Source organism: Cyprinus carpio, chromosome A20 (genome assembly GCF_018340385.1).
Source record: "Cyprinus carpio isolate SPL01 chromosome A20, ASM1834038v1, whole genome shotgun sequence".
Lineage (NCBI taxonomy): Eukaryota > Metazoa > Chordata > Actinopteri > Cypriniformes > Cyprinidae > Cyprinus > Cyprinus carpio.
The window spans coordinates 19,038,566-19,110,654 of record NC_056591.1 but is presented as its reverse complement, the minus strand read 5'-3'; the positions used below and the strand labels follow the sequence as shown (position 1 = coordinate 19,110,654).

General features: G+C 35.3%; 1 protein-coding gene and 5 long non-coding RNA genes across 6 annotated transcripts; all 6 read left to right on the top strand.

Annotated features, from left to right (window-relative positions):
• The first annotated feature begins 38,341 nt into the window (after positions 1 to 38,341).
• LOC122149006 lies at positions 38,342 to 39,521 on the top strand. Its single transcript, XR_006162788.1, has 3 exons — positions 38,342 to 38,464; positions 38,654 to 38,801; positions 39,376 to 39,521. It is a non-coding gene; the product is annotated as an uncharacterized LOC122149006 (long non-coding RNA).
• Positions 39,522 to 40,456: 935 nt separating this feature from the next.
• On the top strand, positions 40,457 to 42,015 carry LOC122149001. Its single transcript, XR_006162783.1, has 5 exons — positions 40,457 to 40,484; positions 40,681 to 40,827; positions 41,408 to 41,554; positions 41,743 to 41,889; positions 41,982 to 42,015. It is a non-coding gene; the product is annotated as an uncharacterized LOC122149001 (long non-coding RNA).
• LOC122149005 lies at positions 42,005 to 46,018 on the top strand. Its single transcript, XR_006162787.1, has 4 exons — positions 42,005 to 42,128; positions 42,377 to 42,523; positions 45,723 to 45,869; positions 45,961 to 46,018. It is a non-coding gene; the product is annotated as an uncharacterized LOC122149005 (long non-coding RNA).
• Positions 46,019 to 49,277: 3,259 nt separating this feature from the next.
• LOC122149003 lies at positions 49,278 to 50,275 on the top strand. Its single transcript, XR_006162785.1, has 4 exons — positions 49,278 to 49,349; positions 49,535 to 49,681; positions 49,773 to 49,919; positions 50,168 to 50,275. It is a non-coding gene; the product is annotated as an uncharacterized LOC122149003 (long non-coding RNA).
• A 3,890-nt stretch (positions 50,276 to 54,165) lies between these two features.
• On the top strand, positions 54,166 to 58,020 carry LOC122149004. Its single transcript, XR_006162786.1, has 4 exons — positions 54,166 to 54,332; positions 54,724 to 54,870; positions 55,085 to 55,231; positions 57,932 to 58,020. It is a non-coding gene; the product is annotated as an uncharacterized LOC122149004 (long non-coding RNA).
• A 1,475-nt stretch (positions 58,021 to 59,495) lies between these two features.
• On the top strand, positions 59,496 to 67,556 carry LOC109112991 (adhesion G protein-coupled receptor F4-like). Its single transcript, XM_042778011.1, is given in 14 exon segments — positions 59,496 to 59,668; positions 59,890 to 59,954; positions 60,048 to 60,193; positions 60,379 to 60,576; positions 64,070 to 64,273; positions 64,398 to 64,538; positions 64,661 to 64,836; positions 64,931 to 65,101; positions 65,222 to 65,870; positions 65,873 to 66,594; positions 66,789 to 66,830; positions 66,959 to 67,021; positions 67,143 to 67,206; positions 67,349 to 67,556. Coding segments are annotated over 14 exon segments (2,820 nt in total). The 5' UTR covers positions 59,496 to 59,575; the 3' UTR covers positions 67,435 to 67,556.
• The last annotated feature ends 4,533 nt before the right edge of the window (positions 67,557 to 72,089 follow it).

Genomic DNA, 72,089 nt, shown 5'->3' with positions numbered 1-72,089 from the left:
TCTGGATGGATTCACTTCAACAATTTCAAGTCTCCCCATCAGCATCAATAATACATGTAGAGGTAATTTCTAGAATCAGATTTGTACTTCAAATACAAAACTTTTATAAAATAAGGTAGCTATTTATTTAGGTTTTTTACCATCACATCATATTTAACAGTTTATTGCTTAAGCAGCTATTAAAGAACAAATTTACCTACTGCCGAAATAATTTTCTACATCCTCTCATTTTAAATTGTGGCAGCCAAAGTGTAAAAAAGAATATATTTACATGATGGTACTTTCATATTAGAGTGTTCATAATAGCAATATTTATATTTTTCATCTCTTCTTGTAATAAAGATGTGAATGAATGTCTTGAGACACCAGAGGTCTGTGGTCCAAACTCTCATTGCACCAACTCAGTTGGGAATTACAGCTGTTCCTGCTTGAGTGGATTTACTGTAGCAAATAGGAATCAATCAGTCAGCCCCAGTAACTCATGCAATGGTGAGCATGTAGAAGATGTGTTTATCATGAAATATTTTATTTATATTGTGTGTAAATTTAACAAAAATAACAATTCAGCCTATTTTATGGCTTGGTGCATGTTTCTTTTACTTCTGCTTTAAGCGATGATTAAAGCTGTTTAAATACATGGTTGAGTTTAAAAACAGTTGCATTAAATCCTGTTGGCCAAAAGTTCATTATCTATTAATAATTTCTTTTGGTGAACTATGTTTATCGTATTTGTACGTAAAAGCCATAGTCATCATTTCTGGATGTTTTTCCCTCTCTTTTTCTACAGTGACTCTACCTTTAATTGAATATCTGATTGAAATTCAGATCAGTAGCATGGACAGTAGCATCACTGATCAGCTGAGGAACCTTCTGATGTCTTTCAGTTTGCCCTACACAATCAGTAACAGCACGAACATTACAGAAATCAACATAACTACTGGTATGATCTCTGTCTCTGCTTCTGTAATGTTGGATTGCTAAGATTAAACTTTATACATCATGAATGCTGCAATAAATAATGAATTTTGGATTTTTTTTTACTCTTCCTCTGTTTTTCAGTGTGTTCTTTGAATCAAACACAGTATCAGTGTAAATGTGAGGGTCTGTTTATTTGGCCGACTAACACGTGTCACTCATACAAGGCCTGTGATGACACCACTGATGGTTCATGTACATGTATCAATGCCCTTCCAACCAATGGACAGTTCTGCCAAAGTGAGACACTGACATCATTCTACGACAACATAATTTTTCTCCAGTTAATTATTTTGTTCTGTTTTCCTGCTTTAATTTTACTGCATTTTATTACTAAGTTTGACAGACTGATTATTTGCTTGTTTTTTGTTTGCCAGTAACTCTACATAAAACACATGGTCTATTATAAGGAGTTTTGTCATAAATATATTTCCAACACTGTTACATTCTTTACATATAAAGCTCAGTCTGCAAAGAAGATAATTATCGAAAATACTTACATTTTTGTCAGTATAAAAGTGTAAACATACTGATTGTACTGCTCAACCTGCTTCTGTTTGTTCTTGCAGTTTTACCTTCTAAGTACGTGATTGACATTGATTTGAAATTCTTTGACTTACTCCTGGTGGACTACTTACGGAATCTCATCAAAAACATCAGCCTTCCTCTCACTCTGAGCAACAGCATTAATATCACAGATATCGACATGAATACTGGTGAGATCAGAATGTTTTATCATGTCACATGCTAAGATGAGTTCAGTATTAGAAGAGACTGACAGTTTGAACACTGATAAATTAATCCCATTCTATTACAGTGTGTGGGTTAAATGGAACAGAATATGAGTGCAAGTGTGAGGAGAATCATGTTTGGCCTAGTGACACCTGCAGGACCTATGAGGTGTGTGATGGTATTCTGGGAGGCACTTGTGGATGTATTCAAGCTCTCCCTTCAGAGGGTCTGCTTTGCCAGAGAGGTAAAAAATCACATAAGATCACAAATGTACTTTTGCTCTGTTTGTAATTGTAATAGCATGAAATGAAACTTATTTTAATAATATTTTTCCTCATAGATATAGATGAATGTCTGTTCAGTCCATCTGTATGTGGTCCAGATTCCAGCTGTACAAATGAAATTGGAAGTTACAATTGCTCATGTCTGGATGGATTCACTGCAACAAACTTAAGTCTCCCCATCAGCATCAATAACAAATGTAGAGGTACATTTTATATTTAGTGTTGTGTTTACTCTAACCTTGAATAACTGGATAAAGTGTATTGATGTGATTTTTCCTCCATGTGTTTATCTTTTATTTTTTTCTATTATTAAAATGTAAAAAAAATTAGTTGATCTTCACTTAAGTATGAATGACCCAAACTCTTCTTTTCCCTATAACTTGCTTTTAATATAGATGTGGATGAATGTGTTGAGATATCAGACATCTGTGGTCCAAACTCAATCTGCAACAACACTGTTGGGAGTTACAATTGCTGGTGCATGAGTGGATATAATGTAACAGACACAAACCTCCCTATAAACAGCAATAACACATGCACAGGTAGGATTGACAGTAATGAAAAGTTAGTTCCCTATCTGTCGGTCACTACGAGTTATGTCGAACGACATATGGGGTCTCACTTGGGAGGCCAATCATCTCTGAGTTTAAGAGAAAACACCAATGTAAATTGGCTAGTGGATTTACATACCTGAGCCACTCCCCGTGCCTACAGGTATAAACAGGCGACAGGTGCATCCACTCTTCAGATTTTTGCTTCAGAGCCGAGTGGTTGTATGAAAAGCTGTTATACTCCACAAAGCCATTCATATGCTGTGTGTCGGAAAGCTGTTCTGGTTGGCGGTACGGCGCAAACAGCGGTGTCCCTTTCAGCGATTTCCCTGGGCACTTCAACTAAAAGAGCATTGTCTTCCGTGTCTGGGCATTCAAATGGCCCCTTTTACGGCCAGAAGCCACTCGTTTCCTTCCTCCGTCCTCACTACCCTCGATGGTGGGGCAGCTAGGGGTTGTGTCGACATTCCCCAGCAGGAGAGTGCTTACTTTGAACCTTCAAAGGCAGGACAGTGGTACCACTGAAACATTTTCAGAGGCTCCTTGGGCATATGGCAGCCGCAGTCACGCTGCTCGGATTGCTTCATATGAGACCACTTCAGCACTGGTTACACTCCCGAGATGGGCATGGCGCTGCGGTACACATCGTGTTACCATCACACCGATGTGTCGCCGCCTATTCAGCCGCTGGTCGGACCTTGCTTTTCTACGGGCCGAGGTGCCCTTAGAACAAGTGTCCTGGCATGTTGTTGTCAAGACAGATGCCTCCAACACGGGCTGGGGCGCGACTTGCAATGGGCAGGCAGCCTCGGGGTCCTGGACAGGACCTCGACTGCTTTGGCACATCAACCGTCTGGAGTTCCTGGCAGTGCATCTAGCTTTACGGCGGTTTCAGCTGCTGTTGCTAGACAAGTACGTGTTGGTCCGCACGGACAAAACTGCGGCTGTTTCATAAATCAACCAACAGGGCGGTCTATGATCATGTCTCAACTCGCCCACCATCTCCTCCTCTGGAGTCAGACACGGCTCAAGTCGTTACGTGCTATCCACATTCCAGGGGAGCTCAGTCGTGCAGCTGGCGCTGTCTCACGACAGCTCACTTTCCCTGTGGAATGGCCACTCCATCCCCAGATGGTATAGCTGATCTGGAATCGATTCGGAGAAGCCCAGGTAAACCTGTTTGCTTCCCATGAGTCTTCCCACTGCCAGTTGTACTATTCCCTGACCCAGGCCCCCCTGGGCATGGATACACTGCACACAGCTGGCCTCGGGCTCTACGCAAGTATGCATTTCCCCCAGTGAGCCTGCTCGCACAGACACTGTGCAAGGTCAGGGAGGATGAGGGAAAGGTCCTTTTGGTTGCGCCTTACTGGCCCACCCGGACCTGGTTTTGGGAACTCATGCTCCTTGTGAAAGCCCCTCCCTGGCGCATCCCCCTGAAGAGGGACCTCCTCTTTCAGGGGCTGGGCACCATATGGCACCCACGTCCAGATCTTTGGAACCTCCACGTGTGGCTTCTGGATGGGACGCGGCAGGCCTAAGTGATCTGCCTAATGCTCCCTCTATGAGGCAGGCCTATGCAGGCCTATGCTTTGAAGTGGAATCTGTTCATGAATTGGTGTTCTTCTCACCAAGAAGACCACCCGGAGATGCTCGGTCAGAGTCATGCTTTCTTTCCTGCAAGAAATGTTGGAGTGTAGGCTGTCATCCTCCACCTTTAAAGTGTATGTGGCTGCTATTGCAGCCCATCACGATGCAGTGGACGGCCGGTCCCTGGGGAGGCATGACTTGATCATTAGTTTCCTGAGGGGTGCCAGAAGGTTAAATCCTCCTAGGACACCCTGATACCCTCCTGGGACCTCTCTATTGTTCTGGCTGGACTTCAGAGGGGCCCCTTTGAGCTGCTGGATTCAGTTGAGCTCAAGTTCCTGTCTCTCAAGACAGCGCTCCTGATCGTCGGGGACCTTCAAGCATTTTTGGGAAATGAAGGGTGTCTTGTGTTCGGGCCGGCCTACGTTGTCCTGAGACCCCGGCATGGATATGTGCACAAGATTCCCCTCACACGGGGATGCGAGCATCTTTATTCTCCCAGTAGAGTTCCCCGGTTGGCGTACCCTGGTCGAGCATCCTCCAGCACCCTCGGCGGTCAAACTTGGCGGAGCAGTCTGGCGCCAGGCCTAGTACTGGTGTTAGCATGCCCGGAGTTCCGGTCAGCCCCTGTACTGGGCTAGGTGTCCATATGGCTTGATTCCCTATGGGTAATCCCTTATGTGTATTCTTCCATGGTAAGGTTTCCTTCTTGGTAAACCCGTGTCTTCCCTTGACAGACCCACTCTGTCAGTCTCTTCTGGCAGTGGTTCCATCCCTACTCTTAGGTAGGACCTGCCTCAGAGACCCATTCCATATGTAGTACTGCCCCCTGGGTCAGTCCATATCAGTATTTCCACATGTCACCTCCCTACAGGTAGGATGTGGTCTCCGTAGCGACCTATTCCTTAAGGTTCGCTTCCCCATCATTCTGTCAAGCTGAAAGAACAGATAGGAAAGATTTGAAGCAATCTTTCACTGAAGGTTGAAATCCCTTCCAAAAACTTTTTGTGGACAGAACAGCAGCATGGCCTTCTCCAGCTGTGATGTACTCACCCTTTTGGTCCCCTTCGGTACCAAGGTCAGTGAATTTGCTCTGGGGCTTTGGGAAGGTTATGACCTTAAGCGTAGCTTATGTGACACGCCGCGGCTTGTCGACAATTGCAGCGCCACATGGTTGTGACGGTGTTCAGGTTGTGGCGTTTTCCATAGGACCCCATATGTCGTTCGACATAACTCGTAGTGACCGACAGATAGGGACGTACGTAACCCTCATTCCCTGATGGAGGGAAAGGAGATGTTATGTCCCCATGCCACAACTTTGAACCATTCGCTGTTGCTGGGACACGTTCTCGGCTCCTCAGCTTAAAACCTAAAGAGTGGATGCACCTGTCACGGGGAGTGGCTCAGGTATGTAAAATCCACTAGCCAATTTTCATTGGCATTTTCTCTTAAACTCAGAAATGATTGGCCTCCCAAGTGAAACCCCATATGTCATTCAAAATAATGTCTCCGTTCCCTCCATCAGGGAACGAGGGCTACGTATGTAACCAAGACGTTACGTTCCTAACCAAGACGTTACTGTTGGTACTGTCAGAATTATCTATCTACTGTAACTTTTCATGTCAGTAATATTATTTGAGATATTCATGAGTATCTTAATTCAGTGTCAATGTGTGGGCTGAACTTTCACTGTTACAATGGAAACTTCAGTTCCTGTTGTAATTGTAATTGCATAAAATTAAATAAAAAAATAAAAAAACAATAATTTCAAAATTTCAAATTTTTTTCATAGATATAGATGAATGTCTGTTCAGTCCATCTGTATGTGGTCCAAATTCCATCTGCATGAATGAAATGGGAAGTTACAATTGCTTATGTCTGGATGGATTCACTGCAACAAACTCAAGCCTCCATATCAGGATCGATAACACATGTAGAGGTACATTTCTGTATTCAGTTTGTGTTTACTCTAACCTTGAATAATTTGGCTTTATACTTTGGATTACATTTTTGTAAATGGAGCACACATTTGTAAAGATGTCAAAGAATGAGTTGACCTTCACATATGTATGAATGAACCAAACTTCTTTTTCCTGTAACGTTTTTAAAATATAGATGTGAATGAATGTGTTGTGATATCAGACGTCTGTGGTCCAAACTCAATCTGCAACAACACTGTTGGGAGTTACAATTGCTGGTGCATGAGTGGATATAATGTAACAGACACAAACCTCCCTATAAACAATAATAACACATGCAAAGGTAGGATTGACAGTAATAAACAGCTAGTTACTGTTGGTACTGTCAGAACTCTCTATCTACTGTAACTTTCCACTTCAGTCATATTATTTGAGATATTCATGAGTATCTTAATTCACTGTCAATGTGTGGGCCGAACTCTCACTGTCACAATTACAATGGAAACTTCAATTGCTGTTGTAATTGTAATTGCATGAAATTAAATATATATTTTTTTAAAGTTAACAATTTCAAAATTTCACTTTTTTTCATAGATATAGATGAATGTCTGTTCAGTCCATCTGAATGTGGTCCAAATTCCATCTGCATGAATGAAATTGGAAGTTACAATTGTTCATGTCTGGATGGATTCACTGCAACAAACTCAAATCTTCCCATCAGCATCAATAACACATGTAGAGGTACATTTCTGTATTCAGTTTGTGTTTACTCTAACCTTGAATAATTTGGCTAGAGTTTATACTTTGGATTTGATTTTTGTAAATGAAGCATACTTTTATAAAGATGTCAAAGAATGAGTCGACCTTCACATATGTATGAGTGACCCAAACTTCTTTTTCCTGTAACTTTTTCAAATTATAGATGTGAATGAATGCGTTGAGATATCAGACGTCTGTGGTCCAAACTCAATCTGCAACAACACTGTTGGAAGTCACAATTGCTGGTGCATGAGTGGATATAATGTAACAGACACAAACCTCCCTATAAACAATAATAACACATGCAAAGGTAGGATTGACAGTAATGAACAGTTAGTTACTATTGGTACTGTCAGAACTCTCTATCTACTGTAACTTTCCACTTCAGTCATATTATTTGAGATATTCATGAGTATCTTAATTCACTGTCAATGTGTGGGCCGAACTCTCACTGTTACAATTACAATGGAAACTTCAATTGCTGTTGTAATTGTAATTGCATGAAATTAAATAAAATTTAAAAAAAAAAAAAAAGTTAATTTCAAAATTTCATTTTTTTCATAGATATAGATGAATGTCTGTTCAGTCCATCTGTATGTGGTTCAAATTCCATCTGCATGAATGAAATGGGAAGTTACAATTGCTCATGTCTGGATGGATTCACTGCAACAAACTCAAGCCTCCCTATCAGGATCGATAACTCATGTACAGGTACATTCTTTATGTAGTCAAATCTAAAATAATGCAGAGGTTTTTGTTTGGTTGTTGTTTTTTCTTAACCTGATGGTTTTCCTATTATTAATCTTTTCATGTAATCAGGGGTGTGCAGAGAGTAACTTAGGGGCAGGGGCTCAAATGTAAAATAGGGGCAATGTAAAAAATTATAGGTCAAAGTTCTGATACATTATTTTTTATATTTGTTGCAAGAAGTCACTTATGGTCATCAAGCCTGCATTTATTTGATCAAAATTTTAATATACTTTAAAATACATTTTATGCAATGCTGATTTATTATCAGTGTTGGAAAACTATGATACTTTTTCATGATTCTTTGATAAATAAAAAGTAAAAAAAAAGAACAGCATTTATTTAAAATATAACTTTTGTAACAATATACACTACCCTTCAAAAGCTTAAGGTCAGAATTTATTTAATTTGAAAAAAAAAAGTTTTTATTCAGCAAGGATTTGTTAAATTGATAGAAAAAGTAATAGTAAAGATTAATATTGTGAAAACATCCCTATTTTGAATAAATGCTGTTTTTAACTTTTCAAAAAAAAATAAAACAAAAAAACTTTAACAATTTAGAAATAAATAAATAAATAAAAATAACAACCACAACTCTTTCCAACATTGATAATAAATCAGCATATTAGAAGGATTTCTTAAAGATTACGTGACACTGAAGACTTTAGTAATGATGCTGAAAATTCAGCTTTAATCACAGCAATAAATTATATTTTAAAGTATATATATATATATATAAAAATCTTTTAAATTGAGTACAATTTAATTATTCTTTTAAATACAGTTTTTTTCTGTATTTTTGTTCAAATAAATGAAGGCTTGATGAGCATAAGACACTTTCATAATGCTGCATAATTATCAAAAATGGTAATATAATAAAGTCCTTTTACATCACCATTTGCTCACTTCAGGCTGCACTACCCCCTGTCATGTTGCAAGCGGCCAATTCCCCTGTGCACCTCAGCACTAAAAGAGTATTTCCTAAAGAGCAAATTTCTCTAAAAGAGCTTCACGGGTGCGTCTTTGTAAAGACAACGGATCGTCCTTATAAGGATGCCATTTCACCCGTGCGTTTCTGGGTTCGGTCGTTACCTGGCAATGGGTGATGGTCACAATCACTGCCTCATGTGTCTGGACATCAAGCATGCTGAGGTGGCCTTCATGGATGATTCATGTTCCCACTGCGGGAAGATGACCATCTCGGAGCTGCGGACCAGGCTCCGCTTCCTTCTCTGCATCGGTGGGAGAGCTGTCCGATGAAAATTTATTTTTTCATTTTGCCACCATCCTCCTGGATGGTGGCAAAGCCTCCCCCGACCAGATGTCGATCTCCGCATCGGTGGGAGAGCTGTCCGATGAAGATTTGGCCATGCTGCCGCCCTCCTGGATGGTGGCAAAGCCCTGAATCAGATCCGGAGATGACAGCTATGCTTTCCCGAGTCGGCGAGAGGGTAGGGCCCGAGTGGAAACCTCCACCGCGTCCCGAGCCCTCGAGGCGGGATGATTGGTTTCTCGAGGTGGCTCACGCTGGTTCTCAGCGCCCCGCCCCGGTGTCTTTCTTTCCAGTAGTGCATGACGAGCTCACCAGGTTGTGGAAGGCACCTTTTACTGCCAGTGGGCTCCTCCTCCCTCACCACCCTCGACGGCGGTGCAGCGAAGTGGTATTCAGCAATTCCCCCGGTGGAGCTTGCTGTAGCGATGCAATTGTGTCCTAAGTCCGCCTCCTGCTGGCGGGGAGACCCGGTGCTTCCTTCCCGGGCCTGTAGGCATTCGTCTGGTTTAACCGGCAGTGCCTATATGGCTTGCAGGGAGGCTGCTTCCACCTTACATGCAATGGCGTTACTGCAGGTGCACCAGACCAAGGCACTAAAGGACCTGCACAAGGGTGGTCACGATCCGGGAGTTCTGAAAGAACTCAGAACCGCCACTGATCTCGTGCTCCGAGCGACGAAGGTCACCGCGAGTTCTCTGAGGATCTCTTTTCTCGGTATGGAGTTGGATTCGGTCGAACAGACAGCACGCCTCACATAGGAAAGTGCGCGGTCGGTGCTAGCCTGCATGAATACGTTCAAGGGCAGGACAGCGGTCCCACTGAAACTTTTTCAGAGGCTCCTGGGGCATATGGCGGCCACAGCGGCACTTACACCATTCGGCCTGTTACATATGAGACCGCTCCAGCACTTGCTTTATAGCAGAGTCCCGAGGTGGGCGTGGAAGCGTGGCACTCAGAGGGTGCAATTTACACTGGCCTGCCCCCAAACCTTCACCCCATGGTCAGATCTTGCGTTCCTCCGGGCAGGGGTACCCCTTGAGCAGATCTCCAGGCATGCTGTGCTTTTGACGTATGCCTCAACCACCGGCTGGGGGGGCGACGTACAACGGGCATGCAGTCTCAGGGGTTTGGACAGGCCCGCAGCTGCATTGGCACTTCAATTGCCTAGAGTTGTTAGCAGTGTGCCATGTCTTGAACCATCTCAAAGGTTGCTTATGAGGCAAGCACGTGCTGGTCCGAACGGACAGCACAGTGACCGTTGCGTACATCAACCTAAAAGGTGGTCTGTTCTCCCATCGCATGTTGCAACTCGCCCGCCATCTCCTCCTTTGGAGTCGAAGGTTCTGAGGTCACTTTGTGCTGTTCACATTCTGGGCCTGCTCAACCGTACAACTGCTGAGCGCGACTGTACCATCCCCAGACGGTCCAGCTGATTTGGAGACATTTTGGAGCTGCTCAGGTAGACCTGTTTGCTTCTCCGGAGACCTCTCACTGCCAGTTGTTCTACTCCCTGACCAAGGGAACACTCTGCATGGACGCACTGGCACACAGCTGGCTTCAAGGCCAAACAAATATGTGTTTCCCCCAGTGAGCCTTCTCGCACAGACACTGTGCAAAGTCCAGGAGGACAAGGAGCGAGTCTTGCTAGTGGTGCCATATTGGCCCACTCGGACCTGGTTCCCCGAACTAGTGCTCCTCTAGACAGCCCCTCCTCGGCCGATTCCTCTGAGGAAGGATCTACTGACTCAGAGATGGGGCACCGTGTGGCACCCACATCCAGACCTTTGGAAACTCCATGTCTGGTCCCTGGACGGGACGCGGAGGTTCTAGGTGACCTACCCCAGGAGGTAGCGAACACCATCACTTCTGCAAGAGCACCGTCTACGAGACACGCTTATGCTTTGAAGTGGAACCTGTTCGTCGAGTGGTGTTCTTCTCACCCAGTAAACCCCCGAAGATACACGATTGCGGTCGTGCTTTCCTTTCTGCAACAAGGGCTGGAGCGAAGGCTCAAATTATAGATGTGAATGAATGTGTTGAGATATCAGACGTCTGTGGTCCAAACTCAATCTGCAACAACACTGTTGGAAGTCACAATTGCTGGTGCATGAGTGGATATAATGTAACAGACACAAACCTCCCTATAAACAATAATAACACATGCAAAGGTAGGATTGACAGTAATGAACCGTTAGTTACTGTTGGTACTGTCAGAACTCTCTGTCTACTGTAACTTTCCACTTCAGTCATATTATTTGAGATATTCATGAGTATCTTAATTCACTGTCAATGTGTGGGCCGAACTCTCACTGTTACAATTACAATGGAAACTTCAATTGCTGTTGTAATTGTAATTGCATGAAATTAAAAAAAAAAAAAAAAAGTTAATTTCAAAATTTCACTTTTTTTCATAGATATAGATGAATGTCTGTTCAGTCCATCTGTATGTGGTTCAAATGCCATCTGCATGAATGAAATGGGAAGTTACAATTGCTCATGTCTGGATGGATTCACTGCAACAAACTCAAGCCTCCCTATCAGGATCAATAACTCATGTACAGGTACATTCTTTATGTAGTCAAATCTAAAATAATGAATTGTTTGGTTGTTGTTTTTTCTTAACCTGATGGTTTTCCTATTATTAATCTTTTTATGTAATCAGGGATGTGCAGAGGGTTCCTTGTGGCAGGGGCTCAAATGTAAAATAGGGGCAATGTAAAAAATTATAGGTCAACGTTCTGATACATTATTTTTTATATTTGTTGCAAGAAGTCACTTATGGTCATCAAGCCTGCATTTATTTGATCAAAATTTTAATATACTTTAAAATACATTTTATGCAATGCTGTTTTATTATCAGTGTTGGAAAACTGTGATACTTTTTCAGGACTCTTTGATAAATAAAAAGTTTAAAAAAAAGAACAGCATTTATTTAAAGTATAACTTTAGTAACAATATACACTACCCTTCAAAAGCTTGAGGTCAGAATTTATTTAATTTGAAAAAAAAATTACGTTTTTATTCAGCAAGGAGTTGTTAAATTGATAGAAAAAGTAATAGTAAAGATTAATATTGTGAAAACATCTCTTTTGAATAAATGCTGTTCTTTTTAACTTTTCATTTATCAGTGAACCCCAAAAAGTATCACAGTTTACAAATAGATAAATAAACAAAATTAAGCAGCACAACTCGTTCCAACTTTGATAATAAATCAGCATATTAGAATGATTCCTTAAAGATCATGTGACACTGAAGACTTGAGTAATGATGCTGAAAATTCAGCTTTAATCACAGCAATAAAAGATATTTTAAAGTTTATTAAAATAAAATAAAAAATCTTGTAAATTGAGTACAATTTAATTACTCTTTTAAATATATTTTTTTTCTGTATTTTTGTTCAAGTAAATGAAGGCTTGATAAGCATAAGACACTTTCATAATGCTGCATAATTATCAAAAATGTTAATATAATAAAGTCCTTTTACATCACCATTTGCTCACTTCAGGCTGCACTACCCCCTGTCGTGTTGCAAGCGGCCAATTCCCCTGTGCACCTCAGCACTAAAAGAGCATTTCCTAAAGAGCAAATTTCCCTAAAAGAGCTTCACGGGTGCGTCTTTGTAAAGACGACGGATCGTCCTTATAAGGATGCTGTTTCACCCGTGCGTTTCTGGGTGGGGTCGTTACCTGGCACCGGGTGATGGTCACGATCACTGCCTCACGTCTCTGAGCATCAAACATGCTGAGGTGGCCTTCATGGATAAGTCATGTTCCCACTGCGGGAAGATGACCATCTCGGAGCTGCGGACCAGGCTCCGCTTCCTTCTCCGCATTGGTGGGTATTGTCCGATGAAAATTTGGCCATGCTGCCGCCCTCCTGGATGGTGGCAAAGCCCTGAATCGGATCCGGAGATGACAGCTATGCTTTACAGGGCCAGCGAGAGGGTAGGGCCTGAGTGGAAACCTCCACCGCGTCCCGAGCCCTCGAGATGGGATGGTTGGTTTCTCGAGGTGGCTCATGCTGTTTCTCAGCACCCCACCCCGGTGCCTTTCTTCCCGGAAGTGCATGACGAGCTCACCAGGTTGTGGAATGCACCTTTTACTGCCAGTGGGCTCCTCCTCCCTCACCACACTCGACGGCGGTGCAGCGAAGTGGTATTCGGCAATTCCCCCGGTGGAGCTGGCGGTAGCGACGCAATTGTGTCCTAAGTCCGCCTCCTGCTGGCGGGGAGACCCGGTGCTTCCTTCCCAGGCCTGTAGGCATTCGTCTGGTCTAACTGGCAGTGCCTATATGATTTGCAGGGAGGCTGCTTCCACCTTACATGCAATGGCGTTACTGCAGGTGCACCAGGCCAAGGCACTTGGCGACGTACAATGGGCATGCAGTCTCAGGGGTTTGGACGGTCCCGCAGCTGCATTGGCACTTCAGTTGCCTAGAACCATCTCAAAGGTTGCTTATGAGGCAAGCACGTGCTGGTCCGAACGAACAACACAGTGACCATTGCGTACATCAACCTACAAGGTGGTCTGTGCTCCCGTCGCATGTTTCAACTTGCCCGCCACCTCCTCCTTTGGAGTCGAAGGTTCTGAGGTCACTTTGTACTGTTCACATTCTGGGCCTGCTCAACCGTACAGCCACTGAGCTGTCTCGAGCAATGCTCCCTGGAGAATGGCGACTCCATCACCACACGGTCCAGCTGATTTGGAGACATTTCAGAGCTGCTCAGGTAGACCTGTTTGCTTCTCCAGAGACCTCTCACTGACAGTTGTTCTACTCCCTGACCAAGGGAACACTCGGCATGGACGCACTGGCACACAGCTGGCTTCAAGGCCAAACAAATATGCGTTTCCCCCAGTGAGCCTTCTCGCACAGACACTGTGCAAAGTCCAGGAGGACAAGGAGCGAGTCTTGTTAGTGTTGCCGTATTGGCCCACTCGGACTTGGTCCCCCGAACTAGTGCTCCTCGCGACAACCCCTCCTCGGCCGATTCCTCTGAGGAAGGATCTACTGACTCAGAGACGGGGCACCGTGTGGCACCCATGTCCAGACCTTTGGAAACTCCATGTCTGGTCCCTGGATGGGATGCGAAGGTTCTAGGTGACCTACCCCAGGAGGTAGCGAACAACATCACTTCTGCAAGAGCACAGTCTACGAGACACGCTTACGCTTTGAAGTGGAACCTGTTCGTCAGGTGGTGTTCTTCTCGCCGAGAAGACCCCCGAAGATGCCCGATTGCGGTCGTGCTTTCCTTTCTGCAGCAAGGGCTGGAGCGAAGGCTGACACCCTCCTCCCTCAAAGTCCAGGTTACTGCTATTGCTGTGTACCATGACCCCGTGAATGGGAAGTCTTTAGGTAAGCAGGACCTCATCATCAGGTTCCTTAGAGGGATCAGGAGGTTAAATCCCCCCTCTATACCCTCTTGGGACCTGACTCTAGTGCTAAAATCACTACAGCAGGGCCCATTTGAGCCTTTGCATTCAGTTGAGCTAAAGTTTCTTTCATTGAAAACTCTACTCCTGCTTGCACTGGCCTCCATCAAGAGGGTAGGGGACCTGCACGCATTTTTGGTCGACGGTTCGTGCCTAGAGTTTGGGCCGGCGGACTCCCAGGTAATCCTGAGGCCCTGGTCCTGCTACGTGCCCAAGGTTCCCACTACACAATTCAAAGACCAAGTGGTGAACCTGCAAGCACTGCCCCTGGAGGAGGCAGACCCAGCCCTGGCTTCACTCTGTCTCATCTGAGCATTGAGATGCTACGTAGACTGGACAGAAAGCTTCAGGTCCTCAGACCAGCTCTTTGTCTGTTACGAAGGTTGGCAGAAGGGAAATGCCGTCTATAAGCAGAGGATGGCCCACTGGATTGTGGATGCCATCACCCTGGCTTATCAGACACAGGGTGTGCCCTGCCCGTTCAGGTTGCGAGCTCACTCAACTAGAAGTGTTGCATCCTCCTGGGCGCTGGCTCGTGGCGCCTCGCTGACAGAAATTTGTAGAGCTGTGGGCTGGGTGACCCCAACACGCTCGCTAGATTATATAGCCTTTGTGTAGATCCTCCTGTGTTCTCACCTCAAACAGGTAGTGGCACTGAGAGGCCCTGGTTAGTGTCGGCTTGCTAAAACTGCTTCAGAGTGGTGTCCATACTGTAGACCCTGTTGAGATCCTCCTTCACCCTAGTCAGCCGTACTCGGCGGAACATCTGGTGCTGGGCCTTCATGATGAATCCGTGAGAACAGTGGAAGGCTGGATTCCATATTGAGACCTAAGCGGTATTTGTATGTGTATAGTCCACGGTATAGCCTTAGAGCCCGTGTTTCCTTCCCAGACTTCTGCCTTCCCAAGAGGGTTACAATCACCTCCAATTTCTCCATATACACCTAAACCTAAACGGATGCTATATGTGTATTTGCTCCCGAAAACTTCTTCGGGAAGAATGGGACTTCCGCAGAGTCCCTGTTCAAGGTGGAACAGGTACGTTTTCCCAGTGTTATCCAATCTCACCCAGTGAGATAATGCTTTGACAATGGTGAGTGGAACTACTTGTTCCGAGCCCCAGCCTACACCTAATAGGAGCGCAGGCAGCTCGCACAGGGCACTGGAAGGGGCAGCACCACATGGGGCTTTGTTAGGGATCCCAATCCGTCGATCACTGACGTGATGTCGAGAGTGACCAACTGAAAGGGAACGTCTCGGTTATGTATGGTAACCCTCATTCCCTGAAGGAGGGAATGGAGACGTCATGTCCCGTCACCATAGTTGCTGTACCACTGCTGAGCAGCCAGGTTTATTTTTTTATTTTTATAATATTTTTCCTCATAGATATAGATGAATGTTTGCTCAGTCCATCTGTATGTGGTCCAGATTCCAACTGCACAAATGAAATTGGAAGTTACAATTGCTCATGTCTGGATGGATTCTCTGCAACAAACTCAAGTCTCCCCATCAGCATCAATAATGAATGTAGAGGTACATTTCATATTTAGTTTTGTGTTTACTATTACCTTTAATAACTGGTTTTAAAAGTTTATTGATGTGATTTTTATTCCATGTGTCTTTTTTTTTCTTTAAACGTCAAAAAATTAGTTGACCATCACATATATGAGTGACCCAAACTCTTCTTTTCCTTGTAACTTCCTTTTAATGTAGATGTGAATGAATGTGTTGAGATATCAGACATCTGTGGTCCAAACTCAATCTGTAACAACACTGTTGGGAGTCACAATTGCTTTTGCATGAGTGGATATAATGTAACAGACCCAACCCTCCCTATTAGCAGCAATAACACATGCAAAGGTATGATTGACAGCTGAAGCTCTGAACAGTAACTGTTTATACTGACAATTTTTTCTGTCAACTGTAACCTGTCCCTTTATAATTATTTTTTTTTAATTTATTTTTTTTTATTTCAGATATTCATGAATGTCTTGACTCATTATCAGTATGTGGATTAAACTCTCACTGTTACAATTACAACGGAAGCTTCTCATGCTTTTGTTGGGAAGGATATAATGTCTCAGATGTAAATAAAGATATTTCCAAAAGTAATCCATGCATTGGTAAGTTTGCTGTGTGTAATATTTACTGTTATGCTTTTCAGGTATTATTTATTGGAAACTGCTAAAAATTATGTCATCTTTAGATTGTTGTGCAATTTTAAATATGTATTCATCAATGTTAATAATTATTATTTTTATGTATATATATAATCTTGCTTAATTATTTTTCATTCTTCTAAAATTTAGGCATACATTGTTTCTTCCTTCTTGATTTATATTCTCATTTTTATAGACAGATGACTGCCATGAGATAAATGTCTTTCATGTGTTTGTGTTTGTGTTAATCAAAATAGTTTTTAAATGATAACTTTAATATATTTTCATAGATATAAATGAAGGTTTATTTTTTTATTTTTATTATATTTTTCCTCATAGATATAAATGAATGTCTGTTCAGTCTATCTGTATGTGGTCCAAATGCCAACTGCACAAATGAAATGGGAAGTTACAATTGCTCATGTCTGGATGGATTCACTGCAACAAACTCAAGTCTCTCCATCAGCATCACTAACACATGCAAAGGTACTGTATGTTCAGATCTCTGTGTACTTTAACATTAAATTAAAAAATAGATGTTTTTACGCAACATTAGTCCAATCTGTTTTATTAAACTAAATAACACTGATACTCTTCTTTTCCCCATATTTTCTTTTAATACAGATGTGGATGAATGTGTTGAGATATCAGATGTCTGTGGTCCAAACTCAATCTGCAACAACACTGTTGGGAGTTACAATTGCTCGTGCATGAGTGGATATAATGTAACAGACCCAAACCTCCCTATAAACAGTAATAACCCATGCAAAGGTATGAAGCAATGAACAGTTTGTTGCTATTTGTTCTGCATGAAATCACCCTTCAACTGTAACCTTTCAATTTATTAAATTACATTTTATTTCAGATATTCATGAATGTCTTGACTCAGAATCAGTATGTGGCCCGAACTCTCACTGTTACAATTACAACGGAAGCTTCTCATGCTTTTGTTGGGGTGGATATGATGTCTCCGATGGAAATAAAGCTATTAGTAAAGGCAAACCATGCACTGGTCAGTTTTTATTTATAAGATATTCTGCATTACAGTTTGCAAGTCATTTTCAACTTTTGGTTATTGCATAATTTAGTCATTAATCTTTACTCATTAATCATTACTTTGGTGATTTTAAAAGATTCTCATTACAAATATAACATTTCAGGATCAGATTATTATCATTAGGGGCCAAGCACCGAAAGTGAGATGGCACCTATTTTATCCATAGGCGTTATTATTCTTCTGCTTCTTCTTCTGCTTCTTCTTCTTCTTCCACTCTTGAGTCTATGGCAGCCCATAGAACCGCTTGCGGGAAAGTTGTGAAACAACTCCCAACATCAAACAAAACAATTAACATTGACCATAGCAAATGTGAAGTCTCTAACACCGTGATTACTCCGGATATGAGCGGCGTGACAAATCACCGACAGAAAACTGCTGCTGTGTTCTATTTATGACGTATTGACACAGATTTCAAATTATTTTCAATGGTCACTTTGTCGCGTCCAGTGTAGACAGACTTCTGATTCTTTTTTCCTCTGAATCATTGGCTCATACTGAGTCGAATGAACTCAAAAATGTAAAATTCGAATGGTTTAGTTTTTTTGCTATTTTCAATTGTTCGAAAAATTTACTTTTTCGAACTCATCCTAGGCCAGTGCGCCGATTTTTACAAAAATTGAAACAGATCATCTTCAGACCATGCTGGCAAAAAGTTATGGAATTCAAGTTGATTCGTCCAACAATTCTTGAATAACGCATGAACAAATTCAACAAAAAGCACGCAAAAATGGATGTGAGGATATGTCTCCGCAACGGTTTGGCATATTGAGACCAAATTTGGTGTGCGTTATAACAAGCATGACCTGAGACTACCTGCAGTCTTTCAGAGCTGTGCCCCCTAGTGGTCAGGAGATAAGAAAAATGCATATTTTTGCTTATAACTTCTGAATGGTTTGGTCAAAAATCACAAAACCATCCTCTTTAGATTCGATGCAGCATGCCGAGTCGAATGATACCCAATTTTCCCAGGCCATTCATTTTGAGTGTCAGCCATTTTGAATTTTGTACCAAAATGCTGTATTTTCTGAACGCATTGATGTATCATTACGAAATGGGTCATCAGCACGATACCCTGAGGGAGCCTGAGAAGTTTTGAGCCAGTGCCACCTAGTGGTAAAATCAAATATTTACATGCTTATAACTTTGGGTGTGGTTGACTTATTTTCATGCAAGTTACCTTTTTAGACTCCTGAATCCTTGCAGAGTCCAGCGATGCCAAACATGCCAGATTTTGCCTTATGGTTTGTGCAATGTTCCATTTTAGTGCTTAAAAAACATTTGCCAATATCTTAGAAAGCGTTGCTCTGATCGACACGAAACCATTGTAGGAAATTTGAAAACATAGCGTGCCAGCTATATAACAATGCCTAATTGCCAAAATTTTGATAGTAAGTGGCAAAAAATGCAAACAAAGTCAGCAATCAGTCATTTTTTCTCTTCTCATTAATAAAAATGTCTATAACTCCAAAACAAAATGAAATATTTTCACCAAATTTGACACATATGTATGGGCACACTCCAAGGACACATAAAAAAAAATTGTTGGAATTGTGACTCTTGGTGGCACTATAATTTAACAAAACATGAAATTGCCATCAACTACAATAGAGTATTTGTCATGAGTCCGGACCCGGTGTTCCTCCTTCTCACCACCAGAGGGCACCACTTCCATTCTCCCGGACTCATTACCTTCACTCTGCACACCTGGTTCACTCGGCACACCTGTTTCACCCACTCACACGCACACACCTGGTGCCTATTGTCACGGACTATATAGTTTTGTCTCACCCACCACTCTGCCTGGCTGTATTCTGTGGAAGAAACAGGGTCTGGGTCCAAATGCAGGGAAGTTATCACTTTAATAAGAACAAAAAGGCCAACAGGGCAAAAACAAAAAGGAAACAGATAACACGCATACACCTCGGAATTCGACTAACAATTAACAATAAACAATACAGCCAGGCAGAGTGGTAGGTGAGACAAAACTATATAGTCCGTGACAATAGGCACCAGGTGTGTGCGTGTGAGTGGGTGAAACAGGTGTGCCGAGTGAACCAGGTGTGCAGAGTGAAGGTAATGAGTCCGGGAGAATGGAAGTGGTGCCCTCTGGTGGTGAGAAGGAGGAACACCGGGTCCGGTCTCATGACAGTATTATGATATAAAATGCTTTGTTACAAATGCATTGGTGTACCATTACGAAACTTTGTATTTACCATCAAGACCATGGCCTGCAAGTACTCAAAATGGTTTGAGACAGTGCCACCTTGTGGTCAAACGTTATAATGAAATTTCAAATAAATGTTAATAGCTTTCTGTGAATTTTGCCTACTGTAATGAGACTGGTATTACTAGATTTCTTGGGTCATGCTGAGAACTGTGATATCAATGTTGCCATAATCAGCCAAACGTCCTGTCCACCATTTTGATTTTCTTTAAAAACATACTTTTTCGAACTCCTCCTAGACCATTTGTCCGATTTTCACCAAATTCGAATCATATCATCTTCAGACCATGCTGATAAAAACTTATGGATTTCTTGTCGATAAACAAAACTGTTTTCATTCTGCGCTGCTACAAATTTGAGGCAAGGTGCCAAAATGACTAAGTTTATATCGCTTCAAAGCTTTGACATAATGATAACAAACTTTGTGTGTGCAATTGTCACCTCACACAGAACACACCAAAATGATTTGATTGCAGCATCCCCTGTTGGTCAAAAGTGACAAGCCATTTAATCATATTACTAGAGGTTGTTTTTATGAATTTTCAGCCATTTCAATTACAATCATCCTAAAATTGCTTTTATTACTCATTGTTGCATTTTGATCTGTAGGGAATAGTAAGATGGCTGCTCGAACACTTCCGGTGGCTTCACAGTCGAATGGCAGTTTAGAGTGCAATGAGCAATCCAGTCATTAGATCAGATGACACTTATACTATCACAAGTGGCATAAATGATGTTGTTCTTTCTCAGTCATTATTCTCATTGTATAGATGTAGATGAATGTTGTGAGATACCATTTCACTTTCATGTTTTAGGTGTTAATTTTTGTGACCCCCCCCCCCCCCCCCCCAGATATAGATGAATGTCTGTTCAGTCCATCTGTATGTGGTCCAAATTCCAACTGCACAAATGTAATTGGAAGTTATAATTGCTCATGTCTGGATGGATTCACTGCAACAAACTCAAGTCTCCTCATCAGCATCAATAACACATGTAGAGGTACGTTTTATATTTTGGATTTGTGTTTACCTTTATAACCTTGAATATATGGCTAGAATTTATCTGGGGGGTTTTCTTTGCATATAAATTTTCTAAACAAGCCATTCTTTTGTAAAGATGTCAAAGATTGAATTGACTGTCATTTATTGTATAAGTGACACAAACTATTATTTTTGCAATAACTTCCTTTTAATATAGATGTGAATGAATGTTTTGAGATATCAGACATCTGTGGTCCAAACTCAATCTGCAACAATACTGTTGGGAGTCACAATTGCTGGTGCATAAGTGGATATAATGTAACAGACACAACCCTCCCTATAAGCAGCAATAACACATGCAAAGGTATGATTGACAGCTGAAGCAATGAACAGTTTGTTACTATTTGTACTGCCTAAATCTTCCTTCATCTGTAAACTTTTAAGTTATAAATTATTTTATTTCAAATATTTATGAGTGTCTTGATTCACCATCAGTGTGTAGGCCGAACTCTCACGGTGATAATGAAAATGGAAGCTACTTGTGCTGTTATAATTGTTATTAAATTAAAAAACTTTTTTTAAATAATCCCTTATTTTAGTATTTTACTTTTTCCATAGATATAGATGAATGTCTGTTCAGCCCAACCTGAATGATTCACAGAAACAAACTCAAGTCTCACCACTTTTCATAAACATATACAATTCCTTCACAAAAAAACAGCAAAAAACTAAAAACTCACCATCAGCATCAATAACACATGTACAGGTACTGGCGCAATTTGGACTTGTATATTTAGGCCTAAAATAGATTTTTTTTTTTTTTATAGACCTGTTTTTCTTTTGCAGGACAGTTTCAAAATCTTAGATTTTCTTGTCTTTTGTGCTAAAATTTTTTTTGATATTGTACTTTTTTCTTGTATAGATCTAGATTAATGTTGTGAGATTTGTCTTTCATGTTATGTTTTTACGTATTTATATTTGTGTGTATTGAAATTTTTTTTATTTTTTTTTTCATAGATGTAAATGAATGTCTGTTCAGTCCATCTGTATGTGGTCCAGATTCCATCTGCACAAATGAAATTGGAAGTTACAATTGCTCATGTCTGGATGGATTCACTACAACAAACTCAAGTCTCCCCATCAGCATCAATAACACATGTAGAGGTACTGGTGCAGTTTCAACATGAAATTTAGGCCTAAAATACAGTTTTTATAGACATATTTTTCTTTGTGCAAACAGTTTCAAAATAATGTTGTTTCTTTGTTTTTGTTTTTCTTTTCTTATGTTGCTGTGTGTGTGTTTAAAATTTTTGATATTGTTTTTTCTCAATCCTTATCATCCTTGTAGATGAATGTTGTGAGATAGCATTTTGTTTTAATGTTTTAGGTGTTTATATTCATGATTTTTCCCCCTAGATATCAATGAATGTTTGTTCAGTCCATCTGTATGTGGTCCAGATTCCAACTGCACAAATGAAATTGGAAGTTATAATTGCTCATGTCTGGATGGATTCACTGTAACAAACTCAAGTCTCCCCATCAGCATCAATTACACATGTAGAGGTACATTTCTGTATTCAGTTTGTTTACTCTAACCTTGAATAATTTAGCTAGAGTTTATGCTGTGGATTTGATTTTTGTAAATGAAGCATTCTTTTGTAAAGATGTCAAAGAATGAGTTGACTTTCACATATGTATAAGTGACTCAAACTTATTTTTCCTGTTGTTATTATTATTTTTTTAATATATAGATGTGGATGAATGTGTTGAGATATCAGACATCTGTGGTCCAAACTCAATCTGCAACAACACTGTTGGGAGTTACAATTGCTGGTGCATGAGTGGATATAATGTAACAGACACAAACCTCCCTATAAACAATAATAACACATGCAAAGGTAGGATTGACAGCTGAAGCAATGAACAGTTTGTTGCTATTTGTACTGCCTGAATCTTCCTTCAACTGTAACCTTTCACTTTACCAGTTATTTTATGTCAAATATTCAGTAGTGTCTTGACTGAATTTGTGTTGTCTAAACTGCTGTTATAATTATTGCATGAAATATTTTTTTAAATAATCACTTTTTTTAAATAAATATAAATGAATGTCTGTTCAGTCGATCTGCGTGTATACAATGGAAAGTTACAATTGCTTATGTCTGGAGGAGTGGGGTGAGGGGGTGGTGATGGTTGTTCTTTCTCAATCATTATTCTCCTTGTATAGATGTAGATGTATGTTGTGAAATACCATTTTGCTTTCATGTTTAAGGTGTTTATATTTGTGATTTTTTTTTTTCCTCTAGATATAGAAGAATGTCTATTCAGTCCATCTGTATGTGGTCCAGATTCCAACTGCACAAATGAAATTGGAAGTTACAATTGCTCATGTCAGGAAGGATTCACTGTAACAAACTCAAGTCTCCCCATCAGCATCGATAACACATGTAGAGGTATGTTTTATATTTATATTAGTGTTTACTCTAACTTTAATTACCTTGAATAATTAGCTAGAATTTCTGTTTTATTCTTTGCATATAAATTTTCTATCAAGCCGTTCTTTTATAAAGATGTCAAAGACTGAATTGACTGTTGTTTGTGTATAAGTGACCAAAACTGTTCTTTTTTCCATAACTTCTTTTTAATGTAGATGTGAATGAATGTGTTGAGATATCAGATGTCTGTGGTCCAAACTCAATCTGCAATAACACTGTTGGGAGTTACAATTGCTGGTGCATGAGTGGATATAATGAAACAGACCCAAACCTCCCTATAAACAGCAATAACACATGCAAAGGTATGGTTGACAGTTGAAGCAATAAACAGTTTGTTACTATTTGTACTGCCTAAATCTTCCTTCATCTGTAACCTTTTAAGTTATAAATTATTTTATTTCAAATATTTATGTGTGTGTATGATTAACCATCAGTGTGTAGGCTGAACTCTCACTGTTACAATGAAAATGGAAGCTGCTTGTGCTGTTATAATTGTAATTAAATTAAATAACTTTTTTTAAAAATAGTCCCTTATTTTAGTATTTTACTTTTTCCATAGATATAGATGAATGTCTGTTCAGTACATCTGTATGTGGTCCAAATGCCAACTGCACAAATGAAATGGGAAGTTATAATTGCTCATGTCTGAATGGATTCACTGCAACAAACTCAAGTCTCCCCATCAGCATCAATAACACATGTACAGTTACTGGTGCAATTTGGACTTGTAAATTTAGGCCTAAATTTATTATTATTTTTTTTTAATAGACCTGTTTTTCTTTGGGAGGACAGTTTCAAAATCTTAGTTCAATCAGGACCACTTCCGTCAAGTATATTTATGACAATTATATTGCATACAGTTAGTGTTGGCGGTATGGTTATGTTCTGGACAACACTCCACATGCCTGTCCATGCAGCCATACTTGGACAGAGCGGGGAGAGCAGCGAGACAAACCCCCAAAACAACCAAATGCCAAAACTCCCCAACACAACTAATGCAATTTGAATGGGCAGCGATTGGAAATGTTGGCTTAATACTATATTTATGGGGGAAGCATCACCCCAACTCAGAAAGGGAGCATACAACAAGCATGTTGCTTAAGCTGCTTATACAAATATTTGAATGTACAGGGGGAAGCATACACCCCTAGCAGCAGCAGTCTAATACAACGGCAGTTTGTATATTATCCAATTTTAAGTGTCTAACATGCTGTAAAATCACTTTAAGGGGGAAGCGTCACCCCAAGTTAAGCAATCGAGGATGTGCAACAAGCATGTTGCTTAAAATGCTTAAAGCAGAAAACTTAGAATGACAGTCCAATCTGAATGAAAATGCTCCACATAAACACCTCAGTTGGAATAAAATTACCCAAACCAGAATGGTAATCGGTTTTAGAGGAGTGGGATAACCTTCTATAAACCGAACAAAATTAAAATCCTGCCATGTAAACGCGTTAAACCGATTACTTTGTATCCATGTAATCACATCAAAAAGTCATTGTCGTCAGAATGGGAACGTGATGTCGGATGAATGAAGTACAATTTACTGCCTTTCAGCTTGGAAACAACATGATGATAGTGAATAGCTCAATGAAAATAACAACTTGACCAAATTTGCCTTTGTCATTTGTATTAATTATTACAGATTCATAATAAAACCCGTTTGGAAATGCTGTGTGATAGCTCGTTGCAGCACTCTCTGTGTTCATAAAACAACTCTCCTTTGATTCATTGTCAGCAACACTTTGTTAGAAATTGTGTATTTTTCCATTTAAGGAAAACTTACAGTAAAACTTTTTTTTTTGTATCAGAATACAATTCATTTCAGAGCTGCATTACAGAGGGTATAAGGCTACGGTTATTTCCCTTAATGCTTTAACATTAAGAAATTAGGGCGATATGATGATATAATTATAAACTGCTGAGAGCTATATTGGTTCTATGTGTGGTACGATAGAAGACGGCCTTAGTGTGTATGTGATCGTGTTCTGGCCATATTACTAAGCGCACGAATGAACACTAGGGGTTCAAATATTAGTCTGTTTATTCCAAGCTGTTATTAAAAATATTAGTGCAAATGCGGGTTTTTTTTCCTCTGGTGATTTGTATTTGATGTCATCGTAGGCCACTTAGCATGTCCCAAAACGAAAGCACATGCACATGTAAACACCATTGGATTAGAGAGAACGTCTCATGTAAACAGTCCACCGAATCTTTAAATCGGAATGAAAAAAAAAGTGTACATGTAAACGTGAAAAAAAAAGTTTGTAAACATTGCAACGTCTCCGGGTGGGCGGGGCTTAGCTGGAGGCAAAAAGAGGCGCGGACGCAATGTTGACAAGCGTAAACTAGCACGTTTTAGGAGGGATTTATTAAACTTGGATGCAGAAGAAGGTTCGGAACTGTCCTAATATGTACAGTCACTGACTCTGCGGGACCGTGACAAAAAAAAAAATAATAATTAAAGTGGGAGTTAGCATACATTTATCAATTAATTCAGTTGATCACTCAGTTCACTGACCAAACTGGTTATCTGACCAAAATATAATGACGAGTGGATAACATTACAGTAGCCTAATTTATTTATTTATTTATTTTTAGCTAAGCCTGCTGTAGTTCTTGTATCTTGTTCTCATTGGAAACATTTTAACCAGGTTTTGGATATTTCCTAGACAACATATGAATTACTTTCGGGGTGGTTTGGGGAATTTTGTCAAGGCTTTATTGTCTATATTAACCTATCGCTGGGCTAACTATGATTAGCAATGTGGATTATTTTAAGAGACCATTCAAAGGATGGCACACACATCTATCGCTGTATGTTTGTTTAACATTTAAGCTAGCTAGTGCGCTGAAGGTTGGCTACTTTTCACCTATAAAACATAAACTTGCTGATTTGTACTAGATAAAACCAACACACCAGTACACATGCATAGATTATTTGACCTAATATGAAGTGTGCACTGCAAACACGAGCATTATTTATGATCGTCTCTGTCTAGTCTGTACGCCGTATTGCATTCAACCACAATTGTCTTCTTGATTTCTGTGAAGGAATGTCGGACGGGAACCGGTGAAACTTTAGTTTTGAACCAAAAGTGCTGTTCCTTCTATTCTGGCAGCCAAAAACAACAACAAGACGACATTTTAAAGTCAAAACCTCAAACTCTTAGCGCGCCTGCTATGAGTTCTTCCTTATGTTTTGCCTCCAGCTAGAGCGGTGACGTCACAGTGACGTAGGCGATTAAGGGGTCTATAGACCTATGTATAGAAGCCATAGAGCGACAAACGCGTGCTTCTGACGCTGCGTGCATCTGAATCAACCGCACACTCACATAGCTAATGTAACATCAACCTTAGAAATAAACAACCGTGACATTGAGATTACGCCGCTAAATACAGCGAACCCCAGTTGAAACGCCTACACGAGAATACTTGTCTCATTTAACCCTGTTCTCATTGCCTTATCGGCGTGTCCTCAGAGCGATTACATGCTCTAGGCTGCGAATTGCTCCATGTGTATAAACACGTGTCCACCAAAGCGTTTTTAGCCAGCTGAAAACGCCCACCTGTGAGCGCTTGAGAGCGCTTTTTGTGGCGCATCGTTTTTTTCAGTTGAGATGCTTTGGTTGCTATGATATATATATTGCAGAATATCCGCTAAACTGTTACTTGTATCTGATTTGGTAGATAATTTTTTTCTGACTAAAATACTCTGGATGCTCAGAAACCAGCAATATTAATTTCTCCTTCATTTTTCTTGTTGCGCTTGTTGACACGTCGTTGTAACGAAATGACAGTTGTGACAGTTGATCGGTGTGGAATTTGCCCCGCCCCTCCTGCACTCTGATTGATTGGTTAGCTGACTAGAAAGTGACAGTGATGAGCGCAGGGTTTTATCTTAAGTTGAACATTCTTCAACTCTCGGCGCGAGAAAAAAACGCCTGAACGCTCAGCACGCTATTGGCGTTTTAAAAAACGCGGCGCTCCCATTGAGAACGACTGAAAAAATACGCTAGCCGCGGGGAAAAACGCTTTGGTGGACACAGGGCCTAAATGCTGCTGCAAATATGCTTAATATTTCGCTCCTGCACCGATGCAAAACAAGGTTAACCAGGCAATATACACAGCGATATGGATTAAAAGAGCATTCACTTATTTTAGTTGTGGATTTCCGATGTTCTGAAACACGCTGCAACAGTTTGATTTGCAAGCAGCGATGCCAGTTATTTGCAAAACGCTGAAGAATGAATCAACACCGGATTGATTGGTACACGTCAGGAACAGCTGACTGTCGGCTGACGCAAGCTTGACTAACGTGGCCTGACTGAACTAACGCGATGCTGAATATTTTCTTGTCTTTTGTGCTAAAAATGTTGATATTGTACTTTGTATTCTCTTTGTATGGATGTAGATGAATGTTGTGAGATTAGTCTTTCATGTTGTTTTAACGTATTTATGTTTGTGTGCATTGAAAAATGAAAAATATTTTCCCCCTCTAGATATAAATGAATGTCTGTTCAGTCCTTCTGTATGTGGTCCAGATTCCATCTGCACAAATGAAATTGGAAGTTATAATTGCTCATGTCTGGATGGATTCACTGTAACAAACTCAAGTCTCACCATCAGCATCAATAACACATGTAGAGGTACTGGTGCAGTTTCAACATGAAATTTAGGCCTAAAATACAGTTTTTATAGACAAATTTTACAATTTTCAAACAATTCTTTAAATAATTCTTTTTTTGCCATTTGTTTTTGTGTGCTATTTAAATTTTTTTTAAATTTTTTCTCAAACATTTTCTCAACCAATATACCCCTTATATAGATGCAGATGAATGTTGTGAGATACCATTTTGCTTTAATGTTTTAGGTGTTTATATTTGTGATTTTTTTTCACATACGTTTGTAAAGATGTCAAAGAATGAGTTGACCTTCACATATGTACAGTATGAGTGACCCAAACTTCTTTTTCCTGTAACTTTTTTAAATACAGACGTGAATGAATGTGTTGAGATATCAGACGTCTGTGGTCCAAACTCAATCTGTAACAACAATGTTGGGAGTCACAATTGCTGGTGCATGAGTGGATATAATGTAACAGACACAAACCTCCCTATAAACAACAATAACACATGCAAAGGTAGGATTGAGAACTGAAGCTCTGAACAGTTTGCCTACTGTTTGTACTGCTTGAATCTTTCTTCAACTTTTAAATAATATTTTTTTCCTCATAGATATAGATGAATGTCTGTTCAGTCCATCTGTATGTGGTCCAGATTCCATCTGCATAAATGAAATTGGAAGTTATAATTGCTCATGTCTGAATGGATTCACTGCAACAAACCCAAGTCTCACCGTCAGCATCAATAACACATGTACAGGTACTGGAGCGATTTGAACTTGTGAATTTTAGGCCTGACATACAGTTTTTCTTTGGGAGAATGTCTTAAAAAATTGTGTTTTCCTGGTCTTTTTGTTTTTAAAAAATGTTGATACTATACTTTGACAATACTTATTCTCTTTGTAGAGATGTAGATGAATGAGAATGAAGTGAGGTACCATTTGTCTTTCATGTTTTTATGTATTTATATTTGTATGTATAAAACATTTTAAAAATATTCTTCCCCTCTAGACATAGATGAATGTTTGTTCAGTCCATCTGTATGTGGTCCAGATTCCATCTGCATAAATGAAATTGGAAGTTATAATTGCTCATGTCTGGATGGATTCACTGCAACAAACTCAAGTCTCCCCATCAGCATCAAAAACACATGTAGAGGTACATTTTATATTTACTTTTGTGTTTACTATTATCTTGAATAATTGTCCTAAGTTTATTGATGTGATTTTTATTCCAGGTGTTTTTCTTTCTTGCTATTTTAAATACATAAAAAAATTAGTTGACCTTCACATATACAGTATGAATGATCCAAACTCTTCTCTTCCCCGTAACTTCCTTTTAATGTAGATGTGAATGAATGTGTTGATATATCAGACGTCTGTGGTCCAAACTCAATCTGCAACAACACTGTTGGAAGTCACAATTGCTGGTGCATGAGTGGATATAATGTAACAGACACAAACCTCCCTATAAACAGCAATAACACATGCAAAGGTACGACTGACAAAGGATTAATGAGAGGCTTATCATTCTTTTTATTTAAATGCATTGTCAAAAGTTACAAAATCACCAATATGTATGTATTCTAAAACAAAATCTGAGATGTTTCTCAAACATGTAAATAATTCAGTATTGAGTTATGTTGTGTAAAGGTGCAAGAAGTTTTATTTATGAATAATTTTTAATCTCAGTGGAAGAAATTATGAAGAAGCTATGCAAGTGTTTTATGTACACCCTTCTAGAATTCTTGTTTAATGCTAGGTTATTTTCTTTAAAAAGATTTTTAGACATACATAAAAACTATTTTGAGTTGTAGTAACATACAAATGATTATGATTTTGAGGTGCAATTTGGACTTTTTAAAGACCTGTTTTTCTTCAGGAAAATTGTTTTAAAATCTTATTCATCATTAGTGTTTAAAAATGTTCATATTGTACATTCTCAGTTCTTATTCACTTTGTATAGATGTAGATTGATTAAAAGAGATGACAGATGTCTTTTTGTGTTTTAAGTGTTTAAATTTGTACCTATACATTACAATATTTTTTTTTCCCTCTAGATATAAATGAATGTCTGTTCAGTCCATCTGTATGTGGTCCAGATTCCAACTGCACAAATGAAATTGGAAATTATAATTGCTCATGTCTGGATGGATTCACTGTAACAAACTCAAGTCTCCCCATCAGCATCAATAACGCATGTAGAGGTACATTTCTGTATTCAGTTTGTGTTTACTCTAACCTTGAATAATTTAGCTAGAGTTTATACTTTGGATTTGATTTTTATAAATGAAGCATACTTTTGTAAAGATGTCAAAGAATGAGTTGACCTTCACATATGTACAGTACGAGTGACCCAAACTTCTTATTCCTGTAACTTTTTTAAAATACAGACGTGAATGAATGTGTTGAGATATCAGACGTCTGTGGTCCAAACTCAATCTGTAACAACACTGTTGGGAGTTACAATTGCTCGTGCATGAGTGGATATAATGTAACAGACACAAACCTCCCTATAAACAACAATAACACATGCAAAGGTAGGATTGAGAGCTGAAGCTCTGAACAGTTTGCTACTGTTTGTACTGCTTGAATCTTTCTTCAACTTTTTAAATAATATTTTTCCTCATAGATATAGATGAATGTCTGTTCAGTCCATCTGTATGTAGTCCAGATTCCATCTGCATAAATGAAATTGGAAATTATAATTGCTCATGTCTGGATGGATTCACTGTAACAAACTCAAGTCTCCCCATCAGCATCAATAGCACATGTAGAGGTACATTTTATATTTACTTTTGTGTTTACTATTACCTTGAATAATTGGCCTAAGTCAGGGGTAGGCAAGTTCGGTCCTGGAGAGCCGCAGTCCTGCAGAGTCCTCACCTGCCTGTAGCCTTCGTAAAATTCTCCCCTCTAGACATAGATCACCTGCCTGTAGCCTTCGTAAACCTGAAGACATTGATGAGCTTGTTCAGGTGTGTTTGATTAGGGTTGAAGCTGAACTCTGCAGGACTGCGGCTCTCTAGGACCGAACTTGCCTACCCCTGTCCTAAATATATTGATGTGATTTTTATTCCATGTGTTTTTTTTTTTCTTTCTATTTTTAAAATGTCAAAAAATTAGTTGACCTTCACTTATACAATATGATTGATCCAAACTTTTCTCTTCCCCGTAACTTCCTTTTAATGTAGATGTGAATGAATGTGTTGAGATATCAGACATCTGTGGTCCAAACTCAATCTGCAACAACACTGTTGGGAGTTACAATTGCTGGTGCATGAGTGGATATAATGTAACAGACACAAACCTCCCTATAAACAGCAATAACACATGCAAAGGTATGATTGACAGCTGAAAGTCTGAACAGTAACTGTTTATACTGAATAACATATCTGTCAACTGTAACCTGTCCCTTTATAATTTTTTTTTTTTTTTTTTAAATTTCAGATATTCATGAATGTCTTGACTCAATATCAGTGTGTGGACTAAACTCTTACTGTTACAATTACAATGGAAGCTTCTCATGCTTTTGTTGGGAAGGATATAATGTCTCAGATGTAAATAAAGATATTTCCAAAAGTAATCCATGCATCGGTAAGTTTGCTGTGTGTAATATTTACTGTTATAATTTTCAAGTATTATTTATTGGAAACTGCTCAAAATGATGTCATCTTTAGATTGTTGTGTAATTTTAAATGTCTTTATCAATGATAATAATCGTTATTTTTATGTATATATAATCTTGCTTAATTATTTTTCATTCTTCTAAAATTATTTAGGCATACATTATTTTTTTCCTTCTTGATTTATATTCTCCTTTTTATAGACAGATGATTGCCATGAGATAACAAATGTCTTTAATGTGTTCAGGTGTTTGTGTTAATGAAAATAGTTTTTAAATGATCACTTTAATATATTTTTTTTTCATAGATATAAATGAATGTCTGTTCAGTCCATCTGTATGTGGTACAAATGCCAACTGCACAAATGAAATTGGAAGTTATAATTGCTCATGTCTGTATGGATTCACTGCAACAAACTCAAGTCTCTCTATCAGCATCAATAACATATGCAAAGGTACTGTATGTTCAGATCTCTGTGTACTTTAACATTAAAAACTAGATGTTTTTACACAACATTAGTCCAGTCTGTTATATTAAACTAAATAACAATTACACTATGTGTTTAATGCCAACATTATGAGGTTTCAATGTTACTGCTTTGGGCATAATACTGTAAATGAAGAATTCTATTGTAAAGATGTCAAAGTATGAGTTGACCTTTACAAATGTATGAGTGACCCAAACTCTTCATTTACCTGTAATTTTTCTTTTAATACAGATGTGGATGAATGTGTTGAGATATCAGATGTCTGTGGTCCAAACTCAATTTGCAACAACACTGTTGGGAGTTACAATTGCTCATGCATGAGTGGATATAATGTAACAGACCCAAACCTCCCTATAAACAATAATAACCCATGCAAAGGTATGAAGCAATGAACAGTTTGTTACTATTTGTTCTGCGTGAATCACCCTTCAACTGTAACCTTTCAATTTATTAAATTACATTTTATTTCAGATATTCATGAATGTCTTGACTCAGAATCGGTGTGTGGCCCGAACTCTCACTGTTACAATTACAACGGAAGCTTCTCATGCTTTTGTTGGGGTGGATATAATGTCTCCGATGGAAATAAAGCTATTAGTAAAGGCAACCCATGCACTGGTCAGTTTTTATTTATAAGATATTCTGCATTACAGTTTGCAAGTCATTTACAACTTTTGGTTATTGCATAATTTAATCATTACTCATTAATCATTACTTTGGTGATTTTTAAAGAGTCTCATTACAAATATAACATTTCAGATTATTGTTATTATTCCTATTATTGTAAATGTTGACATTTCAACTTAATTTATATACTCCTTGTATAGATGTATTTCATAACTTTAAGGAATTGCTTTTTTAATTTTTTTAATTTTTTTCGTAGATATAGATGAATGTTTGCTCAGTCCATCTGTATGTGGTCCAAATGCCAACTGCACAAATGAAATGGGAAGTTACAATTGCTCATGTCTGGATGGATTCACTGTAACAAACTCAAGTCTCTCCATCAGCATCAATAACACATGTAGAGGTACATTCTGTTTTCAGATCTGTGTATGCTCTGTCTTTCTTTCATGGGTAGTTCTAGTCTTGACTTCTTATTGGTCAGTACAGTGTTCAGTAATGCTGAAATCCACTATATAGTAATATAGTAATAAAGTAATATAGTGTGAAAAACACCTGTTTATCATATTGTTGCTCAGCACTCAGAGGTGATAGTGATTTTTGTTGAATTGCAACATTTTGTTGTGTCATGTATATCTTACAGTGGAAGGATGTCATTTAAAGTGTTTGCTTAAAAAGGTAATAAAAAATGTGTCCTTAATTCTTATTATATAGAAACAATGTTGTATTTTAAATATAAACATAATATAGACAAAGTATTTTTTTGGAAATGCAGTTTGGAATTGTAAAGATATACAAAATTGTAAAGTTTTTTTCTTTCTTTCTTTTTTTTTTTAAATTATACATTTGGATTTAAGGCGTTAGATTGTAAAGACAAACAATATGTTGAAACCACTGATCCATAATAGAAAACTGGATTACTCACGATGTCATAAAAGTGAAGGCACTGCACCTCCATGATGGTTTTCCCTAGCATTCCCATATATTCTATTGAATTAATAGGAAATCATAAGGTTTAATGAGAGAAAACTCAACATATGTTACAAAGGACAAGGTACTCATTCTGAAACCTGAATTAAGATTTAGGCTTTGTATACCTTAATTCAACTTGTACAGTTATTCACTGTTTATGTTATGTTGTTTTATTGTTTTTATTTGTACAGTAGGCTAACTGCAAATGTTTCAACAAGGATTTAATTATCAAGATGCATTTTTAAGCAGTTCATTATTTAAACGTTGGTTAAATAAAAATTAATTAAACACACATACATAACATTTTACTTCTATGGAAACTGTAATGCTTTGTAAAACGCCATAGAAGAGTCTGAAGTACATGTTGCTCAATCAGGACATAAAAAAATACGCACATCATAACATCATTCAGAGAAATAATGCAGACAACATACGGTACACATTTAAAGACATGAGCTTTATTTCCAAAATGATGCCTGATGAACTTTGAATTCCAATACAGTATAGATCAGTATTAACAGAGGCTTGTATTGTAATATTTATTCGAAATCAATTTCTGATGCTAATACCAGATATTAATATTTCCTGCAAAACTATTTACATGAAATATATGTAAGGGAAACAGGTCAATTTAGCTCAAAGGGAATTATTTAAGATTTTAAAGGGAATTTGAACAGAGTCACTGTTTTACGGATGATCACTGAAAGGGCCAGCGATTCGTTGAATGAGCCGTATAACATCAACTCTGCAATGGATATTAATATCCAAAATATAATGAAAACACTATTAATTAGCACAGTAACAAGATCGGCAGTTTAAGACTAACTTGTAAGCACAAAACACAAGATACTTCTTTTTCAATATGAATAAGGCTTTATTAGATAAATCTAAGACATATAAACTAATCTAACACATAAGCACACGTACTCACACATTCACACAAGTTGCAGGAGGATAGAAAGTTAGGAAAGAATGAGTTTAAGAGAATGAAATTGCACAAATGAAATTTTAGCTAAATTATTCAAGGTTAGAGTAAACACAAACTGAATACAGAAATGTACCTCTACATGTGTTATTGATGCTGATGGACAGACTTGAGTTTGTTACAGTGAATCCATCCAGACATGAGCAATTATAACTTCCAATTTCATTTTTGCAGTTTCATTCTTTTCCCCGAAACCTTGAATAATTGGCTAAAGTTTATTGATGTGATTTTTCTCCATGTGTTTTTTGTTTTCTTTCTATTTTTAAAATGTCAAAAAAAAATGTTGATCTTCACTTAAGTATGAGTGACCCAAAATCTTCTTTTCCCTGTAATTTACTTTTAATACAGATGTGGATGAATGTGTTGAGATATCAGATGTCTGTGGTCCAAACTCAGTCTGTAACAACACTGTTGGGAACTACAATTGCTGGTGCATGAGTGGATATAATGTAACAGACCCAAACCTCCCAATAAACAGCAATAACACATGCAAAGGTAGGACTGACAAAGGATTAATGAGAGCCATATCATTTTTTTTTAAATGCATTGTCAAAAGTAACAAAATCACCAATATGTATGTATTCTAAAACAAAATCTGAGATGTTTCTCAAACATGTAAATAATTCAGTATTGTGTTATGTTGTGTAAAGGTGCAAGAAGTTTTATTTATGAATTTCCATTTTCATCTCAGTGGAAGAAATTATGGAGAAGCTATGCAAGTGTTTTATGTGCACCTTCTAGAATTCTTGTTTAATGCTAGGTTCTTTTCTTTAAAAAGATTTTAGACTTACATAAAACTATTTTGAGTTGTAGTAACGTACAAATGATTATGATTTTGATGTGCAATTTGGTTTTTTTATAGACCTGTTTTTCTTCAGGAAAATATTTTAAAAATCTTATTTATGATTAGTTTTTAAAAATTTTAATATTTCACATTCTCAGTTCTTATTCACTTTGTATAGATGTAGATTGATTAAAAGAGATAACAGATGTCTTTTTATGTTTTAAGTGTTTAAATTCGTACCTATACATTACAATAATTTTTTTCCCCCTCTAGATATAAATGAATGTCTGTTCAGTCCATCTGTATGTGGTCCAGATTCCAACTGCACAAATGAAATTGGAAGTTATAATTGCTCATGTCTGGATGGATTCACTGCAACAAACTCAAGTCTCCCCATCAGCATCAATAACACATGTAGAGGTACATTTCTGTATTCAGTTTGTGTTTACTCTAACCTTAAATAATTTAGCTAGAGTTTATACTTTGGATTTGATTTTTATAAATGAAGCATACCAAAATTCAACAAAACCTGAGATTGCTCAAAGCTGTAAATATTTCCGTATTGAGGTATGTTGTGTAAAGGTTAAAGAAGTTTCAGAGTTTCCCACATTTCCTCATGAATTATTATTATTATTGTTGATTTTGTTGTTTTGTCTCAGTGCATGTGTTTTTATCATGGAGAAGCTATGAAAGTTTTTTTTTTTCTTTTTTTTTTTTTTTAAGTTATGTACATCCACTAAAACTCTTGTTTTATTTTACGTTGTTTTCTTGAAAAAGATTTTATGCAAACATAAAACTGTTGTGAGTTGTACTAATGTGTACAAATGAGTATGATTTTGATGTGCAGTTTAGACTTGATAATTTAAGTCTAAAATAGACCTGTTTTCAGGAAAATTGTTTCGAAATCTTATTTTTTCTTTAGTGTGTTAATGATGTTGATATTGTACATTCTCAGCTCTTATCCTTTGGATAGATGTAGATGAATGAGAAGAGATACCATATGTATTTCTTGTTTTAGGTGTTTATATTTGTAGGTTAAACATCAAATTTGTTGCCAAATTTGATAAGATTTGTGTTTACTTTTACCTTGAATAATTAGATAGCAATTATCAATGTGCTTTTTACTTTGGATATCATTTTTGTTAATGAAGCATTCTATTGTAAAGATGTCAAATAATGAGTGATGCATACTGTTCTTTTCCCCGAAACCTTGAATAATTGGCTAAAGTTTATTAATGTGATTTTTCTCCATGTCTTTTTGTTTTCTTTCTATTTTTAAAATGTCAAAAAATAAAAAAAAAGTTGATCTTCACTTAAGTATGAGTGACCCAAACTCTTCTTTTCCCTGTAATTTACTTTTAATACAGATGTGGATGAATGTGTTGAGATATCAGATGTCTGTGGTCCAAACTCAGTCTGTAACAACACTGTTGGGAACTACAATTGCTGGTGCATGAGTGGATATAATGTAACAGACCCAAACCTCCCAATAAACAGCAATAACACATGCAAAGGTAGGATTGACAAAGGATTAATGAGAGCCATATCATTTTTTTTTTTTAAATGCATTGTCAAAAGTAACAAAATCACCAATATGTATGTATTCTAAAACAAAATCTGAGATGTTTCTCAAACATGTAAATAATTCAGTATTGAGTTATGTTGTGTAAAGGTGCAAGAAGTTTTATTTATGAATTATTTTTCATCTCAGTGCAAAAAATTATGGAGAAGCTATGCAAGTGTTTTATGTACACCTTCTAGAATTCTTGTTTAATGCTAGGTTATTTTCTTTAAAAAGATTTTAGACGTACATAAAACTATTTTGAGTTGTAGTAACATACAAATGATTATGATTTTGATGTGCAATTTGGACTTTTTATAGACCTGTTTTTCTTCAGGAAAATTGTTTTAAAATCTTATTCATCATTAGTGTTTAAAAATGTTCATATTGTACATTCTCAGTTCTTATTCACTTTGTATAGATGTAGATTGATTAAAAGAGATGACATATGTCTTTTTGTGTTTTAGTGTTTTAAATTTGTACCTATACATTACAATATTTTTTTCCCCCTCTAGATATAAATGAATGTCTATTCAGTCCATCTGTATGTGGTCCAGATTCCAACTGCACAAATGAAATTGGAAGTTATAATTGCTCATGTCTGGATGGATTCACTGTAACAAACTCAAGTCTCTCCATCAGCATCAATAACACATGTAGAGGTACATTTCTGTATTCAGTTTGTGTTTACTCTAACTTTGAATAATTTAGCTAGAGTTTATACTTTGGATTTGATTTTTTATAAATGAAGCATACCAAAAGATGTCAAAGAATGAGTTGACCTTTACATATGTACAGTATGAGTGACCCAAACTTCTTTTCCTGTAACTTTTTTAAATACAGACGTGAATGAATGTGTTGAGATATCAGATTGTCCTGTGGTCCAAACTCAATCTGTAACAACACTGTTGGGAGTCACAATTGCTGGTGCATGAGTGGATATAATGTAACAGACACAAACCTCCCTATAAACAACAATAACACATGCAAAGGTAGGATTGAGAACTGAAGCTCTGAACAGTTTGCTACTGTTTGTACTGCTTGAATCTTTCTTCAACTTTTTAATAATATTTTTACCTCATAGATATAGATGAATGTCTGTTCAGTCCATCTGTATGTGGTCCAGATTCCATCTGCATAAATGAAATTGGAAGTTATAATTGCTCATGTCTGAATGGATTCACTGCAACAAACCCAAGTCTCACCGTCAGCATCAATACACATGTACAGGTACTGGAGCGATTTTGAACTTGTGAATTTAGGCCTGACATACAGTTTTTCTTTGGGAGAATGTCTTTTAAAAAATTTGTGTTTCCCTGGTCTTTTGTTTTAAAAAATGTTGATACTATACTTTGACAATACTTATTCTCTTTGTAGAGATGTAGATGAATGAGAATGAATGAGATACCATTTGTCTTTTCATGTTTTTATGTGTATTTATATTTGTATGTATAAAACATTTTAAAAATATTCTTCCCCTCTAGACATAGATGAATGTTTGTTTAGTCCATCTGTATGTGGTCCAGATTCCAACTGCACAAATGAAATTGGAAATTATAATTGCTCATGTCTGGATGGATTCACTGTAACAAACTCAAGTCTCCCCATCAGCATCAATAGCACATGTAGAGGTACATTTTATATTTACTTTTGTGTTTACTATTATCTTGAATAATTGTCCTAAGTTTATTGATGTGATTTTTATTCCAGGTGTTTTTCTTTCTTGCTATTTTAAATACATAAAAAAATTAGTTGACCTTCACATATACAGTATGAGTGATCCAAACTCTTCTCTTCCCCGTAATTTCCTTTTAATGTAGATGTGAATGAATGTGTTGAGATATCAGATGTCTGTGGTCCAAAACTCAATCTGCAACAACACTGTTGGGAGTTACAATTGCTGGTGCATGAGTGGATATAATGTAACAGACCCAAACCTCCCTATAAACAGCAATAACACATGCAAAGGTAGGATTGACAAAGGATTAATGAGAGGCTTCATCATTCTTTTTTTTTTTTTAAAATGCATTGTCAAAAGTAACAAAATCACCAATATGTATGTATTCTAAAACAAAATCGGACATGTTTCTCAAACATGTAAATAATTCAGTATTGTTTTTATGTTGTGTAAAGGTGCAAGAAGTTTTATTTATGAATTATTTTTCATCTCAGTGGAAGAAATTATGGAGAAGCTATGCAAGTGTTTTATGTGCACAATCTAGAATTGAGGTTTTAATGCTAGGTTCTTTTCTTTAAAAAGATTTTAGACATACATAAAACTATTTTGAGTTGTAGTAACATACAAATGATTATGATTTTGAGGTGCAATTTTGACTTTTTATAGACCTGTTTTTCTTCAGGAAAATTGTTTTAAAATCTTCTTATTCATCATTAGTGTTTAAAAATGTTCATATTGTACATTCTCAGTTCTTATTCACTTTGTATAGATGTAGATTGATTAAAAGAGATGACATATGTCTTTTTATGTTTTAAGTGTTTAAATTCGTACCTATACATTACAATAATTTTTTTTCCCCCTTAGATATAAATGAATGTCTGTTCAGTCCATCTGTATGTGGTCCAGATTCCAACTGCACAAATGAAATTGGAAGTTATAATTGCTCATGTCTGGATGGATTCACTGTAACAAACTCAAGTCTCCCCATCAGCATCAATAACGCATGTAGAGATTTACTTTCTGTATTCAGTTGTGTTACTCTAACCTTGAATAATTTAGCTAGAGTTTATACTTTGGATTTGATTTTTTATAAATGAAGCATACTTTTGTAAAGATGTCAAAAAATGAGTTGACCTTCACATATGTAAGTATGAGTGAAATATAACCTTCTATTTCCCTGTAACTTTTTTAAATACAGACGTGAATGAAGTGTTGAGATATCAGACTTTGTGGTCCAAACTCAATCTGTAACAACACTGTTATAGTTGTTGTTGTGCAATGAGTGGATATAATGTAACAGACACAAACATCCCTATAAACAACAATAACACATGCAAATGGTAAGGATTTTTTTTTTTTTTTTTTTGTTATTTGCTACTGTTTGTAATGCTTGAAATCTTTCTTCAAACTTTTTAATAATATTTTTTCTTCCATCAAAGATATAGATGAATGTCAAACAGTCCCATCTGTATGTGGTCCAGATTTACTCTGTAAATGAAATTGGAAGTTTATATTGATCATGTCTGAATGTTTCACTTTGGACAACAAACCCAAGTTCACCGTCAGCAATAACACATGTACAGGTACTGGAGCGATTTGAAATTGTGAATTTAGGCCTGACATCCAGTTTTTCTTTGGGAGAATGTCTTAAAAATTGTGTTTTACCTGGTCTTTTGTTTTAAAAAATGTTGTACTATACTTTGACAATACTTATTCCTTTGTATAGATGTAGATGAATGAGAATGAATGAGATACCATTTGTATTTCATGTTTTTATGTATTTATATTTGTATGTATAAAACATTTTAAAATTTCTTCCCCCTCTAGACATAGATGAATGTTTGTTTAGTCCATCTTTACCTGGTCCAGATTAGATCTGCACAAATGAAATGTGGAAGTTATAATTGCTATCATGTTTGGGATTCACTGCAACAAACTCAAGTTCCCCAAGAGCATCAATAACACATGTAGAGGTACATTTTATATTTACTTTTGTGTTTACTATTACCTTGAATAATTGTCCTAAAGTTTATTAATGTGATTTTTATCCATGTGTTTTTTTTTTTTCTTTCTATTTTTAAAATGTCAAAAAAAAAATTAACATTCACTTCACATATACAGTATGAATGATCCAAACTTTTCTCTTCCCCGTAATTTCCTTTAATACAGATGTGAATGAATGTGTTGAGATATCAGATATCTGTGGTCCAAACTCAATCTGCAACAACACTGTTGGGAGTCACAATTGCTGGTGCATGAGTGGATATAATGTAACAGACCCAAACCTCCCTATAAACAGCAATAACACATGCAAAGGTAGGATTGACAAAGGATTAAGTCTGAGGCTTATCATTCTTTTTTTTCTTTCTTTTTTTTAATGCATTGTCAAAAGTAACAAAATCACCAATATGTATGTATTCTAAAACAAAATCTGAGATGTTTCTCAAACATGTAAATAATTCAGTATTGTGTTATGTTGTGTAAGGTGGCAAGAAGTTTTATTTTATGAATTATTTTTCATCTCAGTGCAAGAAATTATGGAGAAGCTATGCAAGTGTTTTATGTACACCTAGAATTCTTGTTTAATGCTAGGTTCTTTTCTTTAAAAAGATTTTAGACGTACATAAAACTATTTTGAGTTGTAATACACATCAAAATGATTATGATTTTGATGTGCAATTTGGACTTTTTTATAGACCTGTTTTTCTTCATGGAAATATTGTTTTAAATTCTTATTCATCATTAGTGTTTTAAAAATGTTCATATTGTACATTATCATTCTTATTCACTTTGTATAGATGTAGATTGATTAAAAGAGATGACATATGTCTTTTTGTTTGTTTTAAGTGTTTAAAGTTTGTACCTATACATTACAATATTTTTTTCCCCTCTCTAGATATAAATGAATGTCTATTCAGTCCATCTGTATGTGGTCCAGATTCCAACTGCACAAATGAAATTGGAAGTTATAATTGCTCATGTCTGGATGGATTCACTGTAACAAACTCAAGTCTCTCCATCAGCATCAATAACACATGTAGAGGTACATTTCTGTATTCAGTTTGTGTTTACTCTAACTTTGAATAATTTAGCTAGAGTTTATACTTTGGATTTGATTTTTTATAAATGAAGCATACTTTTGTAAAGATGTCAAAGAATGAGTTGACCTTCACATATGTACAGTATGAGTGACCCACAACTTCTTTTTCCCTGTAACTTTTTTTAATACAGACGTGAATGAATGTGTTGAGATATCAGACGTCTGTGGTCCAAACTCAATCTGTAACAACACTGTTGGGAGTCACAATTGCTGGTGCATGAGTGGATATAATGTAACAGACACAAACCTCCCTATAAACAACAATAACACATGCAAAGGTAGGATTGAGAACTGAAGCTCTGAACAGTTTGCTACTGTTTGTACTGCTTGAATCTTTCTTCAACTTTTTTAATAATATTTTTCCTCATAGATATAGATGAATGTCTGTTCAGTCCATCTGTATGTGGGCCCGATTCCATCTGCATAAATGAAATTGGAAGTTATAATTGCTCATGTCTGAATGGATTCACTGCAACAAACCCAAGTCTCACCGTCAGCATCAATAACACATGTACAGGTACTGGAGCGATTTGAACTTGTGAATTTAGGCCTGACATACAGTTTTTCTTTGGGAGAATGTCTTAAAAATTGTGTTTTCCCTGGTCTTTTGTTTTTTAAAAATGTTGATACTATACTTTGACAATACTTATTCTCTTTGTAGAGATGTAGATGAATGAGAATGAATGAGGTACCATTTGTCTTTCATGTTTTTATGTATTATATTTGTATGTATAAAAACATTTTAAAAATATTCTTCCCCTCTAGACATAGATGAATGTTTGTTTAGTCCATCTGTATGTGGTCCAGATTCCATCTGCACAAATGAAATTGGAAGTTATAATTGCTCATGTCTGGATGGATTCACTGCAACAAACTCAAGTCTCCCCATCAGCATCAATAACACATGTAGAGGTACATTTTATATTTACTTTTGTGTTTACTATTACCTTGAATAATTGTCCTTAGTTTATTGATGTGATTTTTATTCCAGGTGTTTTTTTTTCTTTGCTATTTTAAAGACATAAAAAAAATTAGTTGACCTTCACATATACAGTATGAATGATCCAAACTCTTCTCTTCCCCGTAACTTCCTTTTAATGTAGATGTGAATGAATGTGTTGATATATCAGACGTCTGTGGTCCAAACTCAATCTGCAACAACACTGTTGGGAGTCACAATTGCTTGTGCAAGAGTGGATATAATGTAACAGACCCCAAACCTCCCTATAAACAACAATAACACATGCAAAGGTAAGATTGACAAAGGATTAATGAGGGCCATATCATTCTTCTTTTTTTTTAAAATGCATTGTCAAAAGTAACAAAATCACCAATATGTATGTATTCTAAAACAAAATCGGAGATGTTTCTCAAACATGTAAATAATTCAGTATTGTGTTATGTTGTGTAAAGGTGCAAGAAGTTTTATTTATGAATTATTTTTCATCTCAGTGGAAGAAATTATGGAGAAGCTATGCAAAGTGTTTTATGTAAGACCTTCTAGAATTCTTGTTTAATGCTAGGGTTATTTTCTTTAAAAAAGATTTTAGACATACATAAAACTGTTTTAGTTGTAGTAACATACAAATGATTATGATTTTGAGGTGCAATTTGGAACTTTTTAAAGACCTGTTTTTATTTTCAGGAAAATTGTTTTTTAATTATTCTTATTCATCATTAGTGTTTAAAAATGTTTCATATTGTACATTATCAGTTCTTATTCACTTTGTATAGATGTAGATTGATTGCCAAAGAGATGACATATGTCTTTAATGTGTTTTAAGTGTTTAAATTTGTTTCTATACATTACAATAATTTTTTTTTTTTTCTAGATATAAATGAATGTCTGTTCAGTCCATCTGTATGTGGTCCAGATTCCAACTGCACAAATGAAATTGGAAGTTACAATTGCTCATGTCTGAATGGATTCACTGCAACAAACTCAAGTCTCTCCCATCAGCATCAATAACACATGTAGAGGTTTCATTTCTGTATTCAGTTTGTGTTTACTCTAACCTTGATGAAACTAATTTAGCTAGAGTTTATACTTTGGATTTTCAATGATTTTTTAAATAAAGATGTCAAAGTATGAGTTGACCTTTAAGCATACCAAAACTTCATTTCAAAATACTGAGATTCAGTGCTCAAAGCTGTAAATTATATCCGTATGAGTGGATATTGTAAACAGTCCCCTATAAACAATTATAACCCATGCAAAAGGTTAAAGAAGTTTCAGTTTCCCACATTTCCCTGAATTTTATTTCAGATATTCATGATAAATTGTTGTTGTTTTTCTCAGTGCATGTGTTTTTATCATGGAGAAGCTATGAAATAAAGTTTTTTTTTGGGTTTTTTTTATAAAGATTTTTGCATTACAGTACATCCACAAAAAAATCTCTCATGTTTTTTATAAGTTTATTCCTAGTATTGTTTTCTTGAAAAAGATTTTATGCAAACATAAAAATCTGTTGTGAGTTGTACTAATGTGTACAAATGAGTATGATTTTGATGTGCAGTTTGGACTTGATAATTTAAGTCTAAAATAGACCTGTTTTCAGGAAAATTGTTTCGAAATCTTATTTTTTCTTTAGTGTTTAATGATGTTGATATTGTACATTCTCAGCTCTTATCCTTTGTATAGATGTAGATGAATGAGAAGAGATACCATATGTATTTCTTGTTTTAGGTGTTTATATTTGTAGGTTAAACATCAAATTTGTTTCCAAATTTGATAAGATTTGTGTTTACTTTTACCTTGAATAATTAGATAGCAATTATCAATGTGCTTTTTACTTTGGATATCATTTTTGTTAATGAAGCATTCTATTGTAAAGATGTCAAATAATGAGTGATGCATACTGTTCTTTTCCCCGAAACCTTGAATAATTGGCTAAAGTTTATCGATGTGATTTTACTCCATGTGTTTTTTGTTTTCTTTCTATTTTTAAAAATGTCAAAAAAAAAAAAAAAACTTAAAAAAGTTGATCTTCACTTAAGTATGAGTGACCCAAACTCTTCTTTTCCCTGTAATTTACTTTTAATACAGATGTGGATGAATGTGTTGAGATATCAGATATCTGTGGTCCAAACTCAGTCTGTAACAACACTGTTGGGAGTAACACAATTGCTGGTGCATGAGTGGATATAATGTAACAGACCCAAACCCTCCCTATAAACAACAATAACACATGCAAAGGTAGGATTGACAAAGGATTAATGAGAGGCTTATCATTCTTCTTTTTTTTTAAATGCATTGTCAAAAGTAACAAAATCACCAATATGTATGTATTCTAAAACAAAATCTGAGATGTTTCTCAAACATGTAAATAATTCAGTATTGTGTTATGTTGTGTAAAGGTGCAAGAAGTTTTATTTATGAATTATTTTTCATCTCAGTGCAAGAAATTATGGAGAAGCTATGCAAGTGTTTTATGTACACCTAGAATTCTTGTTTATAATGCTAGGTTCTTTCTTTAAAAAGATTTTAGACGTACATAAAACTATTTTGAGTTGTAGTAACATAAACAAACATTTATGATTATGATTTGATGTGCAATTTGGACTTTTTATAGACCTGTTTTTCTTCAGGAAAATTGTTTTAAATTCTTATTCATCATTAGTGTTTAAAAATGTCATATGTACATTATCAGTTCTTATTCACTTTGTATAGATGTAGATTGATTAAAAGAGATGACATATGTCTTTTTGTGTTTTTAAGTGTTTAAATTTTGTACCTATACATTACAATATTTTTTTTCCCCCTCTAGATATAAATGAATGTCTATTCAGTCCATCTGTATGTGGTCCAGATGAAATCCAACTGCACAAAATGAAAATTGGAAGTTACAATTGCTCATGTCTGGATGGATTCACTGTAACAAACTCAAGTCTCTCCATCAGCATCAATAACACACATGTAGAGGTACATTTCTGTATTCAGTTTGTGTTTTACTCTAACTTTGAATAATTTAGCTAGAGTTTATACTTTGGATTTGATTTTTATAAATGAAGCATACGTTTGTAAAGATGTCAAAGAAATGAGTTTGACCTTCACATATGTACAGTATGAGTGCCCCACACTTCTTTTTCCCTGTAACTTTTTTAAATACAGACGTGAATGAATGTGTTGAGATATCAGACGTCTGTGGTCCAAACTCAATCTGTAACAACACTGTTGGGAGTCACAATTGCTGGTGCATGAGTGGATATAATGTAACAGACACAAACCTCCCTATAAACAACAATAACACATGCAAAGGTAGGATTGAGAACTGAAGCTCTGAACAGTTTGCTACTGTTTGTACTGCTTGAATCTTTCTTCAACTTTTTAATAATATTTTTCCTCATAGATATAGATGAATGTCTGTTCAGTCCATCTGTATGTGGTCCAGATTCCATCTGCATAAAAGGAAATTGGAAGTTATAATTGCTCATGTCTGAATGGATTCACTGCAACAAACCCAAGTCTCACCGTCAGCATCAATAACACATGTACAGGTACTGGAGCGATTTGAACTTGTGAATTTAGGCCTGACATACAGTTTTTCTTTGGGAGAATGTCTTAAAAATTGTGTTTTCCTGGTCTTTTGTTTTTAAAAATGTTGATACTATACTTTGACAATACTTATTCTCTTTGTAGAGATGTAGATGAATGAGAATGAATGAGATACCATTTGTCTTTCATGTTTTTATGTATTTATATTTGTATGTATAAAACATTTTAAAAATATTCTTCCCCTCTAGACATAGACGAATGTTTGTTTAGTCCATCTGTATGTGGTCCAGATTCCATCTGCACAAATGAAATTGGAAGTTATAATTGCTCATGTCTGGATGGATTAACTGCAACAAACTCAAGTCTCCCCATCAGCATCAATGACACATGTAGAGGTACATTTTATATTTACTTTTGTGTTTACTATTACCTTGAATAATTGTCCTAAGTTTATTGATGTGATTTTTATTCCAGGTGTTTTTTTTTTCTTGCTATTTTAAATACATAAAAAAATTAGTTGACCTTCACATATACAGTATGAATGATCCAAACTCTTCTCTTCCCCGTAACTTCCTTTTAATGTAGATGTGGATGAATGTGTTGATATATATCAGATGTCTGTGGTCCAAAACTCAATCTGCAACAACACTGTTGGGAGTCACAATTGCTGGTGCATGAGTGGATATAATGTAACAGACCCAAACCTCCCTATAAACAGCAATAACACATGCAAAGGTAGGATTGACAAAGGATTAATGAGAGGCTTATCATTCTTCTTTTTTTTTTAAATGCATTGTCAAAAGTAACAAAATCACCAATATGTATGTATTCTAAAACAAAATCGGAGATGTTTCTCAAACATGTAAATAATTCAGTATTGTGTTATGTTGTGTAAAGGTGCAAGAAGTTTTATTTATGAATAATTTTTAATCTCAGTGGAAGAAATTATGAAGAAGCTATGCAAGTGTTTTATGTACACCTTCTAGAATTCTTGTTTAATGCTAGGTTATTTTCTTTAAAAAGATTTTAGACATACATAAAACTGTTTTGAGTTGTAGTAACATACAAATGATTATGATTTTGAGGTGCAATTTGGACTTTTTAAAGACCTGTTTTTCTTCAGGAAAATTGTTTTAAATTCTTATTCATCATTAGTGTTTAAAAATGTTCATATTGTACATTATCAGTTCTTATTCACTTTGTATAGATGTAGATTGATTAAAAGAGATGACATATGTCTTTTTGTGTTTTAAGTGTTTAAATTTGTTCCTATACATTACAATAATTTTTTTTCCCTCTAGATATAAATGAATGTCTGTTCAGTCCATCTGTATGTGGTCCAGATTCCAACTGCACAAATGAAATTGGAAGTTATAATTGCTCATGTCTGAATGGATTCACTGCAACAAACTCAAGTCTCCCCATCAGCATCAATAACACATGTAGAGGTACATTTCTGTATTCAGTTTGTGTTTACTCTAACCTTGAATAATTTAGCTAGAGTTTATACTTTGGATTTGATTTTTTATAAATGAAGCATACCAAAATTCAACAAAACCTGAGATTGCTCAAAGCTGTAAATATATCCGTATTGAGGTCTGTTATGTAAAGGTTAAAGAAGTTTCAGTTTCCCACATTTCCTGAATTATTATTATAATTGTTGTTGTTTTGTCTCAGTGCATGTGTTTTTATCATGGAGAAGCTATGAAAGTTTTTTTTTTTTTTTTTTTTTTTTTTTTATGTACATCCACTAAAAAACTCTTGTTTTATTATAAGTTGTTTTCTTGAAAAAGATTTTATGCAAACATAAAACTGTTGTGAGTTGTACTAATGTGTACAAATGAGTATGATTTTGATGTGCAGTTTAGACTTGATAATTTAAGTCTAAAATAGACCTGTTTTCAGGAAAATTGTTTCGAAATCTTATTTTTTTTTAGTGTTTAATGATGTTGATATTGTACATTCTCAGCTCTTATCCTTTGTATAGATGTAGATGAATGAGAAAGAGATACCATATGTATTTCTTGTTTTAGGTGTTTATATTTGTAGGGTTAAACATCAAATTTGTTTCCAAATTTGATAAGATTTGTGTTTACTTTTACATTGAATAATTAGATAGCAATTATCAATGTGCTTTTTACTTTGGATATCATTTTTGTTAATGAAGCATTCTATTGTAAAGATGTCAAATAATGAGTGATGCATACTGTTCTTTTCCCCGAAACCTTGAATAATTAGCTAAAGTTTATTAATGTGATTTTACTCCATGTGTTTTTTGTTTTCTTTCTATTTTTAAAATGTCAAAAAAAAAAAAAAGTTGATCTTCACTTAAGTATGAGTGACCCAAACTCTTCTTTTCCCTGTAATTTACTTTTAATACAGATGTGGATGAATGTGTTGAGATATCAGATGTCTGTGGTCCAAACTCAGTCTGTAACAACACTGTTGGGAGTCACAATTGCTGGTGCATGAGTGGATATAATGTAACAGACCCAAACCTCCCTATAAACAGCAATAACACATGCAAAGGTAGGATTGACAAAGGATTAATGAGAGGCTTATAATTCTCCCATTTTTTTTTAAATGCATTGTCAAAAGTAACAAAATCACCAATATGTATGTATTCTAAAACAAAATCTGAGATGTTTCTCAAACATGTAAATAATTCAGTATTGTGTTATGTTGTGTAAAGGTGCAAGAAGTTTTATTTATGAATTATTTTTCATCTCAGTGGAAGAAATTATGGAGAAGCTATGCAAGTGTTTTATGTACACCTAGAATTCTTGTTTAATGCTAGGTTCTTTTCTTTAAAAAGATTTTAGACTTACATAAAACTATTTTGAGTTGTAGTAACATACAAATGATTATGATTTTGATGTGCAATTTGGACTTTTTATAGACCTGTTTTTCTTCAGGAAAATTGTTTTAAATTCTTATTCATCATTAGTGTTTAAAAATGTTCATATTGTACATTATCAGTTCTTATTCACTTTGTATAGATGTAGATTGATTAAAAGAGATGACATATGTCTTTTTGTGTTTTAAGTGTTTAAATTTGTACCTATACATTACAATATTTTTTTTCCCCCTCTAGATATAAATGAATGTCTATTCAGTCCATCTGTATGTGGTCCAGATTCCAACTGCACAAATGAAATTGGAAAGTTTATAATTGCTCATGTCTGGATGGATTCACTGTAACAAACTCAAGTCTCTCCATCAGCATCAATAACACATGTAGAGGTACATTTCTGTATTCAGTTTGTGTTTACTCTAACTTTGAATAATTTAGCTAGAGTTTATACTTTGGATTTGATTTTTATAAATGAAGCATACGTTTGTAAAGATGTCAAAGAATGAGTTGACCTTCACATATGTACAGTATGAGTGACCCACACTTCTTTTTCCTGTAACTTTTTTAAATACAGACGTGAATGAATGTGTTGAGATATCAGACGTCTGTGGTCCAAACTCAATCTGTAACAACAATGTTGGGAGTCACAATTGCTGGTGCATGAGTGGATATAATGTAACAGACACAAACCTCCCTATAAACAACAATAACACATGCAAAGGTAGGATTGAGAACTGAAGCTCTGAACAGTTTGCTACTGTTTGTACTGCTTGAATCTTTCTTCAACTTTTTAATAATATTTTTCCTCATAGATATAGATGAATGTCTGTTCAGTCCATCTGTATGTGGTCCAGATTCCATCTGCATAAATGAAATTGGAAGTTATAATTGCTCATGTCTGAATGGATTCACTGCAACAAACCCAAGTCTCACCGTCAGCATCAATAACACATGTACAGGTACTGGAGCGATTTGAACTTGTGAATTTAGGCCTGACATACAGGTTTTTCTTTGGGAGAATGTCTTAAAAATTGTGTTTTCCCTGGTCTTTTGTTTTAAAAAATGTTGATACTATACTTTGACAATACTTATTCTCTTTGTAGAGATGTAGATGAATGAGAATGAATGAGATACCATTTGTCTTTCATGTTTTTATGTATTTATATTTGTATGTATAAAACATTTTAAAAATATTCTTCCCCTCTAGACATAGACGAATGTTTGTTTAGTCCATCTGTATGTGGTCCAGATTCCATCTGCACAAATGAAATTGGAAGTTATAATTGCTCATGTCTGGATGGATTAACTGCAACAAAACTCAAGTCTCCCCCATCAGCATCAATAACACATGTAGAGGTACATTTTATATTTACTTTTGTGTTTACTATTACCTTGAATAATTGTCCTAAGTTTATTGATGTGATTTTTATTCCAGGTGTTTTTTTTTTTCTTGCTATTTTAAAGACATAAAAAAATTAGTTGACCTTCACATATACAGTATGAATGATCCAAACTCTTCTCTTCCCCGTAACTTCCTTTTAATGTAGATGTGAATGAATGTGTTGATATATCAGACGTCTGTGGTCCAAACTCAATCTGCAACAACACTGTTGGGAGTCACAATTGCTGGTGCATGAGTGGATATAATGTAACAGACCCAAACCTCCCTATAAACAGCAATAACACATGCAAAGGTAGGATTGACAAAGCATTAATGAGAGGCTTATCATTCTTTTTATTTAAATGCATTGTCAAAAGTAACAAAATCACCAATATGTATGTATTCTAAAACAAAATCTGAGATGTTTCTCAAACATGTAAATAATTCAGTATTGTGTTATGTTGTGTAAAGGTGCAAGAAGTTTTATTTATGAATTATTTTTCATCTCAGTGGAAGAAATTATGGAGAAGCTATGCAAGTGTTTTATGTACACCTTCTAGAATTCTTGTTTAATGCTAGGTTATTTTCTTTAAAAAGATTTTAGACATACATAAAACTGTTTTGAGTTGTAGTAACATACAAATGATTATGATTTTGAGGTGCAATTTGGACTTTTTAAAGACCTGTTTTTCTTCAGGAAAATTGTTTTTAAAATTCTTATTCATCATTAGTGTTTAAAAATGTTAATATTGTACATTATCAGTTCTTATTTCACTTTGTATAGATGTAGATTGATTAAAAGAGATGACATATGTCTTTTTGTGTTTTAAGTGTTTAAATTTGTACGTTAACATTACAAATTTTTTTTTTTCCCTCTAGATATAAATGAATGTCTGTTCAGTCCATCTGTATGTGGTCCAGATTCCAACTGCACAAATGAAATTGGAAGTTATAATTGCTCATGTCTGGATGGATTCACTGTAACAAACTCAAGTCTCTCCATCAGCATCAATAACGCATGTAGAGGTACATTTCTGTATTCAGTTTGTGTTTACTCTAACCTTGAATAATTTAGCTAGAGTTTATACTTTGGATTTGATTTTTATAAATGAAGCATACTTTTGTAAAGATGTCAAAGAAAAAAGTTGACCTTCACATATGTACAGTACGAGTGACCCAAACTTCTTTTTCCTGTAACTTTTTTAAAATACAGACGTGAATGAATGTGTTGAGATATCAGACGTCTGTGGTCCAAACACAATCTGTAACAACACTGTTGGGAGTCACAATTGCTGGTGCATGAGTGGATATAATGTAACAGACACAAACCTCCCTATAAACAAAAAAATCATGACAAAGGACTAATGAGAGTATAATATTTATTTATTTATTTATTGTTTTTTTAGTTTGTTTCTTTTTTATTTTTTTTTTTTTTTAATTTTCTTCACTTTTTTAATTATTTTTTTTTTCCATAGATATAGACAAAATGTCTGTTCATTGCTCAAAGCTGTAAAATATTTCCGTATTGAGGTATGTTGTAAATTTAATTGGAAGAGTTTCCCACATTTCCTCATGAATTATTATTATTATTGTTGCAAAAAACTTGTTTTTTCTCAGTGCAGCATGTTTTAATCATGGAGACAGCTATGAAAGTTTTGAGATTTTTCTTTTTTTTTTTTTTTAAGTTATGTACATCCACTAAAACTCTTGTTTTATTTTACGTTGTTTTCTTGAAAAAAGATTTCTGCAAACATAAATGTTTGTTGTGAGTTGTACTAATGTGTACAAATGATGTATGATTTTGATGTGCAGTTTAGACTTGATAATTTAAGTCTAAAATAGACCTGTTTTCAGGAAAATTGTTTCGAAATCTTATTTTTTATGTTTATGATGTTGATATTGTACATTCTCAGCTCTTTATCCTTTGTATAGATGTAGATGAATGAGAGAGATACCATATGTTTTCTTTGTTCAGGTGTTTATATTTGTAGTGTTAAACATCAAATTTGTCTCCAAATTTATTAAGAATGTTGTGACTTTTACCTTGAATAATTAGTAGCAATTATCAATGTGTGTGCAACTTTGGATAAGTTTTTGTTAATGAAGCATTCTAATTGTAAAGATGGTCAAATTTGAGTGATGCATACTGTTCTTTTCCCCGAAACCTTGAATAAATTTCAAAAATTTAATAATTCTACATTTCTCCATGTCTTCTTTCTATTCTTAAAATTTCAAAAAAAAAAAAAATGTTGATTGAGTTGACCTTCACATATGTATGAGTGACCCAAAACTCTTCTTTTTTCCCTGTAATTTCCTTTTAATACAGATGTGGATGAATGTGTTGAGATATCAGATATCTGTGGTCCAAACTCAATCTGTAACAACACTGTGTTGGGAATTACAATTGCTGGTGCATGAGTGGATATAATGTAACAGACCCAAACCTCCCTATAAACAACAATAACACATGCAAAGGTAGGATTGACAAAGGATTAATGAGAGGCTTATCATTCTTTTTTTTCTTTCTTTTTTTTAATGCATTGTCAAAAGTAACAAAATCACCAATATGTATGTATTCTAAAACAAAATCTGAGATGTTTCTCAAACATGTAAATAATTCAGTATTGAGTTATGTTGTGTAAAGGTGCAAGAAGTTTTATTTATGAATTATCTTTTTCATCTCAGTGCAAAAAATTATGGAGAAGCTATGCAAGTGTTTTATGTACACCTTCTAGAAATCTTGTTTAATGCTAGGTTCTTTTCTTTAAAAAGATTTTAGACATACATAAAACTATTTTGAGTTGTAGTAACATACAAATGATTATGATTTTGATGTGCAATTTGCACTTTTTAAAGACCTGTTTTTCTTCAGGAAAATTGTTTTAAAATCTTATTCATCATTAGTGTTTAAAAATGTTCATATTGTACATTCTCAGTTCTTATTCTCTGTATAGATGTAGATGAATGAGAAGAGATATCATATGTATTTCTTGTTTTAGGTGTTTATATTTGTAGGTTAAACATCAAATTTGTCTCCAAATTTATTAAGATTTGTGTTGACTTTTACCTTGAATAATTAGATAGCAATTATCAATGTGTTTATTCTTACTTTGGATATAATTTTTTGTTAATGAAGCATTCTATTGTAAAGATGTCAAAGAATGAATGATGCAGACTGTTGTTTTCCCCAAACCTTGAATAATTGGCTAAAGTTTATTGATGTGATTTTTTTGTTTGTTTGTTTGTTTTCTTTCTATTTTTAAAATGTCCAAAAAAAAAGTTGATCTTCACTTTAGTATGAGTGACCCAAACTCTTCTTTTCCCTGTAATTTACTTTAAATACAGATGTGGATGAATGTGTTGAGATATCAGACATCTGTGGTCCAAACTCAGTCTGTAACAACACTGTTGGGAGTCACAATTGCTGGTGCATGAGTGGATATAACTTTTATTTCAAAGTGTCTTGACTCACAAACAGTGTGTAGGCCGAACTCTCACTTTTACAATGAAAATGGAACCTACTTGTGCTGTTATTTTTTTTTTATTTTTTTTTTTTAATAATCCCTTATTTGAGTATTTTACTTTTTCCATAGATATAGATGAATGTCTGTTTTGTACTTGTATATTTAGGCCTAAAATATATTTTTTTTATAAACCTGTTTTTCTTTGGGAGGACAGTTTCAAAATCTTAGATTTTCTTATCTTTTGTGCTAAAAACATGTTGATATTATACTTTTCCCCTTGTATAGATGTAGATTAAAGCCGTGAGATTTGTCTTTTTTTTCTTCTTTTTTTTTTACGTATTTATATTTATGTGTATTGAAAAATATTTTTTCCCCCATAGATATACATGAATGTCTGTTCAGTCCATCTGTATGCGGTCCATATTCCATCTGCACTAATCAGTTGGGAAGTTACAATTGCTCATGTTTGGATGGATTCACCACAGCAAACTCAAGTCTCCCCATCAGCATCGATAACACATGTAGAGGTACTGGTGCAGTTTCAGCATGAAATTTAGTCCTAAAATACTGTTTTATAGACATTTTTATTTGTGCAAACAGTTTCAAAATAATGTTTTTTTTTTCCTGTTGTTGTTGCTGTTTGTGTGTGTGTGTGTGTGTGTGTGTGTGCGTGTGCGTGTGAGTTTGTGTGTGTGTGTGTGTGTGTGTGTGTGTGTGTGTGCGTGTGTGTGTGTGTGTGTGATTTAAAATTTTGATATGGTTTTTTTCTCAATCCTTATTCTCCTTGTATAGATGTAGATGAATGTTGTGAGATTCCATTTGCTTTAATGTTTTAGGTGTTGATGAAGAATGAGTTGACCTTCACATATGTATGAGTGACCCAAACTTCTTTTTCCTGTTATTTTTTTAAATATATAGATGTGAATGAATGTGTTGAGATATCAGATGTCTGTGGTCCAAACTCAATCTGTAACAACACTGTTGGGAGTTACAATTGTTCGTGCAAGAGTGGATATAATGTAACAGACCCAAACCTCCCTATAAACAGCAATAACACATGTAAAGGTACTGTAGGATTGACAGCTGAATCTCTTACTGTTACTGTTTGTATTGCCTTCATCTTCTGTCAACTGTAATCTTTCACTATCAATTATTTTATACTAGATATTCATAAATGTTTGACTCACCATCAGTGTGTAGGCCTACTGTTATAATTCCATGAAATTAAACTTTTTTAAAATATTTGCTTATTGTAAAAATATTGTGTTCTACCCTACAGACATAAATGAATGTTCATTCAGTCCATCTGTATGTGGTCCAAGTGCCACCTGCACAAATCAGTTAGGAAGTTATAATTGCTCATGTCTGGATGGATTCACTGCAACAAACTCAAGTCTCACCATCAGCATCAATAACATATGTACAGGTACATCCTGTATTCAGTTTTGTGTTTACCCTGTAGTCACATGATTTTAGATTTAGTTTTTTGCAAATGAAGTATTCTATTGTAAAGATGCCAAAGAATGAGTTACAGCTAATGCTTATAGGACCAAATCGTGACAAAGAAAAGGTAGAGTGAGAGGCTTATCGTTTATATTTTGTTAGTTTGTTTTTGGTTAATTCAGTGTCAACAGTAAAATTATCAATATATGCGTATTCAAAAACAAAATATGAGGTGTTGCTCGAAGATGTAAATGTTAGTATCAAGTCGATTAAGGTCTGTTGCTTAAAGAGAGTATATTTATTCAGAGTTCCATATTTTCCCATTAATGGTTTTCATTTCAGTTCATGTGTTTTATCATGAAGAAGCTTTGCAAGTGTTTTTTTTTTATTTATTTATTTTTATTTTTTTATGGGCAGACAAATAAACAATAAACATTTGGTGCCATTATTAAGAAAAAATGACCAATGACCAGTAGCAATTAAAAACAGATTAGGATACGTCCTCCTTTTTGAACATCTTTGCGTTGATCTTGCAGTTTAATTTAGTTAATAAACATAAGCTTCAGACAGACTGACCTGAAACTCTGGGCTTTGCCCAAACATCACCATATTTATATTTGTTGCAAAATATGTTCACCTTTAACTTTTTAAGAAATAAATTGTATTTTACAGTGACAAATATTACGTTGTAAAATTAAAAGAAATTTTAGACAAAGATTTTTTTTTTTCTGCGGTACCACCAATAACAGCTGTAACAACACTTATTACAGCTACAGTATTACTAGTTATGTACTGTAAAAAACCTGATATACCACAAAATGCATTTGTTGCTTAGGAGGACAAAATATAGGTAACAAAATATAAACATTTTATAAACATTTAATTACTTAGTTCACCTTTAAAAGGATAGTTCACCCAAAAATGAAAATAAGCCCATGATTTAATCACCCTCAGGGCATCCTATGCATATCTGACATTCCTCTTTCAGACGAACATATAATCGCAGTTATATTTAAAAATGTCCTGGCTCTTCCAAGCTGTATAATGGCAGTGAATGGTGGCCCTGTTTTTGAAGCCGAAAAAAGTGCATCCATCCATCATAAAACTGCTCCACACGGCTCCGGGGTGTTAATAAAGACTTTCTGAAGTGAAACAATGCATTAGTGTAAGAAAAATATAGATTTTGAAAAATGTATAGACTGTAATCTCCAGCTTCCGGTCGATCAAGCAGGCACGTTCAAGACAAGGCATTCAAGCTTACAACGTAGGTGTAGCAGAAGGCACAACGTAAGCTCCGTGGAGAGAGTGATGAACGCGGAAGCACAGAGGAGAAAGCAAAAATGTCAGAGGATTTCAATATAAGGCAAGAGGAGAATGAGTTTTTTGCCCAGCCATATTTGTTTGAACCAGAGTATACTGACCAGGAGCTCCGTGAGATGGAGGAGGCTGCAGCAACAGCAGCACAAACTACAGATGTAGTTCACATGGTTTCCCTGTGCTGTAAACAAAACTTGGTTCTCACGAGACTTCACTATTCTCCCCAGAGCTTACGTCGCTTTATCATGAACACGCCTGTTTGAGATTACAGCTTATACATTTTTAAAAATCAATATTTTTCTTACACTAACGCATCGTTTCGCTTCAGAAGGCATTTATTAACACCCCGGAGCCGTGTGGAGTAGCTTCATAATGGATGGATGCACTTTTTTTCAGCTTCAAAAACAGGGGCACCATTTAATGCTATTATACAGCTTGGAAGAGCCAGGACAATTTTTTATATAACTCCGACTGGATTCGTTTGAATTTTTTTTTTTTTTTTTTTTTTTTTTTTTACTGTTAGTGTCATCTTTTTAATAAATAAATGTACATATTAATTTTCTTTAAAACTATAAAAGTTCATTTTGTTATTTTCTATTTTCTTTTCTATTTTGTTTTGATTGATTGTTTTTGTTTCTCCACTACCATCAACAACAACTTCAACAACTGCTGAAACTTCAACAACACCTACAACCCCTACATTAATAACTACAACAGGTATGTACTGTGAAAAAAAAAAGATATACCACAAAATGTATTAGATGACTACTCACATATACAATAATAAAACCTTTTATTTACAAATTTGAAATTATTCATGACATTTTTACATTTTGTAGTGAACTGTAAGGAAGTGAAGTACCTATTTTACAGACTTTATTAGAAACGGTTATTTATTTATTTTTAAGACAAATTTGATAGTTGGCATCATGCAGTTCATTAAGTTATATATTATATATTATAACATTTCTGAAATGGATTCAGAAAAAATGGGGGGAAAATTATAGATTCAACCAAGACACATGGCTTCCTTGTATAGAATAATGTTGATAGATATCAGATGTCTGTGTAGTTTTTGTGTTTGCATACATTAAAATGGTTTTTAAATAATATTTTTACATAATTTGGGTTTTCCACTAGATTAATGTCTGTTCAGTCCATCTGTATGTGGTCTAAATTCTACCTGCACAAATGAAATTGGAAGTTACAATTGCTCATGTCTGGATGGATTCACTGCAACAAACTCTTGATTTCATTTAAAAACCAAAGTCTTGATTTCATTTAAAAACCATTGTGATACTAATGTTGTGTTCATATAGTGGAACCATATTCTTTTCTTAATAATTTTTATTTACATAACAACCAGCACCACCAACACCTACTACACCATCTACAACAATCAATACAACTACAACACCTACTACACCATCTACAACAATCAATACAACTACAACACCTACTACACCACACTCAATACAACTCACAACACCTACTACCATACTATTTCAATAAGAACAGTTCTACAAAATCAATACAACTCACAACAGGTCAATTTACACACCTACTACACTGGTAAAAAAAAAAACAAACTGATATACTACACAAAATTTGTTCTTTAACTGCTATAATCTTAACACTTTATTATAGGGATTATTTAAGAGGACAAAATATAGGTAGCAAAATATGAATATTTAATTACTTAGTGTACCTTTAACTGCTATAATCTTAACACTTTATTATAGGGACCAATGCTCACTATTAACAAGTTGCTTTCCTACAGTATAGCATGACTATTATTAGCATATTGGCTATTTATTAGTACTTATAAAGCACTTATTCTGCATGACCATATTCTACATCCTTAATCCTAACCAAAACCCAGACTTAACAATTACCTTACTCACTATTAATAGGCAGCTTGGGAATTTATTGAGGCAAATGTCATAATTAATGGGTTGTTAATAGTGAGAATTGAACCTTAAAATAAAGTGTGACAGTAATTTTTAAAATTTGATTGTCAACAACATCATCTTTATAAAAAAAAAACATTCAACAATAAAAAAAAAAACATTACAAAATAAAAAAATAAAATTTTATTTTGGTTCTTTTTTTCTGCCATAATAGAATGCAAATGCAAAAGAATGCAAAATCTTAAAGAAGTAATAAAAATTATTTATTTATTTTGTTTGTTCTTGGTTAAAGGTTTATTTGGTTCTTTTTTTCTGCCATAATAGAATGCAAATGCAAAAGAATGCAAAATCTTAAAGAAGTAATAATTTTTTTTATTTATTTATTTTGTTTGTTCATAGAATGCAAATGCAAAAGAATGCAAAATCTTAAAGAAGTAATAATTTTTTTTATTTATTTATTTTGTTTGTTCTTGATTTTTCTGAAATATTCTGAATTGACAGTAGTGGCAGCAAGTATGTATTGCCCAGCCCAGCAAGTCTAAAGGCCTGTTCACATCAAGGATGATAACTATAAAGATAACAATAAAGATAAAGTTCTAAAAATCATTCTCAATAATAAAGAATAGCAGAGTCCACACCACAACTATAATGATAAAGCCACAGAGACACAATATCATTGGAATCACTCTCAGAATTATTTTGTCCAGTTAATGAATGATAAAAACATCCAATTAGAATCAATCCTGCTGTAACGAGCTTGAGAATTTAAAGTGGCAGATGAGCGTGTACTTAGAATAAACAGGCAATATCTTCCGCCTTTAAAGTTATCGTTCTTGGTGTGAACAGGCCTTAATAATTGATAATGTATTATTATTATTATACTGTATTATTAATTGTTCTATAAAGCAGTTACAGTCATTTGACATTTCCATTCAGCCAACATATTTATGAACATGAGCAGAGCAAAATGGCAGTGAATACAAAAACACATTTTTGGTATCTAATTTTCCCTGCTGTTGGTCATGAATATGGCGGAAGAATGAAAAAAGTCATATGATTGAAACAGATGTATAAATTTACTTTTTTTAACAGTTCTTCAAATGTCAATGAGAATAAAAGAAGCTTTTGATACCAGTCTCAACAACAACAAAAATGAGAAGTTCATAAGATATGCCAGTAAAATTGAATCAGCAGTGAGTAGTTTCATTTTTTGTAAATAAAATTGTATTGATTAAGCTTAATTTTAAAAATACTGTGCAAATGATAATTACAAGGTTTGTAATACAGAGTATACCTTTTTAGTGTTTTTTTTTTTTTTTTTTTTTTACTTAATCTTTCTTTTGATTCCTGAGGATATTTGAATTATTGTCATTCTAAATCCATCCATTCTAAATACATTTGTTATTCTGTACAGATTGAACAAAGTTACAAAAAATTTTCTGTCTATATAGAAGGTTCAGTAAGAGTCACTCGTTTTAGGTAAGATTTTCACTTAAAAGGATGATTTTGGTTTTTACCTCTTGTGTTAAAACAGTGTGTTCTCATTGTTGTGGTATGTGTGTCTCTCCATAGGCCTGGTAGCATTATAGCAGACTATGAATTTAAATCAACAACCAGCAGCCCCAACAGCCCTGAATTTGCAGATGCAAACAAACAGGTCGGCAACACTCTCATAGGAGAAGGATTCCCTGTAGATCTGGATGGTTTTGCTGAAAGTGGTAAGGCTAGTCAGTATTTAATCTTTATTTTTTTTTTTATTTTTTTTTTTGATTACAATCTGTTGCTTACAAAATTATGGTTTGTTTTAAGGATTAATATTGCTTTAAGAAATGTTAAAAGAACTACTAATCCATACTAAATATTAAAAAAAAGGTAAAATGTGGTTTGTGGACTTTACTTTCAGAACAAAAGAATCTGTCCACTGCAGAAAAATGGTATCCTCAGCAAAATATGGTGCTAAAATGCATACGCCCAGATTCTGTTGTGGGTACAATGAGATGGACAGTGAATGACCAAGATCCTACACTAAACACCAATAAATACTTAATTTCATCTGACAGTAGCACTCTCACTGTGAATAGCGTCAGTGTGTATGACAGAGGTGAGTCACACATATCTTCGTCCTATCAATGATATCTTACATGTTGACTGTCCCTGTAAGGTCAAGATAAAACTGTTGTGCTAGCTGGCCCAAAGCTATGGAACCATCTACCTTTGTTTATAAGGTCTGCTTCCACTATACTTGAATATAATTAAAACATGAGGATAATTTAATTGCTCTAGCTTATAATCATCAACTTAGACTTGTATTCGCTGAGTAGTGGTCCTCATTTACCCACTCTTATGTTGTTCCAAACGTTTCTTTCTTCTGTGGAGCACAAAATAAGAAATGTTGACCACTCTTTTCCATACAGTGAAAGTGACTAGGGATCTGAGCAATCAGACTACAAAGTGAGATCTGAAAAAAAAAAAAAAAAAAGTACATTGTGACAGTATCATAGCGTAATCCTTCAATGCTTTTATTGTCACATTGTTGTGGCGAAAAGTAATATTTGACTGTTATATTGCCAAGGCTGATATATCTGCCAATATTTGACATGTTTACATTTGCAGCAGGCACCAATACGTTTTTGTTTTTTGTTTGATTTTTTTCTGTTTTGATACGTTTTTGAAGAAGAGACAAACACAAACTCATGATGTTTAATTTTAAGTTCGTACAGTAAGTTGTATTAATGTCATATTCATTGTTCACTGCATGCAATTAGCATTACTTCATCTATATGTGATCAAATCTGTTTCCCGGCGTGCACAGACTTACCAGTTAACTTAGTGTCATGTTGGTTATTTTATTATCTTGTTCATATGTATGTTTTTTTTTTTTTTTTGTAAAAAGTACAGCATACTAAAGGAAAAATAATTTTCCATCTAAAGTATAAATACTAAAATAAATATTTCATATTTTTATTTTTTACACTTTTAACTCATAAGAAAATAAAGAGGTCATATTTTGCTTTTTTACACTTTTAACTTCCTACACTTCTAACTTCCTTTATTACACAATTAACCTCCTTTAGCACAAAAAGACAGAAAAAGATTCAGAAAAAGGGATTCCAAAATACGGTACATCATTTTAAAGACTGGTAAAATAAGGCTTGAGCCAAGCTTTAATACAGCATTCTAATGCATGGTTTCTGCTATAGAAAAATAATAAACCTGAGCATATTAGTTAGAAAGAGAGTGATTTCGAGAGAGTGGACACAATTAATGTATATTATATATATTTTGACACACAGAGTTAAATAATTGAGAGAGAGAGAGCTTGCGTGTGGCCGCATCACCACCTCGGGTCTAATTTTTCTAATAATTCAAACGGCCTGTCCAATATTCCGCTTATACTATGTTACCACTCAAGACATCAATCAGATTATATATTTTAAAGGGATTCGTCCGGTTTTTTCTTCTTAAATCGCTAGCAGTAGTATTTCTTCTAAAACGCCTCTTTTGATAGTTCAAAATACATTTTTAATTTGGTAATGGAGGCTTGAGCCATTACTAGCATTCTAATGCAGTTATTAAGAATGTTATTAGAAAGAGAGCGACAGAGACACACAGAGAAAGAGAGAGAGAGAGAGAGAGAGAGAGAGATTGTGTGAATTAGGCTACCTCTGTGCGTCCCTCAAGATTGTTCTGCAGCAGTACAGTATGTTGTTGTTTTACCTCACTCTAGTAGAATGTCATGTGTACACTTTTGGAAAATAAATTTATTTACATGTTGTATGTTTTTAATTTCACCGTTAGCATTCAACGGCCCCATATTGCAGTCAAGAGAGCTCCCTGGAACTATGTTCGCCGTGCGTTTCCCTGAAAATAATTGCACACCTCAAAACGTTTGTCAGTCAATCAGATTCAAGCATTCAACGGCCCCATAGTATAAATATGTGTGTGTGTGTGTGTGTGTGTGTGTGTGTGTGTGTGTGTGTGTGTGTGTGTGTGTGTGTGTGTGTGTGTGTATTTTTATACTTTTATTACTTTTATTTTTAGAAAGTTTAATATATATAGTAAAACTTTTCCCTCAATAAGTTCCTAATTTGCTGCTTATTAATAGTTAGTATGGTAGTTGTTAAGTTTAGGTATTGGGTAGGATTAAGGATGTAGAATAAGGTCATGTAGAATAAGGCATTCATTTGTGCTTAATTAGTACTAATAAATGGCTAATATTCTATATATATAATATGCATGCTAATAAGCAACTAAGAAACCCTAAAATAAAGTGTTACCCAATAATTTTTCCCAGTCCATTTTGAAAGCACTTTTTTCCATCTTTAGATTATATGTAAGTTCCTCCATTACCAGGATTTCTTTAATAATCCAAAACCATTGTTTACAATTCAGAGTGGTATCTTTCAGCCAGTTCCTCGTTATAGTCTATTTTCAAGCCACAAGAAGAATCTTACATAAATATCGGTCACTTCTGGGTACTATGCCCATAATATTCCCCATAAGTAGAAACAAAGGGGTTCTAGGTATTTTATATCCAAACACTTCAGACATAAATACCCGGACATCATCCCAAAAAGAGTGAATTTTCTCACAAATCTAAAAGACATCTCCACTGACTCCAGCAAGCCTGCTGTCTGGACACTTGTTTGTTTCTGATCTTTGGTGTTATAAAGAAGCGAATTAGAAACTTCCAGGAAAACTCCCACCATATTTGTGAGCTGGTGGTAGTTTAGTGTACTATCCATATGTCGTACCAATCTGTTTCTGGTATTTCAGTCTTTAATTCTTCATCCCATTTTAATTTTATATATAATATGGAGGAGGGACACTAATGCAGTTCATAATTAAGTTATTAGACACACAAACACACACTGAGAGAGAGAGAGAGAGAGAGAGAGAGAGAGAGAGAGAGAGAGAGAGAGAGAGAGCATGTGTTCGTGCGTCTGAGTTTGGCAGCAGCGTCTCTACTAATAGCGAAACTGTTCATGAAGTTCATCTGCTTCAAGAACAGCGCCTTTATTACTAGTAAGAAATGTAATGTAGATTTTACTTTGCTAAACTATATTACACATAAAATCATAAGAGTGCCGTTATTACCTCACTTGTGAGAAATGTCATGTACTGTACTTTGTTAGTGTATGCTTATTAAAGTGTTACCAATTTTGTTGCATCAGATAAATTTTTAAGTTGTGTGTGATGAGCAGACTAAAATTTAAGATGTTAAATAAAATGAACTGGCTGAATGAGATCAGCAGAGGGTATGAATTTTAGAATATAATACACAAGTCATAGGCACTACTTTGATTCAACTTTAAAGGTCCTTTTTGTGACATTTTGGATTCCATTCACTTTCTTTTTACAAAAAAGTGTGGTCTAGCAAAAAAAAAAAAAAGTGATGTTCCACTAGTATGATGCTAAAGCATAACTGCCTATGTATACATTGCTTTCAACTAGCAAATGTAGGTAAGTTATTGAAGGTAAGTTGTAAGTAAGTTATTTAATAAATACAATTATGTAAACCAGTCTGTTTTATTGCTTTAGAAAATAATCAATGCAAAAATAAACTTGTGTATATATGCATTTTTTATTTGCAGGTCGATACACATGTATCATAGACAGGACAATACCTTACATCCAATGGCAAGATATAGTTATTGAACCACTTCCCAATATCATAGTTGGTCAAAATGAAAGAAAGTTCCAGTGTGAAGACCGGACTGTTTCACTGACATGCTGTGAAGAAAAAAACAGTGTGGAGTGGATCCAAATAACTTCTGAGGATGTTGTGGCACCTCCAGGTTGTACAATATATTCTTACAAAAGTTGCTGACTGGAGTTTTCAGTTGTGGTGAATTGCTTTGTTCAAGTCAATATGTTTTCATGTGTTTTTAATTATTGTATTTACTTCTTTCATACAATCAGTGGATGGATGCATCACATTAAATCATAAAATCAAAAAAGGTGATTGTGTGAGTAAAACCTTTGAATGTCGACTCAAGAACCCGGCGCTTCAAGGTTTCAGCTATGGTAGTTCAAGTGTTACAGTTTACAAATCAATGGAAGGTGAACCTTCAGTTTTCTTTATCCTTTGATGTAGTTTTTTTTTTTTTTTTTTTTTTTTTTTTTTCAGCTGTCTGAAAGAAATAACTAGTTTTCTGTTTTTCTTAAACAAATATTTACTCTAGAGTTTAGCTGTAAAAATGAAAAGCTTGGAGATGGAAAGGAAGATGAAACTTTGACAGGGCTCTGTGAAACAGGCAAGGAAGGCACCATAAAATATAGATGTAAATCAGGTGAATGGAAGCCTGAGGAGATAAACTGTATTCTTAAAGTTATCATAAACCTTGAAAATAAAGTTCAGGTAATCTTAATCCATTTATGAAAAATAAAAAATAATCAACTGTCCAATTAAAATATTTCTGATATTTACATTTCATATTTACTTTGTAATTTAGGTTTTGGTGGTGCAGGACATACCAGACTTTGTGACTGAGCTTAGTAATGTTACAGAGGAGAATAAGAATGAGATAACACAGTCTCCTGTGACTGTCCTAACAATTGTTGAAATACTTGTAAAAGTTGCTAATGTTTCACAAAACATTATCATTAATCAGCTTGTGATGGAGGTATGTACATTACAGTGGGTATGCACAAAAGAGATCCGTCAAATTGAGGCTAAAACATTTTTTTAGCTATAAAATATTTGTAAAAAAATTGTTTTTACTAAACATGATTTTCATTTCCAGGGTTTCCTTAACACAGTGAATGTCCTTGTTTCGGAATTGGCCTTTGATTCATGGACAAATTTGAACAATGACAGCAGGACTGATAACACCAGCACTGCACTTCTAAGCTCTATTGAGAACATAGCAGCCCGTCTCACAGATGGCAATTTTACGATTAATAAAACATCTGTTGAGTTGAACAGAGCTGTAACAACCAACACCTCATATAGTGGAATATCAAAATTGCCAAACTCAACTACCGAGATTGAGATTCCAGAGATTCCTATATCCACCCATATAACCATCATAGTCTTCACAACTCTTGACAAAATCCTACCTACTCGTAATACTACTACCAGTAGTAGTAATAACAGTAGCAAATCAGATGTGCGCATCAATGGAGATGTGGTTGTAGTTAAGATTGACGAAGAAACAATTACAAACATATCTTTTGTGTTTGACATAACTGATCAGTCTTTGGGAAATCCTCAGTGTGTCTTTTGGAATTTTAATCTTGACGCATGGGATTCCACTGGATGTGAAGTAAAGCCCTATATACGTAAAGGGAATGAAACTGGCAGGATTACATGTGAATGCAACCACACAACCTCTTTTTCAATCTTAATGTCACCATTTTCCATTAAGCACATAGCCTTAGCCTATATAACTTACATGGTGTAGCTATTTCGATGGCCAGCTTGATTTTGTGCCTGATTATTGAGATTATTGTGTGGAAGTCAATGACAAGAAATGACACATCCTACATGCGACATGTCTCCATAGTCAACATTGCCGTGTCCCTGCTGATCGCAAACATCTGTTTTATCATTGGAGCTGCAATCGCAGAACAAGAGCAGCCAGCCTCAGTGGGTCGCTGCAGTCCAGTGGTTTTCTTCATGCACTTTTTTTACTTGGCTCTTTTCTTCTGGATGTTAATGTCGGCGCTGTTGCTCTTTTACCGTACAGTCATGGTCTTGTCTCAAATGTCAAGGGCCAAAATGATGCTCATTTCCTTCATATCCGGTTATGGTGCACCTTTGCTCATAGCAGTCATTACTGTTGCCTCAACAGCTGGACCTCAAAATTATATATCCAAAAGAAATGCATGCTGGCTGAACTGGTACGAATCAAAGGCCCTGCTGGCATTTGTGATTCCAGCTCTCACTATTGTAGTCATAAACCTTATGGTTTTGATCGTGGTTCTGTACAAGATGTTGAGGAGAGGAGTTGGTGCTACAACTCAACCAGATGAGAAACATGCCCTGGTGGTCATTGCCAGATGTGTGGCCATTTTGACTCCTATCTTTGGTATAACATGGGGATTTGGAATTGGAACCATGGTGTCTGAAGATTTAGGCATTCATGTGGTGTTTGCACTCCTCAATTCACTGCAGGTATCACTTTCTTTACTTACTACTAATTATTATATCTACTAATCTATTATTCTAACAATCCATTATAAAACCTCACAACAGCGAATTACCATGTAAAATAAGATATTTATTTGTTGTTATTAATATGAAATTGAACAGCAACTAGTACTATTTACTCAGAACAATTTCCTCATATATTTGTACCACTTGTGCAGGGATTCTTTATTTTGGTGTTTGGAACGCTTTTAGACAGCAAGGTATGAATTAATTTTTGTTGCATGACAATTTGACAAGACATTTTGTCAGAATCATTTCATTAAAAATATTTTTGAGTCATTCAGTACTACTTCAGTGCTTTAACCTGTTTTGTCCTATATGGTTGCAGATCCGTGAGGCTCTGGCAGGGAGACTGTCACTAAGGAACTTTACCAGCTCTAACCGTACCAGGGTAAATACTAAAAAAACAATGCATATGATCCATGAGATATTGCTAAACATCTTACACTTTATGCTACCAGATTATAGATGTGCTCAGTTTACAGCTGATATCTTAAATCTTTAAATTACAGAGTACTAGTGCAGGACCATCATCTTCAAGTGGACTGGGTTTCTTTCAAAGGATGCGGAGAAGAAGTAAGTCTTACTATTAAAATGGATACAGTTGTTTACATATTTTACTATACAGACATTTAGTTAGTCAAAATAGCTTTAGTAGGTCAACATTATTGACAATAGACCTCAATAATTTATATAATGTGCAAATGTCTATTTGCAGATGTGTACAACACATCTGAAGCCAGCGCTTTCTCAGCAGTTACATCTTCACACAGCTCCAGTAGCACAGATACTATGAATGCATAATCACCTACTTCATAAACTATAGTTTACTTTATTAAATGTTAAACAGCCTTTTTTAAACAAGTTTTCTACACTGCAAGTATATGTAAACTGCTCTATCTGTTACTGATTTCTGGGATGAGGTGTTTCTATGTACCAAAGAACTAAAAAAAAAATATTTTACAATTGTTTTACACTGACGTAAATGACCAACAAGATCTCAACAGAAAACATTTATATATAGTACCTAAACCCACTGATCTACAAAAGAAACATTTATGCAAACGCGATCAGTCATGAGCTAAATGTGTACTCTTTTTTTATATATGTTTTTTACTATTCAGTAAGGGGGAAAAAAGGTTATTTTGTTGTGAAAGAGCATAAAGAGAACAAAGAGGGATGTTTTTTACTATTCAGTAAGGGGGAAAAAAGGTTATTTTGTTGTGAAAGAGCATGATATTCTATGGTCCACTAGGCTATCCATCAAAGCATGATTGGTCTTTATTCAGTGTACATATATCAGCAACACTGCAATAAAGTTGCATAGTTAATATAGCAAAATGCCCACCCAGGATTTAGCTGTCAAGAACTGGGCCTGGCTCATATTCGTGTTGTTTTTGTGCTATTCTTTTATTATATTGTATGTAACGATCTCATACTCTGTAAGTTTTTGTTGTTGTTGTTGGGTTTTTCTTTTTTTTTTTTTTTTTTTTTTTGGCAATCAGATATTGAATTTTGTGGACATTTTAACAAGACAAGAACGAGGCCTTCAAAAAAGGTTTTTGAGACCATGGCTGGTCTTATGTACAACAACAATAGTAAATATTACAATGAAAATGTGTAATGCTGCAGATGCTTTGTAAAATAAAGGCATGTTACTTTAAATGACCACTGCATTAGGAAAAAAAAGACTTAAGCAATTCTAAATGATTCTGTATTTCTTTATGTGCATGTTGGTTGGCTACATAAATCAATTAACAAAAAAAATCAAATTCATTCTTATCAATCAATATATATCAGAATTTTCGGTAACATTTTATTTTAAGTACATATTCTCACTATTAACTAGTTGCTTATTAGCATGCATGTTGCTAGCATATTGGCTGTTTATTAGTACTTATAAAACACATATTAATGCCTTATTCTGCTTGACTTTTCTAGATCCCTTAATCCGACCCCACACCTAAACTTAACAACTACCTCAATAACAAATAATAACCAGAAAATTATGAATCAAAGACTGCTGCATAGAGATGATGTCTGGATAAACCACATATTTGTCTCTTTTTTGATGTCTGGATAAACCACATATTTGTCTCTTTTTCTTAAGATACATGTGTTAGTGAAACAACATTTGAGGGAGACATTGAGAGAGACCCAATAATTAGAAATGTCCAAATTGTCCTCCCAAGAATTTGAAATGATTGTACTGTGCTCTGCTGCACTCCATTATGCGGCACTTTGTTTGTTGTTAGGATGACAGAAAGGTTTAAGTTAAATTTTTAGGCCGGTCTGCATCAATAGTCTAACAATATAGTCAATGTCAAAATTATTGAAATGCCCAATCAAATCAAAGTAGGCGGGGTTTACGGTTCACAGAAGCTTGAGTTTTCATTCCTCAGTTTATGTGGGAGTGCTGCAACTCTATTTTCAATGGCTCTAGATAGAACGAGTAAGCACAGCCAACACCCCCACTGGACTCACGATTGTGCCCTCATCACACCACTTCTCAGTGTCTCATTCTAATTTCTCAAGAAACCATGATTGCCTGCGTAACCTGAGATGAAAAAAAAGATAACAGACTGTGAGTGTACTGATCGATCCTCAGGAGATACTCAAAGGGTTTCAAATCAACAGTCTGCAGGGCAAACAACACTAAAACCAGATTACAAAATAAATAAATAAATAAAGATTGTCCTGAAGAAAATCACTTACATCTTGGATGACCTGAGGGTGAGTAAATTAACAGCAAATTTTCATTTGTGGGGAAAATTATTACTTAAAAGATAGTATTTCTATTTAATATTATTTTTATTCTATTCAAAATCAGCGGTTCAGAAATGGTAGTGGTTTGCTTTTTGCTCTGATTGAATTTCACCCTGATAAAGTGTGTCACGACTCAGTATGTTTATAATACTCTCCATCTGTAATATACCAAATGTGTGATTTTTCTAAGGGTTATCTGAGTATACTATATAATACACGATTTACTGATAATGTAGCCCACAAGGCCTTACATTGTTGTGGTTGAAATGCTGCCCTCTTCCATGTTCTCTTCACAAAAGAGAAAAAGGAAATAATAGAGGGAATCCAATTTGTTTAGCAGTTGATCAACACACAGATTTTGTGGGTGGAACATTTGTCAAGGAAACAAAATCTCAGAACCTGAGAAACGAGTTTGGCATCTCTTCATATTTATTTCCAGTGACTGTAAAGATGAAGGTAAAAATGTGTTTATTCTTCCAAATATGTTACTGCTTACAATTGCCTTTTTGCAGTACAATGAATAGAAGGAAATTCTTACCTTGACTTTGAAATGTGCTATTCAGTGTTGTACTTTAAAAGCTGGCCTTCCATAAAACAATAATTTGACCTAAACGGTTGCAGTTAAGTAGTGTGCTATTCTTGCAGTTTTTGCCACTGTAATTTATTATTAAATAATCCTATTTTCTCTTCTGACTGATTGCAAAGTGCATCCATGAAATATTTGATCCTAATGTAGCCTATTGTATATATTTGTTGTAAAAAATTATTGGATAAAACATTCAAACGGATGGATGGATGGATAAGGGCCAGCATGATGGCTCAGTGGGTAGCTTTGTCTCCTCACAGCATGAAGTTCCGTGGCCATCCATCCAGGGTATTCCCTGCCTTTGGACTGAGGGTGGAATTCATTTATTTTGGGTGCTATGTTAGGTGTTACTAACTATTACTACTAGTGCCAGATCTCAGGTCAAACACCATTTACAAGTGAAAGCAGTCCAAATGTTTGAAACAAATATTTTGGTGGATTTTGATGTGACAAGACAACATGATGTACTTTTTCCAAGTGTCCAAACTATTATATTCAACTGCTATTTATCACACAATTGTAAGGTGCACATAAGGTTTCATAAAAACTTGCCTTCATTACTGATTTACTTAATACTTAATTAACAGTAAACAAGCTCCTCTCTAGTAATTTTTTTTTTTTTTTTTTTTTTTGATGTCTAACTAACTAGCTGCGAACACTTTGATACCAAATGAGAAAAACTTTAAGGGTGCCATGTGTAAAAAACGTTGAGGTAAAAATATCCAAAAAATGACCTACACGCATCAAAAGAATAAGAAAAATAAGGGCGATTTTTCATTAAAAAAATGTCAAGTGTTGCTGCAGAGCAATCAACCTTTTAGTTAGCATTACTAGCCACGGCCCGACAGGTGTCCTACCAGTTTCGGCCATGGGAGGCGGTATGGGGCAACAAAACCACCAGCCAACCTGCAATACACGAATAACTCGCACAGCTTGTGGGTTGAACTTGAAGCTGATGTCAAGCAACCGCGCTCGAATCACAAATCAAATCCGATAAGAAAAGAGCCGAAACAGAGTAAACATGGTCATCGTGGAGACAACTGATGGACTTGAAAGAAATGAGCTTCGACTCCGAACCTACATTTGCTGTTGATGGATTGCTCAAAAAAGTTGCCCTGTGTATCATCAGCTAAGAAGCAAAATTACATTTGTTTGCGTATTTTTTTTCGAGAAGTTAAACATAGGGAGTAAAAGGCTGTTGATAAGTAACAAAGTACAAAGCTCTTTGCCATTATTATACATTAAATTCACAACTATAAAAAAAAAAAAAAAAACCAAACACCTGCCAAAACTAACTTAAAAACTAATATTACAAAAAAAAAAAAAAAACTCAGACCTTACAACCCTATTTCCAATAAAGTGAGATTTGTGTATTTTGAAAGGATCAAAAGAGAATCTATGTCGGCTCACGGTTGCTTGAGAGTTGTTGGCATTGATTTTGGTTGCATACTTGGTAACATCAGTGAGATTGATGTTTAACAATGTGTTATCACGTTAACTTCAACATCCCTAATTCATTCAATAACAAAGATATGTATTTTCTTTAAGTGAAAAATGTAAAGTAAAGGTCCATTCTGATTCTGTTCCAGTGCATCTTGAATTTGGTCGAGGCTGGAGGCATAACCTCTGTTTTAACTGATATTCATTCTGAAAAAAATTGCGCTTTTTAGACGGAGCAAACTAAACAGGTATCTTAATGACACTCATAAATCCCTACTAAACAAAAAAAAACCTACTAAAAAAAACAAAAGTCATTTAAAAAAACATCCATCAAAGAAAAATAAAACCAAAAACACAAATGCTTGGAAATTGCTAAAAGGTATCTGGATGAGCCATATAATTTTGTAATATTCTAAAAGTGTTTTCTTATGAATTTTAATAGACAGTGATTTTAACCAACATACTGTGATCTGTCAGTGAAAAAGCATTTCCAACATAAGCCATAAATTTTGAGCGCATTAGGAAAACTAGAACACATGTTAAATGCTTTCTGGTTTTGTTCATGATATAAAAATGCTGTCATGCATGACATTGTACTCATTAAACAAAAACAAACAAAATCCTTAAAAACATTACATTTCACACATAATTACATACCAAACCACGT